Here is a 72089-nt window from a genome sequence, read left to right as displayed (position 1 = left end):
CATACTACAATTCACCCCCCCCCCCTCTTGTAGTATATCATCCGAATTAACAGAGGGTGTTGAGAGTAGAGGTCACAAGGCATAATCTACCAACTTTAGATAGCATGGAAGATTTCCTAATGATTTTATCAGAAATGAACCCCACCTTATTATTGAAAGGCCCGCTAGCAGATAAAGGAAAACCTAGATAGGGACTAAGATCATCAATTTCACTAAAACCCAAAGCCTCACAAAACAAGTTCCTATCACCTTGAGAGGTGTTCCTAGAGAAAAACACCTTACTATTGGAAGCACTAATGGATTGACCCGAGAAAGAGATTGGAATTAAACGATGCCAACCTTCACAGCAATATAATTCGATGCCAACCTTCCCTGAGTCAGCAAGTTAGAAATACTAATTCTCACTTCCAAAACCCTCAAACAGTACTAATTCTCTCTATTTCTTTCTTTACATTGTCTATTGTTTTATTCAAATTCAAGCACAAGCAACAAGTATTAAACCCCAAAAAGAAATACCTTTATCTTCCTAGAAATGTGTAAGCTTCCTAAATTCTTCAATTTATTTAAACAATTATAATTATTGGGTATAATCAAATTTTATATTAATTTGTTGTTTTTGTGGGTGTGAATTAGGCCTAATGTTTCATCTGCCTTATTTTTCAAGTATGATACCGCTTTGGGACTGCCTTAACGGGTTATAGCTGATACAGTGATATCAATTTCATCAATTTTTCTATCTAGAACAAAGTGAGAACCTCAATTCATGGTTTTATTAGTTTTACCTCATTCAGCTGGAATTTTGCTATGTTCTTGGGTTGATTCCAGATATATCCTTGTTAGTAATTATTAGTTTTGTCTAATCTCTTATGATTTTGTTGTTTTATGTTTAGGCAGTTGGATTTGGAGAAAGCAATGATGGAATGCTAGCTTGTATGCTAAGGCCCTGTTTGGGAGTTAGCTGATAGTTGTTAGAGATTAGCTGGTTGAGTTAGCTGTTTTGACTAGCTAATTGTGGTAAATGATTTGACTAATTGATTATATTAGTTGTTTGTGTAAAATTGTTTGGTAAGTAGCGGTTAGCTATAAGCTGTTTTGAGATCAAATGACCAAAAAGCTATAAGCTCTTCCAAAAAGCTCCTAATATGAGCTTTTTGAAAAAGAGCTTTTTTATCCCAAAACTCTCTTCCAAACCTCTAACTACCAAACACCCCAAATAGCTTATTGAGTTGGTCAAACCTCTCTTTCCTCTCAAACCTCTCTTTTTCCCTCAAACCTCTAACTCCTAAACACCCATGTGAGTGATTAGTCTGAATAATGTCATCTTTTTATACAATTTAGACATTGTGTGTTATTACTTTATATATTTTCTGTTGTATTTACCTTGATTATTTTGAACAATGACTTTCTTTATGCTATTATTTTACAGAAATTCTATTACGGTGGTGAGAGGTCGGCTAGGGGTAATACTCCCATGGGAGGAGAGTTTAATGATTCTAGGGAAGGTAATTTTTTTTTTTTTGTTTATGAAAATTTTCATCAAATTATTTGTTTTGGTATGTGCTTCTATTTTATTGAGCGTGTTGTTGTGAAGTACTACAAAATTAGCATTATCTTCTGTTATGACAGATGTGAGGGAGAAACAAAGTAAGAATGTATTAACAAGAACACACAGATTTATGTGGTTCACCAATTATCAAATTAGCTACCTCCACGGACAGACGAGAGAAAAACCTTTTATTGATCTTGAGGATCTTTTCCAGATTACAGATTATATATTACAAAGTGATATTGAATATCCCCATGAATATATCCCATGATTATTCCCCATGAGTATCACCATATGAAATACTACTTATGGAATGAATGAATGAATATGACTAATCCTAAGGGTTATTTATAGACCTCCTAACCTTGGAGCCCAAGGTAAACTTTACCAAGCTTGGTGCCCATGTATAACACTTGTTGCCCAAGTATTACCAAGATTGGTGCCCAATGTAAAATACTTGGTGCCCAAGGTAGACATATTCATGTGCCATATAATCTTATTCAAGGCATAATTTAACGTCTTCTGACACTACTTTGTTTAGTTTAGTTATGCAACGGTGAAGAAGGGAGAAATGATAAAATGGGGTATTAAGATTGGTCCCAATGGTTTGTTTTCGGTGAATTTAGAAATGTATACTGTTAAATTTTGGTTTAGAGTAGTAATCTGGTGAATTGGAAGTATGGGTTTGGTTAATTTTGGCTTTTGAGTGGCGAATTTGGAATAATGAAGCATATATAATTTTGGTTGGTCCATGGATATTGGATAATTGATAAATTTTGCATAGTGGGCTTGGTCAACTTTATGAGTGGTAATATGTTGAATTTTGGATTGCTGGATTTGATGAAGTTTTGGTTTACGAAATGTAGTAGAAACTAGATTAATAAGTTTGTCTAACTTTTGGCTTTTTACATGTTTATTGGTAAATTTGGATTATCGGATCGGGCTGTTAAAATTATTTGTGGTAATTGCTGAATTTGAATTACAAAGTTTGAGCGATTCAGAGTATGAATTAGTGTTAGTTATCTGTTGTTTGGGTATCAGTCAGGATTCATAGTTAGTTGTAGGAATTCTCTCAAATTTAAGATTAATATATCATATGGATCGGAACAACCTTCTTGGTTTATGATTTTGATGTAAGGCTGTTTTATGCATTCGATTTGAGCCTCGAGGACTTGAATACGACAGTTTATCCTTTAGAAGAAATTTTATTTCATAAATGACAGTTTTGTTGGAATTTTGGTGACAACAGTTAAAATAAGCTTGATTGAAAAGTTTCTAATGTATGGTTTTTCAGTTGATTCTTGATAGTAATGTCATTTGCAAGGAAGTTTAAGTTATCACTTTTTGGTCTTGTCAATGGTCTTTTGAAGAAGTGGTCTTCTACATAAAACTATTGGGATTATGGCTGTGATTGTGATTATGGTTCACAGAAGCATGAAATAACAACTTATGGCTGTTGTGCCAAGAACTTAGACATTTTATTTTTCAAGGAACAAATGACAAGATCGTTGTGACTCGTAGTTCAAGAGATACTGAACCTGAACCTTTGAAAATTTGCACTTTGTAAATGCCAAATTTTGAATTAAGACTCATTTGATCATGTCTTTGATTAATCTTTAATTGTGTCATAGTCATTGTGTAACATTGTGATGGTAATCCTTTATGCAACTTCCATGAACTGATTCTTCCTTTTCATTTCCCTATATCTTCTATTATCCATAGATACGTGATACTGGTATCAATTTGAAAAATAACTATTGTATTAGTGCTGTTAAGAGATCTTTTCTCTTATACGATTTGCTTTATGAAAAAACATTATATTCTGTTCTATTTTAATGTTAGAAGGGGTCTTTGTGATGTAGGAAGTGGGGTGTAACCATGCATTAAGTGTTGGATTCTCAACTGATGGATTTGCAACAGCCCCTACCATGAGAAAGCTTCATCTCATATGGGTGACTGCGTGCATGAACATTGAGTTATACCGATATCCAGCTTGGTATGTTTACTTTTTATATTGTTGTTGAGGTTTTCCAGGTCATGTTATTCAATGACCTGTCTTATGTGTGGCGCAGGAGTGATGTAGTTGAGATAGAGACGTGGTGGCAAGCTGAAGGAAAAATTGGGACGAGGTGGGATTTCATTCTTAAGGACTATGCAAATGGTGAAGTTATCGGAAGAGTTACTAGGTAATTTCCAGTCATCAGACCTATTTCTTCTCATTTCTCTCATGCATTGTAGGTAATGTCTGTGTGATTGGTGTCTTACTAAAATGTGTATTTTACAATGTACATTTTGATATTACATAAGGATTTCCCCTTTCAAAAGACTGTTTGCTAAATGTATATTTCCTGTCTTTGTTGAAAAATTAATTGAAACATTTTATTTTAGACACGTCGAATTAGCCTTTCTTCTTCTATGTTGAATCAGATGACACTAAAGCACAATTTGATTCAGAAGACCCGTGTACGTATTAGATTTATGTTCATTATTTACAGAAATAGTGGATGGTAGGAACTGAGTAAGAATTTAATTTTTTAGATTTCCACTGGGATAAGAATGTTGTTCAGTACCATATAGGCAACTGTAAAGGCTTTTGTATGGTAAACTCAACCCCCCTCCCCTCCCCCCTAATAGTCCTACCCTTAAAAAAAAAAAGAGAAATGGCCTCTTACTGATCAATAATTTTTTGTCTTTGGTGCATTTTAAAAAAGCCTAGTACTTGTATTTTTTTTTTTTTTTGTTAAAGATGGTTGCTAACCAGCTCTTTTTCTTATTGCAGTAAGTGGGTGATGATGAACATGAATACAAGTAGATTGGAGAGAGTTACTCTTCAAATTGGCAAGGAATATTTAATATATTGCCCAAAAGAGCTTCGGTGAGCCCTTTAATATATTTGCCTGTACATTTTTTAGTGTGTGATAGAAGACTGAAGACTGCAATATATTTTGATGTATCTTAGTTGTAGTCTTCACCGTGCTTCCTTTTTGTTATCCTGCATGTGTAGTTTATTAGCTGGTTTACTACTTATTGTCAGTTTTTTGAACCCTTTCATTATATGAATCTTGGTATGTAGGTTGAATTTAAGTGTCATAAGCCTTCAGCCTTTCTTTTAATTAACTCTTGTTTGATCTATTTCCAAGCTTTCAGAACAATTATTATGTGATAATTCTTTGGGAATGAAACTCTGGCTGTTGTCTAATGTGGGTTTTAAAAATGTTAAAAGTTTCAGAATATAATACAAATCACATGTTAATTGGTTTTATTAATGCTTAATAATTTTTCAACTTTCCTCTTTAGTTTTGTTATACGTTATCGTTTCCATAAAATTTTTAAAAAAATTCCACTTTTGAAATTGCAGATGACCGATGCTCTTTGAAAGAGGTGCAGTGTGAGAAAAGTTCGTCTTGTAGATATCATAAAAGCAGGTCATGATGATTACTATCAAGTTAGTATGATTCTTGAGAATTTAATCAAATTATAATGCCATGGGTGCATTTACAGATGTTATGCTTTTTTTGTCGATTGTAGGAGAATATAAAATACTGTTTGGGGATGGATAGGATATATTCTGTTTAGAAATAGGTTTCTATTAGAATGGAAGGATCTAAGAACTTCATCTCTTCTGATATTACTAAAGTGAAAACTATTGCTATGGAGAGTGGAGAGAGGAGATAGAAAATTGCAACTGCATGCAGAGAACAAAGGGCAAAGAAGGATAGAGGGGTAGCAGAAGGCTGGAGGGGTAGGACTCTTACTGCTACTGAAGTTTCTACGGGTTTCAACGGCTTTGTTATAAACAGAAGATTTACTGTCTTTTCTTCTTCCTTTCCTGAATTCTCTTTTTTTTTTCTTTTCCTTTTGCGCTAATCACCAGAAAGTGCTCTCAATCTCTAGCACCATCTCTCCTCTTTCTCCCTTAATTTCCTTTCCTCCATATCTCCAATCCTCAATTTTATCATCTGATAAACCCCAATTACATTGCAATGGATGATTACAATAAATAAAGATAATGTTTGCAAAACAAAAATTGACCTCTAATTTCAGTATTATTTTTTTCAGAATAATTTGAATTGATTCTTGTTTGTTTGTTTGTTTGTTTGATTTTGAGATACTTTTTAGAATCCAAAATCCCCACCAAGTATAAGCTTTTCCTACATCATTTCTCTTCATCTTTTGATCCATTTAAATGTGTAACTGTTGGGCTAGGCCACCTAAGAACATTATATATATATATATTTGGCTCTTAATATAATGAAGAATTGGGAAACCACCTGGTGGCTGGTGGACTTGTTTGGTTTAAGGAACTACAATAATACAGTATATAGACATTGGTTGCTTATCTGTTATTTACTTGGACTTTATGGAACTCCAGTTCTGAGCTCTTTATATTATTACTTATCCATGAGAACAACTGGTTTTTTTTTCTTCTTTTTTTGTTATAATCTTTTGCATTAATATCCATGGAAGTTAATTCTATAAACAAGGATTTAGGTTCTGATTTTTCAATAGATTTCTTGATTTGAACTTGAATACATTCCACCAAAAAATGCTGCAATTATGTCTTTTCCTGCATTCAATGTCACATTGTTAGTAAGGTCATCAGTTTTTCTCTTTCCTTGTCCAGCCATTGCTTGGTTGTTCATTTATGTTTTCTTTTTTAATAGCTAATCTATTTGTGTTATGCAGAAATTGCCTCAATATCCATCCTTAACTCATGACCTTGTTCTAAGAGGTGTTATTCCAACTGAGTATGAGATATGAAATTGAATCGCTATTCCCTATTCATCTAATTCACACAATATAGTCTCAAAAGACTTAAAATTTTTCTGATTTATATTGTAGATAAATACAGTTGCTTATAATAACTCATTTAGAGAACAAGCTTTTTCTTGACGATGCTATCTTCGATATGCCGGAGGTAAGACTGAGCTCTCTGATTACATCAGACTTATGTGGTAGTTTATTATATTTATTACGTTCCACATTGTCAATTATGTGGTCTTTTTGTTTGTGTCATGATAATACAGGTAACCAATACTGAGACTCATGATGAGGTACCATATAGATGTCCTCCCAAAACAGAGTTCCAGCGCTTAATGAGGATGACAAAGGATGGTAATTATCTGAGTTTTGATTTTTTGTTGAGGGCCTTGTCTATTATTGGACCATTGCTGTAATGGTGTGTCTGATGTAGGGAAATTGGTTTGCCAACTCACTGTTTTGCCCTTGCCTCGAAATTATAATGCTAATTTGCTGCCCTTAAATCTGATATGTTGTCGTCTTACCCTTAAGTCTGAGTTGTTGTCTTACAGAGGAAAGGGGAAAGATGAGGGGGTTGGAGGTGAAGGGTGATCGAGGGGTGAAGGGGGGGGGGGGTGGTGGTGGTGGAGATGAAGGGTGATCGAGGGGTGAAGGGGGAGGGGGAGAGAGGGCGGGGGAAGGAGGAAAGTGGTTTTTTTTCTACATGATCACACTTTGTTTTTTTCTCCTTTTTTGTTTTGTTTTGTTCTGTGGGTTAGGAAGAGGGTTTGTTTAGGAAGTGTCTTCAGTAAATGGATGAGATCAGTCAAGCTGTAGGAAAAAAGAAATGGAGGAGTGACTGTGTGGTTGTTTGGCCTTGTGCTTTATTTTTCGGTTTTCTCTGTTTTGTGCTGATGGTGTGTAGTTAATTTGTCTTCCTAAAAAAAACTTCTGGTCTTGTTCTTGCAGGTCATTTGGGAGTAGTTGTTTTTGCTGTCTCTAAGGACCTTCTTTTTCATTCTTGCTAACCTGTGTCCTTTGATTGGTGGCTTTTCTTCACCTTTGATTGGTAGCTTTTCTTCACCTTGTTCATTCTATAATTACCACATTGAATAGGGTAGGTCAATTTCAATTTGCATGTTTTTGTTTGCCTTCTCTAATTATACATTTGGCCATATAAATTGTTATTTGACATTTTCTCAGCTTACATGCTAAAGAAGTCATTAGGATATTGCTGAACTGAATTCTGACAATTGTGAATTTCCCAGGTTGTTATTGACAGAATTGGCAGAAACCCGAGAATGGCCAATGTATATCAAAGAACAAAAAAGCAATCATGTTCACTGATGCATTCTCAGGAACTGACAAAACACGAAAACAAATCCATACTGAACTTGATTTAAAAAAAACTCCAAAGAATTAAATAGACCATGAATATAAAATACTACAACCTTCTATTTTTCAAAGTGCCAAAATCTCAAATATGTTAGCTATTGGAAATTGCTTTCTAGCTGATGCCTATTGTGGTTGATATTTGACTTATTGCAAATTTTCAACAAAGGCTCTGATCTCAATTCAATATATGTTCCAACCTTCTAATTTTACAGTATATTGTTACTCTTAGTTCCATGTTGATTGTATTTTTTTCAATTTATTCTAGCTAAAAGTCTAAAATATAGAGGGAGTATTGCACGTACATCTCTAAATAGGTCCATGTCCTTGGGGTTGGGTATACTCTTTATTGTTTAAAGTTATGTGGGTTTATGAAATTCTCTTTTGCATGAGTATGAAGTTAACATGTATAAATGAAGATGACAATTGGTTCGATTATTACAAGATTTTATCACAATAGCAGTAGTGGCAAGTTGGCAATTGTTCCAGTAGTTTTTGTGAGATAGATAAGAGGTGTTTTGATAAGTGGGAAGCTATTGCAGATGCCTTGGCAGTAGAAAACAGACAGACTGCAGAGTTGGAAATAGTCGAGCTTGGAGGATAGATGATTTTAATCGTCCTAGAAGCTTGTCTAGCCTTCCAAAACAACCATCTAAAAACCTTATAAAGATGAGAACTTGGATTATACTATAGCTTAGCTAGAGTGTGAAGTCTCTTTTACCTTTTTTTTTTTTAAAAAAAAAATAATAAGTTTTTCCTTTCTTTTCCTCTTTTCCATTCATTTTCATGATTAACTTCTCTTCCATTCATTTTCTACCCCTAGCTTTTTTTTCCTCTTCCACCCTATCTCATCTCCATTCTTGTAGCTAGTCGTCATATTGTAGAAGGTTTCTTCCCCATTTATGGTCCTTCAATTTTTGGATATGGAATGAGTACCGAAAATAGGGGTTTTGATCTTCAAGCTCCCCTCCTAGGGATTCAATTGCTGCCGAGATCTATTGTTTATGATGTTTATTGTTTCCGCCATGATTGCTTTTAGTATGTTAACATTACTTTTCTTTGGCTGTTTGCTTTGATTATGGGGTTTGTGCTTGGAATTGGTCCATTTCTTTTTAGCTATATTATTTGAACCCAGATTTTGTTTACATGCTGTGAATATCTGAGAAATAAACCCTAAGCTTTTGTTAATAAAATCTTATGTTGGTTTTAACATATTGTAATCCATTTTCAAAGATAATTTCTAGTAGGACCTTACAACTAAATGATGGTTAAAACGTATGGTTGTAATCCATGTCCATATAGCTTCTTTTGACATGACTATATACTGCTTGATAATGGAATCATGAAATGACATTTATGCCATGTAAAAGGCTTTATTCTCATAAAAGGTTGACCAATTAGTTGTAAGAAATAGATTATGATTACAATAGCGCCCCTTAAACTATTTGTGAGAGGAAACACTAAAAAGGATGTCCATTGTTTTAGGTGTAACGCATTATCTTGTACTCGTATGAAATTTGAGCTTGGATAAAAAGAAAGGGGGGAAAAACTTTAAATGTATATCGTATATCTTGGTTGAATGGCTAATTGTTTATTGGAGGACAGGGTTAAGGGGAAAAAAGATTTGACTGCTTTTATTTTTATTTTATTGAAATTCTAAGAAATTTCCATGCAGGTTGATGCAAGACTCATTGATCACAAAATTTAATTGGATGAGCATGTTTCACTTTGGAGGCCTTCACAACAGATGAAAAACGAAAATGGCAGACATACTCGATGCTGGCTGTGTGTAATACGATAATAATGCTGATTTCTCAGCAGCTCAACATTGTAACATGGAGTTGCTTTTACAGAAATGGCTGGTCTTCTGATCATCAATGGGCATGCATGTGTTCATTGTGGAATTGTATTATTTAGTCAACTATATATAATTTTTATTGGTTTCATCTTGCACATAGCTGCCGACCTTTCTTTATTCTTATTTAAAATATAGGGTGAGCGCGGCTGATATGTTTGTAAATGAAAAGTGCAGTAGTCTAGATTAAACGATGATTTCTGTAGTGAGGTCAGTATTCGGTTACTTATGTTGTCAAGTTTTTTGGATTGTATTATGCATATAAACCTTCAGATGCTGCTGCATATTGCATGCTCTGCCAGTCATGATTCTGCCTAGCTGTTTTAATTAAGAGGATCACTATTGAGCCAACCAGTTTATTTTGTCGATGATACTATGTCATATATCATGTTATCTATGTGCAGGAATATGTTAGAAAGCCATGAGCATCATGATTCAAAAGTTAATTCTGCAAGGGTTGCAGCTGTACGCGATCAAGATAGTAAGTTTTCTGTTATGGATGTAATCAAACTGAGAGTTTTGTTGATATTGTATTGATGACTATTTTTGGTAAATTATAAATTAAATTGAACCCTGCCGGGGTGGTTTGGCGACTGAGAAATTGCATGTACCGCTCCTAGCGCTACCTTCTTCGGTGCTCAAAGATTTAGACATGTTTCTTAAAAGTTTGATACTGTAAGTTGGATCTTTATAGTGGCTTACTGTATAATTTGTTCCCTACCACAGTACCACTTATTTAATTTGTTCAAAATTATCATATATATATACATATATATATAGGGGAGGGATCCGGTAAGAACCCCTCCTTATATAAGAACTCTAGTTATATAAGAATCAATCTCAACCGTAGGATTAGATTGAAATAGACGCTGTAGATTAAAGGAAAGCAAGTAATGACATTATAGTAAATACGAAAACTGACCACCTACATATATACCCCCAAATTTTCTCTCTCCTCAACCATAACCCTCTCTTCCTAGAGTTCCTACCACACTCTCTCTCCTAAAACCCCTAAATTTACTTCGAAAATCACCAAAATTGCTGCTATTTGAAGGAAATTCCGAGGATTTCTTATTTTAATTTTCACTCAATTTCAACGAAAATTATTGTTCATAGCATAAACTTGCATCAAACAAGTTTAATTGAGCAATTGATTTGCCAATTTTGTAATTTCGAACCCTAATTTGATGCAAGAATAAATTGAAGAAAAAATTGATTTGAAGGAGAAGATCATCAAAAACGTATACAGAAATTAATTGCTCAAAGGTAATTGATAATTTGATCATTTTGAAGAATTTATGTATATATTTGGATTTTTTGGTTGATTTGTGCTAATTTCATCACAACCTAATAAAATCTGTAGAGAACTTGCAAGGTTAGAATGAAGAAAATCTAGAAGTTTCTGGAACAAATTTGCCTTTATACATGTGTAATGTAAGAAATTTTCTAACAATATTGTTTATGTTTGTGTTCTAATAACCTATATCTATGCTCCAAAAGTTTGGAATTTATGTCTAATTTGTTCTAAAATTATAACCTAAAGTATGATTAACATGTTTAACGACTCTAATAATTTATGTTTTTTTAAAAAAATAATAATTAAGAATTATGTTCTAAAGATTGACTATTATGTTCTGAAATTAGTAGTATTATGTTCTAAAGTATGTGTTCTAAAATTAGTAATACTATGTTCTAAAGTATATGTTCAAATACATTGATAATGTTTATAATCAATAATTAGTTTTGACCTTGGAACTATAGAGTATCATGAGGCTCTACACCCTAAATCTCTAATGATAGAGTGTTAGTTGATGTTGGGAGTGAATGTGACTCGGTTAATTGAAGGTTGAAGGTGTAATATGCATTTGGTAAAAGATATGCAAACTCTTTTAAAAGGTTGGTTTTAGAAGCTCTAGGAATGTGCCCCAAATGTTATTTACAGCTTGAAAATTTGTGGAACTGGAGTAGGTTGTCTTTGCTCGTGGATTGCAAAGATTTTCTTGTATCTTCTTAACATTTGTCTCCTGTCTCAACCTTCAAAAGAAAGAATCAAAATCTTGTTAGGTACATTTATATGATCTTTTGTATTGTTGATTAATCAAGTTGGTTGCCTTACGAAGCTTAATCATGTGCTTTGTTGACATAGATGCAATTGCCTCTGTAGCCACTATTTTAGTCTTGATAGTTTCATATTTTTGCATGACATAATTAAGCTCTTTTTGTAGCAGACTAGCAGGTCTTCAATTTCACTTTTATAGTCCTTCAATTTCACTCTTATAGTCCTTGAGAAGCACATATAGGAATTCCATTAGTGAACCAATGTGAGGGCTTTTTTTAGAACATTGGTAGATGAAATTAAAAAATTTAGAACATAGGAATAAAAAAGATTAGAAGTTTAGAACATAGAAGAAAAAAATTTAGAACATTGGAATAAAAAATTAGAATGTAAGTAGAAGAAAAAAATTGAACATAGGAATAAATTTAGAACATAGGGTTTAGAACATATAGAAAAATTTAGAACATTTTAAAGAAAAAATTTAGAACATATAAAAAAATTTAGAACATATAGAAAAATTTAGAACATATTAAAGAAAAAGTTTAGAACATAAGAATTTATAACATATAAAAAAATTTAGAACATAGAAATTTAGAACATATAAAAAAAATTTAGAGCATAGGCAGAAATATTTAGAACATAGGAAAACTAATCTAGAACACAACATAGGAAAAAAAAATATTAGAACATAGGCAGAATAAATTTATAACATAAGAAAAAACTATTAGAACATAGGCCAAAAATATTTAAAACATAGAAAAAAAAAATTAGAACATAGAGAGAAAATTTTAGAACATATGTAGAAAAAATTAAGAACATAGCTACAAGAATTTAGAACATAATATAGACAAAAAAATTAATATATATTTAGAACATAGGAAAATAAATTAGAACATAAGATTTTATTATGGTTTAATTTTAGGTTGGATTACACTATTTAATTTCAAGTCTTTGCCCTCATTGGCATTCTAAGCCTTCAATAGAAACAGTTATATTCGATTCCATTCCATGTAGTAAAAGTAAAAGATTAAAATCAACATGCAACCCTTGGAACATAGGGAAAAAATTTAGAACATAAGACTAAAACTTTTGAACTTAAGAAAAATAATTAGAATATAGGGAAAAAAAATAGATAAAATATTATCACGCAGGCTTAAAACCATACATAGTAGCTAGGAAAAGGAGTTAGAACATTGGTAGAAAAAAGTTGGAATATATCTGGAAAAAAAAATCTAGAACATAGTTAGACAACTTAGACTAATTTAGAACAGAGGGATAAAACTAATCTAGAACAAAACATAGGGAAAAAAAAAATATTAGAACATAGGCAGAATAAATTTAGAACATAAGAAAAAACTATTAGAACATAGGCCAAAAATATTTAAAACATAGAAAAAAAAATTAGAACATAGAGAGAAAATTTTAGAACATATGTAGAAAAAATTTAGAACATAGCTACAAGAATTTAGAACATAATATAGACAAAAAAAATTAATATATATTTAGAACATAGGAAAATAAATTAGAACATAAGATTTTATTATGGTTTAATTTCAGGTTGGATTACACTATTTAATTTCAAGTCTTTGCCCTCATTGGCATTCTAAGCCTCCAATAGAAACAATTATATTCGATTTCATTCCATGTAGTAAAAGTAAAAGATTAAAATCAACATGCAACCCTTGGAACAGAGGGAAAAAATTTAGAACATATAGGTTTAGAACATAAGACTAAAACTTTAGAACTTAGGAAAAATAATTAGAATATAGGGGAAAAAAATTAGAAAATAGATAAAATATTCACGCAGACTTAAAACCATACAGAGTAGCTAGTAAAAGGAGTTAGAACATTGGTAGAAAAAAGTTGGAATATATCTGGAAAAAAAAATTCTAGAACATAGTTAGACAACTTAGACTAATTTAGAACATAGGGATAAAACATTAGAACATAGAGTTATTGTAATTATTGTACCATTTTTTAATTGTTGGTTTGCTAAAACCTATTAGCTCAAATGGTAGAGCACTATGCAAATGCGTAGGGGTGTAGGTTCGATTCCTACATAGGTTATTTCTAAATGATAACTATGTTACAATTAAACTCTTATACAAACCTTTCATTTTCACATTATACAAATGAACCTACGTGGGATTCGAACCCACATCTTTTGTGCATTTGCACAATGCTCTACCCATTGAGCTAGTAGGTTAATTACGCTATACATATTATCATTAGTTTTCCTTTACTGCATATTTGGGAAGGCAAATATTATCCCATGTTAAGACTAGTGCTAATCAGGCAAGCATTGACAAAAACATAACTAATTAACAATAAAGGTAGTACTAATATCAGAAATTATACTCATGATATTCATATCATGTGGGGAACGTAGACACACAAGTCATAAAACTAGCCATAAATTCCTTCAAGCAATACCATGCCTAGAATAGTTGCAATTGTAAGGATATGTCTAGCCTAATCCCTGAGCCTTTCTATTGGTATCGATGCTAAGACCATTATGTTTCTTCGTGTACTATCTCAAGTCCCAGAGGTGAAGAGCTCAAAATGTTGATAAATTTAGAACTTAATACAGAGTAGTTTAGAATATATGCACAAATCTTTAGAACATGATCAATTATAGTCCAAAAAAAATATGAAAAAAAGTTTCATACATTAAACCATTGAAATTAATTACAGGAAATTAACATGGGGAAGATGACTATTATGATAAACTTAAGGATCAAAAATGAAAAATTATAAACCTGACATTCATAATAAACACATGCAATCAATCAATGACATAAACAAAATTAGCAAAATACATCGGATAAAAACACAAAATTCAGAAAATTTGATGATGTAATTGAATAAATCGAACACAAATTGATAAAACTTAAGCCGAAAATATCAAACATTAACTGATGAACTTAAGCCCAAAAAATCGAACACTGTAGAACAACTTAAGCCGAAATAATTGAACATAAATTAAGAAAATTAAGTCGACCAAAAATCGCATAAATCAATCAAAAATCGCATAAATCGGTTAAATAGTGTGCTTAAAAAATTCGCTCAGCAAATTAACATAAATTCGCTCAACACTCAGATTTCTCTTTAATTAAACGCTCAAAAAAATTGTGAAAAATCGCAGCCAAAAATCGCTAAAAAAATTGAGAAAATCGCATTAAAAAAATGCTCCAAAATCGCATAAAAAATGCTCCAAAATCGCATAAAAATGCTGTAAAATCGCATCAAAAATTATGAAAATCGAAAAGAATGAATAGAAAGAATTGAACAACAAACCTTAATTTTGTGAAGAAAACCCTAATTTCTTGAAGGAATTTGAACCCAAAATCATGAGAGAGTAGAGAGTAGAGAGAGAGAGAGAGTTGTAGTTGTATGATGTATCAAGGCAAGAGAGAGAAAGGGAAAAGAAACGTGAAAGAGGAGGGGAAAGTATGTTGCAAAAATTACAAAAGTGTCATTACTAACCCATTCATTTTGAGCAGTCAGATCAATTATAACAAAGTACAAGTTTTCGGAAACCAAGGCAAAAGATTGAAAACATGATTATGAAATAATAAAGTTATATGCTTAACTATTAATCCAACCCAAAAACAAAAGAAAAAAAAAATACAACCTTAATTAAATTGAATAGCCCACCACCTCCAACACCACCAAGCATCACCCAAACCACCCACCACCACCCAGCACCGTCCACCACCACCACCTCACGCACCCAGAAAACCGCCGATGCACCACCACCATCCCCACGCACCCAGAAAACCGTCGATGCACCACCACCAACCCACGAACCCAAGCAGTACCCAGCAACCCACGAACCCTAGCACCCCAAGAACCCAACCACCCCACGAACCCGGCGACCCACCACCACCACCCCACACACCCAGCACTGTCGATCCATCAACCCACCAAACCAATGGAACCATACTCACGAAACCAAAGTCACGAAACCCGCCGATCTGAAACCACGAAACCCGACCCACGAATCAAACCCAAGTCGCCGCCGTTCTACAACCCCCCGCCGTCGATCTGCAACCACGAACCAAGCACTGCCGATTCACCAACCCAACAAACCCACGAAACTAACCCACGCGAAACCCACGATCTGAAATCGCGAAACCCGACCCATGAATCAAACCCACGACGGCGCCGTTCTGCAACCCCCCGCCGCTCGTAACACCATAAAGCCACCATGAAAATGGGGTTGGAGGAGGAGAGAGAATATTAAATGGGATGAGAGTTTAATTAATTAAGTTGGGGTTTAATTTAATAAAATCAGATTTGTAATTTAATAAGGGTGTTTAAGAAAAAAAAAGTAAGGACATATATGTCATTTTACAGCCCAAAAGTTACTAAATATGGAAAAAAAAAATTTTGTTGCAAGTAATATAAACCACCCCAAAATGGAAATTGTTGCAAGTAAAATGAACCGGAAGTAGTATATATATAAGAACTCAGATAAAGGATTTTATTTAATGACTATAATGACCCCATATAAAAGCTTAAAAAAATCCCCTTCCCCTTCTTTCTCTCTCCTCTTGAGTTCTTCCTGTTTTTTCCCTGTCCCTCAAATTGATGGTATGCGTATGATGAGCAATTGTTCTTTTATTTCATGTTCAAAAACTATGGTAATGATTCAATTTTTCATTATTTTACATATTATAGATCTTCTTCTCCATTTCTCACAAAATTTTTATGGCCCAAGGTTATGTGGCTCGACCACCTTAATTTTGCTCAAAATGTAGATCTAATTATAGCGAATTGAGTTATCTGTATGAATGATGAGCAGCAATTTTTTAGGTATATTTTTAAAGTTTTTATTCTCCCAATTTTATTTATTTATTTATTTTTTTTTTTTTGGTTCTTAATTAGTCAGAATATTATGATTCTGGATCTTTCATTTTCAATCTTGTAATTTGAAAATATGAATGCATGATATCAATTGCAATGATTTCGTGCACTTTTTGTCATTATTAAAGGATATTACTGGAATGAGTTCTGAGCTTTTTTGCACTTATGTCACAAACGTCTTTACCACAAATGAAAATAGCTTACAATTTAAATTTGATTGTATAATCTGTATTTCAATCTCTTTAATTTATAGGCTATTAGCTCAAATAGTAGAGCAATGTGTTATTGTTCACAAGGTGTGGGTTCAACTCCCACATAGCCTAATATATGTAGTTGTTATTTTTGTATTTTGGTTAGATGTTGATGGTTAGAGGTAGAATCAGTAATACTAGTATAAGAAAGTTCAAGTATTGCTCAAATGATATGCAAAAGCATTTAGGACCGTTCTAATTTTTTATGGGGGAAAGAAGAAGAATAGGAAGAACTCAAGAGGAGAGAGAGAGGAAGAAGAAGGGGAAGGGGCCGATTTTTTAAAGCTTATATATGGGGTCATTATAGTCATTAATTAAAACCCTTTAATCTGAGCCATTCATTTTAATCCAACGGGTAGGATGAAAAGTTCTCACTCTAAAATGAGTTCTTATTGTAAGAGAGGTTCTATATATATTTTGGTGAATAACTTCAAATATTTCCTAAATTGTAAACAATTGTAAGATTCTAAACAAATTTAGAGGCAGAATGATTCATAAAGTAGAATTCTACTAATATTTAGATGAAAATGTCTTACATTGATCCAAGTTTGTTTAAGAGCTCATACACAGATAACCTGTTGACAGGGTAAAGTCGTATTCCCTAATAAAAAATAATTACCTAAATCACTAACTAAGGTAGATAGGGAAGTAGGGTCGATCTCCACAGGAAAACAAGTCTTTTTACTCCTAATTAATTATTATAATCTAAATTATTTAAGTAACCAATATTTATAATTAAGCAAGAAACTAACTACTAAGGTTGAGAATAGGAAGAAAACAATATATGAAAGGATCTAGGGCATAGGTTCACCAATAAACATAGATCTAACAGGCTCTCGCAATTTACTAGATCTAAGTCCTTATTGAAAATAGCCTTTAATATCAAATTAACATCTGCTCGATTCATCAATTTAATATTGCTATACTTTTACAAGCCGCAATTGTAAAACATTAAAACAATCCAATAAGAAATTATCATGCAATACCAATAATCAATAATAGTCAATCATCAATGCATCAATAAACCAGATTGTAAAGGGCTCTCGCTACGTATTACAATCACACAATTAATTTACCGGTATTAAATCTCATCTCTCGAATCTTGACTTAACCATTTATAAATTAACTTGCCTATTGAAACTAGACCTAAACATTAATTCTCATCTCTCGATTCTTGAATCAATATTGTCAAATTCATGCATAAAAGATAGGCCTAATCTAGTCACAGAGCATTAAATCAATCAATAGGAAATTAATCTAGCATTGATAATTAACAACAACAAATTATCCCTTCATATTATTTATTAGATCCCCATAAACCCTATAAATTAAACTACTCACACATATTAAAAACTAAACTAATCAAAGTAATAAAATAAATAGTAGAGATGGAAAGAAAAACTAAAAGAAACTAAATTAATCTAAAAACTAAAACTAAGAAAAACTTGCCTAACCTCACGTACTACTACTATCTCCCTTTTATAATAAGGAAGACTTTCCCACTAAGACTCAAACTACTATAAACTAAGATAAAATTATGAAAATAAAATCCTAACAAAAGATAACTAAGCATAAAGCAAATCCTAAGATTTCTACCTAAAAAGTCTGATAACATATCTTAGAAATCTTCCATAACTCCCCCCTAATACTCTATCCTTTTTATAAGGAAAAATAACCCAAAAGCTGCGTGAATCTCAAGGCCACTAAAGTCAGAAGCCGACTTAAGGAAAGCTGGAGTAAGGCCCAAGGAATTCGAGCCCATCAGCTTAAACGTGCCTCATCTAACCCAACCAGTTGTTGCCCGATTGGGCCCATCCGTTCATCACGCCCAACAGGTTTCAACTTGAGCTTTTAGAGTTTATTAGCCCCTTTTTCTTCACTTGCTTGGTCCGTAATAATTTGTATAATCTTGTAAAATCTTGGACCTCTTCATATTTCGAGCCCTTAATCACCGAACTAAATTTCTTTAACTCGGTGTTGGGCTTTAAATATACGGTCATAAAATACGCTCCGATTCTAATATCTTCGTAGTGGTTCAATTAGCTCGGAAATTATCATAATTTTGCAAATTCCTACAAAATAATACCAACTCTACAAAAACACTAGAAAACGTATATTAGTAATAAAAATAGCTCCGTAGAGCTCAAATAAGCACAAATATGACCGTGGGACGGGGAATAAAAATATATATATAATAGACTTATCACCTGTTTTTTGAGGGCTCATTCATAATCAACAGATCTACCAACTGCTTTAAATTCAGGTTGCCAAAAGAATACAAACAGAAAACTACCGTTAGTATTTTGCAAAAGCCTTCTCTCACTGGTTTGACACACCAACACAAGTATTATTTACATTTGGCTCAGAATGTACAAAGGTCACTTGGATGTGTACTCTTTCATAGAACTTATAGAAATCAAGGTACGCAGTGTAAATTCTCATTTGGTTCTTTTTGCTAACTTTGGAAGGGAAAAAAAAAAGGAACATTACAAAGCTATAGAAATGACCATGAGCAATCAGTCAAATTCAAGCACTACTTTTCCTGGAACAATCCTTTTATCTTTGGCCTCATGGGCTTCTCTCACTTGTACTATTGGGAATGTCTTTTCGACGGGCACACTCAGCTTCCCATGTCCAGCCAACCTGCGGATCTCTTGTAAACCTTCAGAATCAGCTCTCATGAATGTCCAAATATACTCTGAAAAAAAATTAACAGATTATTAAAATTTGAGCATAAGTCATGAAGCCTTAGGAATTAAATTCACTAGCAGATTTACAAGTCATCTGCTAGTGAATTTAATTCCTGAGTCCTGACTTCAATAAGACCTAAGAATTTGAGCATAAGCATGAAGCCTTAAATTGTTCTATGTTTCCGCCCCCTCCCACTTTCGGCTTTACCGATACTTAGATATTCTATAATACTCTGTATGATTTTTAAGATCTGAAGCTCGATACACAAAACAATAGAGTGAAAAATGGCTCAAACGCTTTAGTTTAAAAGTAACCCTTTTATGATAGGTTTTGGAATTTGGAGATCATTTTGTCTCAAATACCAAACTTGCATGAGCTAACATGGTCTTCAACTATTGCTTCAATCATGTCTTTCGCATACTCAACAATTGGTATAGGACTTTCAATTGCTAGGATTATCGCGAGTAATTGATGGTTTTACTCTTGAATTAGCTACCATTTCTTTTTTTTTTTTTGTAGTAGAATGTGTAATTAAGAGAGTTTTTCACTAAATTGTGTTAGGAAAAGGAGGGAGGACTACATTAACAGGAGTAGAGATGAGCTAAGGAGAGAGAAAGAGAAGTGGAGGGAAGAAAGAGATGGTGAGCTGGCAAAGGATATGGGAATGGCGGCGAAAGCGGGGCGGTGGAATTGGCTGACTTGGGTGGTAGTGGGTGGGGGATGAATGTGTGCATTATAAACCGGACTCATGTGAGTCCGTTCTACGCAAAACCTTCTCTTTAATGAAGGACATGAAAATCAATGACAAACATTGTCTGCCCTGTTGGGAAGCCAATTGGATCAAACAATTCCTCATCCATGTTACAAGGCCATATTCAAATCAAACAAACCCTTAAATGCCATATTCAAACCAAACAAAACCTTAACTGCCATATTCAAATCAAACAAACCCTTTACTCTTTTCATCATATATGTGACAGAGATTCTCTTTTCACCTATGTTAAATAAATGACTTTAGTTCTGTAACAACTTGCAAGACTAATAGGTCCCTAAAACCCATGCCTCAAACAAAAGTTTTTACCCTTCTAGGTTTTCTGAACACTCCAAAGAGCTTTAAAGTTGTGTTGACATAAACCCTCTAGATCATAGACAAATCCTAATATTCATCGAAAGTCCCAAGCATGGAAAGCATTGCCCATGACTAAAAAGTAACAAGAAAAGAAGCTCACATTTGTTGTATAACAAGAAGATAACTGACATTAATCGCTAATGTCTCTTTGAAAGAATTTTACTAGTATAGCTCTGTTAATGATGGTAACACTTTGGACTTGGAGCATAGGGAACCATAGCTTTAAATAATTTTATAATTAGAATTAACTTGTCTGAGGAATCTATCACATCATCCAACCCCTCTATAGTGAAGGGCAGCAAATTGTTTTAAAGTCCTTGATATCCTTCCTTCTCCATCACTCATTCTAAGCAGAATTCTCTTAAGATTATTTAATCATAAACTGTACCTATTATAGGTTATAGATCGGGGTTAGTTCATAAGGGCAGTTCAGATGGAGTAGCAAACCCCAGGCACTTACTCAAATTGATCCATGATTTTGTAGCTCATATAAAGGATTCCACACACAAGACACAACCACAAGCAATATCAGTATTGACAATTGACATATCCTCCAAATCACACAGAAAGATTGAGTAGAAATATAAATAAAGACCTAAATTTTAGAATCAAATCCAAAGGAAAATCTGAACTTGCCGTCTTGCATCAAAGTGGAAAAAGAAAAAGAATGGTCATGCAATTCATCACAAACAGCACAAAATAATGCAATTCTGCCAGTCAGTTCCTTGATGTTAATGGATCCAATAAAGTTATGATGGTCAACTATCTCAACCTACAAACATATGATCTAAGCACAATTACCATATGTTAAAGTCCATTTTCCATATTGTCTAAGTCATAGGCACTTGCCTGGAGCCCTGGAGTAGTGGAAAGTGCATATATTATTAAACTCCCTCCAATAATTTCGTGCCTGTATTCCTTTTTGAGTGTCCCAAATTATTGTGTCTGTTTCTAAAAATACCACATAATCATTACTTACTTTTTATATTTCCCATACAAAATACACATACCCAAGAAAAACATTACGTTTTTCTCTTTTTCATACAACATTCTCTACTTTTTATTATTCTCATACAATATTCTCCACTTTTTATCTTTCCAATAGTATATCCCCATATTTCCACCATTCTCCTTAATTACCGTATTTTTTGAGAAATAGACACGAAATTATGGGACGGAGAGAATACATGATACCATTCATATCCAGACACGAAATTGGTGCAAATATCAAACAACCCCTAAAAAGGAGGGGATGTAGAGGAGAGGTTAAAAGAATTTTAATTTTCTTGATTGGTTTGATCCCATGGTTCAAAAATATGGTTTTGTCGTGAGAAGAGTCTAGTTTCAAAATGGATGTTGCTCACAGATCGTGTCACAATTGTCGTGATGTGAATTTGATTTTACAATCTTCTAAGACTTTATAATAGATGTAAGCTATTAGAATAGTTAGAGTAGACTATTAGAGGCTTTAAGCCATTGGGGAACCTACAATCGTATTTTTAAGTAACTTTAAGTAATCAAGGGATGTAAAATTCAATGCAGGATGATTTGAGGATATAAAGTTTGATTTGAACAAAGGTTTTTGAAAAAAGCAATCTGAGGTGGACAGTTTCAATTCGGTCACTAAAAATCCTATACACTTGGCCCAACCAAATCAATATGGATGCATTTTTGCACCAAGGCTGTACCCTATCAACATGGCAATGGTTGTATTAGATATTTTGGGCATCAATACAAGGAATACAATAGAAAAACTAATATCGGGAACTTGATACAATTTCTTTGTTTCCTAATACACGAGCCTTTCAAGCTTGTCAATGCGCACAATTTTGACCATCAATAGCTATAAATATTCATACTAATCATAAAATAAAAAAAATATACTTCTTTACCTATAACTGTATTTTAAAGTTTGGAAAGTATACATTAACATTTGACATAATACTATAATAGCATCAATTTTTAATATATTAGTAAGCAAATATAGTCAAAACTAATACTCCCTTTTTCCTCAAAAAAAAAAAAAAAAAAAAAAAAAACCTAATACACTCCCTTTATCCCATAATTGACACAGACAACCTTTGCACACATGCCGATGCACTAGTTTGACCATATTTTTATATAATTAAATGTTAATGATAATTATAACAAAAGCTATAGAATGGAACTTTATATTAATAGCTATTTAACATTTTTAAATGTTTTTTATTATGTTAGTAAATTTTTTAGTCAAAGTTAAAATATAAATAGTATAAGAAAGTCCAATGTCTCAGTTCATGTGGGACGGATGGAGTACATAAATAGTGCAAAAGGCTAATATGATGTTTGTAACAAATAAATGGAGGAAATATAGTTTTATAAAAAGAAAAATAGTACATGTGCAAGTGTGCAACTAAATTTCTTAGATAACATAGTAAACATACCTATTCCATGTGAGTATCGATACATAATTTGTTTTTTCAGCAAAAGGGCTGAAGCCATAGGAAGACCAATAGCCAAACCATAGTGATCAGACAAGGATGCTGCCTCTCCCTACATCACAAGGAAGCAAGACTTTCACTCAACAAATCTAAAAGAGAATGAGGAAGTGTCTGTAAGTGCAAACAAGCTCTGAAACTTCACCTGCAAAGTCATGTAATATCCACCTTTCCTCAGAAGATTTACACCTAGTCTTTCAGTCTCAGATATACCAATAGTATCCAAAACAGCATCAAAGTGCCCTTTAATTGCTAATTCACAATCCTGTAAATGAATACATCACATAATTGATATAAGGTTTTCAATTATAATTTATAAATAAATAGAAGTTTAGCATGTGCTAGACAATAACTTTAAAACAGAATTCCTACCTCAGTGGTATAGTCAACCGCCTTCTCAGCCCCAACAGCCAAAACACGTTCAATACTCTCCCCGCCAACAGTGGTCGTTACATGGCAACCAGCTGCAACTGATAGCTGGATTGCAGAATAACCAACTGCTCCTCCACCACCAATTATTAACACTCTTTGCCTGCAGAAATACTATGTATGAAAACTTATGCAGTGCAGGAAGCAGAAGGTTGCATCAAATTTAAGCAAAGCATCCCAACTAAAACATAAATATAAACAACGAATTCAAAGAACAGAGAGAAGAAAGTACATGAATGAAATCAAGGAGAAGAAAAAAAAAATTTGCTGCAGTATTTAGTATGTTGCAAGTTTGCAACTGATAACATATTATATGCATGACCAAAGAGACAACTTTCTTCAGCACATAAAACTGGAGTACTTACCCTGAAGTAATTCTAGCAGTACTTTTAAGAGCACGCCATGCAGTAAGTGCAGCGAAGGGAATCGCACAAGCATCCTGTACAATATAGTAACTTTCACAACATTTTCCAATGAAGCTAACAAGGAAACAGGAAATGACACCGGAAAACAATTTCCACAATAGATGCTTGACCTCATCAGATCTACAAGACAACCTATTCACCTCTATAGCGATTATCAGAAGAACAGGAGCATGGAGGAGCTAGCAACAATGTTAAATCCTTCTTTACCAAAAATGTGATAAGCAATCGGAAAGAATATATAAAATTTTGTGAAGAAAGACCCAAGGCTTTACCACAATGCTGACCCAAGACTTTAACTCTTTATGACTTACCACATGGCTCATGGCAGCTGGTTTTTTTGCAACTTCTTCGGCTGGAAAGATGGAATAGTCAGCATATGTACCCCTGAGAGCTGTTGGATGCAATGCCCCAAAAACTTCTTCACCTACACTAACTGATCGAACTGAACTTCCAACTGCTGCAACTTCTCCACTAACATCACGACCTAGAATGAGGGGAAGTAGAGGCTCAAACACTGATCGACCGTAGCCTTCTCGCATCTAGAAGTATTAGCAACAATAACAACTCTAAATTAGGATCTTATGAACCATAAGGTTCCTCACATGCAAGGTCTAATAAGCTAAGTAGCACCGAGACGGACACGGGGACGGGTACGGGGACGAAAAACGGCAAAATTAAAAATTCCAAAAACGGGTACGGCATGGATACGGCAAAAAAAAAAAAAATCAGAAAAATAATTTTTTATGGTTATTTTTTAGTAAAAAATTATTTTGACATTTAATTTTTTTTAAAAAAGGTATTTTACTAATAGAAAATTAATAAATAAAACAGAGATTAAAATAAATGAGAAAATTACTTTAAAACATTTCAATGAAAAAAGTCAAAGCCTGCCTCTCATAGTTAAATAAATGTAAAAAAGAAGGATAAAAACCAAAACTAACAGAAATTATGTGGAGGTATTCCCTCACCTACCCCCGACCCACCTAAAAGTATTTACCCCCACATACTTCTGAAGCACGAAGCAACAAGGGGGAAAAAGGGAAAATAAAAAAACCAGAGGCTTCACTCGCCGGTGTAGGAGAAGACCACTTGGAAGGTTTCAGTTGCCGGTGAAGGAGAAGACCGCTTGGACGGATGACCTGACTGGTGGTGGTGGGCGTTGAGTCTTCAAAGAGAGAAGAGGGATCGAGAAAGTGAGAAGATGGAAAAGAGAAAAAAAAAATGAACTTGGAGACGCCAAATATGTTTGGATCCGTACCCAAGACGTACCCAATGTTGAGTGCGCCTGATATGTCTACTTTATATAGTGTTTTACCCCCGTCCCGTGGTCATTATTAGTAGTGTTTTTGGCTCTTTCGAGCCACCTTTATTACTAATATGTGTTTTCTAGTGTTTTCGTAGTTTTGGTTAAGTTTTGCAGGGAATTGCACCTTTGGAGCATTTTCCCGGGATTTTTATGAAGCGACTACGAGCATTGGAGAAACACGACCATTTTTGGAGCCCAAGGCCGGCTAGAGCCATCGAGCCGGTGATTAAGGGCTCGGTATTTGGAATACCGAGGTTTGGACCGAGTATTCAAGACCCGAAGAGGAGATCCGGATTGGGCCGAGGAGTCGAGCCCAATCGGAAGTCCAAAGCCTCGAGGAGCCACAAGGGCCCGATCGGGCAAGCTTAGCTCGATCGGGCAAGAAGCGCAGCAAGCCAAGGACGAGTGGCCCAAGGCGCGCCCGATCGTGCGAGGGTTAGCACGATCGGGCGGTGCTGCTGAGGAGAATGTGCTAGCAAAAAGGCGCGCCCGATCGGGCGCGTGTTTCTAGAGTACCACTTTTGTCGAGCAATTAGTTTCTAATTAGGAGTTGTTTTTGTTTTAGTTTAAGTACGTTTTTAGGACGATTAATTTGGATCTTCTTCTTCTTCTTCTTCTCTTAGACTTTCTCTCTCTACTTAGTTTTCTCTCTCTTTATCTCTCTCTAAACCTTTGTTCTTAATTCTTTCTTTAATTCCAAATTTATTTTGGTAACGATTTCTCTTCCCTTAATCTTAGTTATTTATTTTATTCCTTTGATCATGATTTATTTATTTGCTTTGTTTAGTTTATATTTAATTATGTGTGAGTAGTTTAATTTCTAGGGTTTATGGGGATCTAATAAATAATATGAAGGGGTAAATTATTGTCGTTGATTATCAATGCTAGATTAATTTCCTATTGATTGATTTAATGCTCTGTGACTAGATTAGACCTATCTTTTATGCATGAGTTTGACAATATTGATTCAGGAATCGAGAGATGAGAATTGATGTTTAGGTCTAGTTTCAATAGGCAAGTTAATTTATAAATGGTTAAGTCAAGATTCGAGAGATGAGATTTAATACCGGTAAATTAATTGTGTGATTGTAATACGTAGCGTGAGCTCTTTACAATCTGGTTAATTGATGCATTGATGATTGCCTATTATTGATTATTGGTATTGCATGATAATTTCTTATTGGATTGTTTTAATGTTTTACAATTGCGGCTTGTAAAAGTATAGCAATATTAAATTGATGAATCGAGCAGATGTTAATTTGATATTAAAGGCTATTTTCAATAAGAACTTAGATCTAGTAAATTGCGAGAGCCTGTTAGATCTATGTTGATTAATAAATTGCGAGAGCCTGTTAATCATGTTATTTATGCAATGTCAATGATTGATTACTATGTTTTACCCTGGAATATTATTTATTGGTGAACCTATGCCCTAGATCCTTTTATATATTGTTTTCTTCCCATTCTCAACCTTAGTAGTTTAGTCTTTTACTTAATTATAAATATTGGTTACTTAAATAATTTAGATTATAATAATTAATTAGAATTAAAAAGACTTGTTTCCCTGTGGAGATCGACCCTACTTCCCTATCTACTGTAGTTAATGATTTAGGTAATTATTTTTTATTAGGGGATACGACTTTACCCTGTCAGCGCCGTACCCAAATTCCCCCGCCGTACCCAATTTTTTGGAAACGTCTCGGGGACGTATTTTAGCCGTACCCGTCCCCAATCCGTCCCCGGTACGAAACACCAGTTACCTGCCGTGCCCGTGCTTCCTAGCTAATAAGAATGACTAGACAATTAAAGTTTTTGTTACAACACAAGAAAAACATAGTAGTATAACTACTCTGTCTAACTTCATAGCAAACCCAACATAGATACTTCACCTGACTAATTAGTTCAGATTTGCAATCATCAACTTTGTCTCAATTTAGGTTGTTCACTTTCCTTTTTATCTATCCCAATTTACTTGCAATTTCTAAATTAGCAACTGCCAACTATTTTATATCATCTCTCTCTTCTCACAGGTAAAAGTTAGGGTCCCACCCCCTCTCTAGTCTCTACTTCATTTAAGTAAGTACCCAACTATTAATCATCACGGCTATCGTTTTAATAAAATAAAATAAAAAATGAAAACCAAACTACTGTATTACAATTACGAGTCATGATAAGTGAGCACCTTAAATTGAGATGGAGAGAATAATATAAAACTTAATTATCAAGGCACAACAAGGATATTTAAAATCCTCTCCATCAAAGATTCTAGACAAGATACATATTGAATTCTTAAATATGTTATAATCAACACCAGCGCACGGTTAGACTGCCAAAAAAAGAAAAAGTGCATAGAGCCAAAGATTTCTCTAAATCCCCTAAATCGGCTAGTCAACTATTACATTAATCTGATTCATTGGTGCTAAGTCATAGATAGACACTTAAGGAATCAGCTTTATTATAAGTAATAGAATTAAAGCTTCAGAATAGAATATTTAGCAAAGATTTTTAAAAGTAGTGAGAAAAAACTAAGTAGAAGTGGAAAGTATACTGCAAGACAGGGCTAATGACAGAGAACACAGCCAAAGTCTAAGAGCATCTTGTGGCCCATTTACAAGAAATATTTTTTTATCAAGAAAAAAAAAAATTACCGTACTTAACCTAAGCTTGCACAACAAACAGGGAAGAATAGGCGATGGATATGGTCATATGGGACTAATTGATTAAGTAAATTTCATATGAGGTTATGAGCAATTATAACATTCAAGTAAAAAAATTCAAATCTATTGGACTGTAAATTATACAAAGCAATATAGCAATTGATGAAGCAACCAGCGGCCAAGCACACATTTAACTGATTAGAAAAACACTCAAAAAATAAGTCACTGTATAAAAAATACTTTCTCCGTTCCATATTAGATGACAAAGTTGGACTTTGTGCACTATTCACATAACTTGCTTAGACTTTATTTTGTGATTTCGTGTTGAAAAAAATATAGTCATGTGGGTTTATGTTAAATTCATCTCAAAATCTATTTTTTTAAATAGGAATATTTGTCGGATAAGACCTTTTGAAAGACTTTTTTGTCAAAAACAACCTTTTAAATTTTCTTTGGCAAAGTTTAACCTTAATAATTTTTTTTTTGTTAGAAACAACCTTACTTAACTTTCACACGTTGTCCAGCAAATTTCCATTTCCAATGTTGATGCACTTGTATAGGGCACAACTCCTATTTTCCCTAATTGCACCTCCATTTCACTCCTATTGAGACCGAGATTCCAAAGATACTTGAATTTTATATGTTATATAGAGGAAAAAAGGGGTGCAATAAGGAAAGTTAGGCCTTGTTTAGTTCACCTTAATTTTACTTAATTTAGAATAAATAAGTTCATATGATCGGATAAGTCAGATCAAAACATCATTTTATGTGCAGTTTTTTATCGCTAAATATCTTTAATTTCGTGATGAAAAAAATTTGTGAAAATAAACTACACTTTATAACGAATCTAACAAGATCCCACTTGATATATTTTTTCTTTATAGATTATCGTACACTTAAGGTCAATGTTTGGTCAAATCGGACAATCAGATCGAGCAAAAATAAGGTGAACCAAACAAGGCCTTAGAGTCACACGCCCTACACAAGCGAGTCACCATCGAAAACAAAAAAATTTAAAAGGTTGTTGACAAAAAGTGTTTTTTAAAAGGTATGATATGACAAATCTTTTGCTAATATGTAATCAAGATATTTGCATTAGAAAGTATGCATTGAAAAACATGCCTAAAAGAAATATGTCATCTTATATGAAACGGAGGAAGTATAGTATAAAAATGAATTCACTTATGAAAGAAGATCTATCATGGAAAGGTGATTGGAAATACTTATATGCTTCCAGCATTCAAGCAGCAATATCCATGTCTAAGTAATTAGAGTACAAATTTTCCTACATTATGAAAGAAACATAGAGTTGGGACACTAACAGAGTCCTATAAAACCAAGGTGGTGTTCCAGATGACAACAAAAAGGGTTAGAATTAGTAGGACATCATCGGTTCATCAATAAAGGTCATGTTCTTAAGAAATTTATGTTTCACAACATAAAATCACTAAGGGGGCATTTGGTTCATAAAATTGAAATGGAGTGGAAAGGAAACAAATACGCGGGGAGAAGGAATCATTTAGCTATTACCTTTTCATTTGTTTGGTTTAACCATGAAAAGAGCATTTGTTAAGAGGAAGGTAAGGGTATTTGTTGCCCCAAGATTTTGAGAGGTAATAAATGAGGGGCAACCATTACACTTAGGTGATGGTAATTGCACCAAGCCTTCTAACCAAACACACGGTAACAGTGTTGGTATCAACGAATCCGTTTCCAATCCAAAAAATGAAGGAAATGTGTCCTCGACTCCAGTGCAATTACTAAGTATAATTATGGATCGTATTATGGAGATAGTAATTCGTTTATTTGGGTCGTCTATACATCTTGCTAGAGAATGCTATAGAACTTTGGGTTAGTAAGTAACAAACCTGAAGCCCACCTAAACAGATCCTACAAAGTCACACAATAGGTTTGAATCAATAAAGAAACCCGAAGCCCAAAGTGGGCCTTAGGGTGATCGGCCAAGAAGGGAAAAAGGAGAGGAAAATCCTAACCTAATTAATGATGATGAGATTATATTAATTAGAGGTTTTAGAAAATAAAAAATACAGTATTCAGTTTTCTAAAAACAACGTAACTTTTCCTCTCCATATTTGCTCTCTAAAAACCGGTTCTCTACTCCAAGAAAGGTGAAAGGTTTTTCCCGTCCAACTAGCATTGGTGGAGTGTTGATTCAAGCCGGTGGACCAAATAGAGGAGTCGCACTTGAGGCTTTTATCTCCCCTAGAGAAGAAGATTGCTAAGGGGATTCACGGTTCAAAGGTTAATTCTAAACTATTATGTGACCCTTTATTTGTATATGCATGAGATCCTGTATAGGTGCGTATGAATGAGATTCATGAAATTCCGCTTAGAGTACCTAAAACCCTACAAAAAATACACTAACCAAACATTCCCTTAATGTATTAAGACAACATGTATGATCCAGCTTCTTCACAGATCCAAAATTTTCTAAAGAATAAAGTAAATATGTTCAAATTCAGGTTAGCCAAATCAAGTTAGAAGGTATATATGTTACAAATTAAGAAACAAAGGTGATAGCTCTCCATCTCTTATTATCCACAATGAAAATGGATGTCCTTCAACCTACGCCTAATGCTATGTTTGGATAAGAAATTAGAAGGGAAATGGAAGGGAGGGAAATAGGAGGAAGGGGAAGGTAGGGAAAGTGGAGGAAATGATGAGCTCCATTTTCCCTCCAAATCTCTCCAATTTTGAAGGGATCATCTTTATTAAAGGAGGAGGGAAAATGGATCCCTCCCTCCCCCTCCCCTTCCCTCCCCCAACATATTATCCAAACAAAGAAGTTTATCTCCCTCCCTTTTCCTTCCCTTCCTTTCCTTCCATTTTTTGTTATCCAAACATAGCCTAAAAGTCTTGGAGTCATTGGTGGATCATCTATTATTATTAATTTGTTCCTCTCCATATACTCATTAGAAGTTCTCAATTATCCATGTACTTCGTCTATCCACATATAATCTTCCTCTATTACTTTTTAGAATGTCCACAAATGATCTTCCTATCACTTGGCACTTTAACATGTGTGTCCAAACCTTGAAGACGGGGGAGTATTATTGTTATATTGTTATCTAAATTTTCGACAATTTGTGAACCATGATAGATAACAACAAATTAGAAATTCAATTAACCTTCCAAATGCTTTCTTGTAATCATTCATGTAAGAGGAAAAATATCCAATTCTTCAACCACCCAACAAGGCCAACAACATGAGCTGCCATTCTAATATAGAATTCACATTCAATCAAACATCCCAAAATAATCATCACCCTTACATGAATGATACATCAAGATTTAAATTACGCACATTAATTTGCAATTTTATTTCAAGTAAGGTGTAACATAAAAAATAAAAAAAAAATAAAAAAATAAAAAAAAAAATCTTATATACATTGCTCATTAACCGAGAAAATCACATTTTGGCATTTCATAATAACAAAAAATCATCAAATTTGTTTTTAATAAATCAAACAGATTGATTGTATAACAATTAAAGAAAGCGAGAGACGAACCCGAAGATCGAGGGGATTAATGGAGACGGCACGAGCACGAACAAGAACCTGATTAGGCTTAAGATCAGGAACATCAACATCATCACGAAGCTCAAGAACTTGAGGACCGCCAAAATGAGGCAAAAGCACTGCTCTACAGCTAGTCACAATACTCCTACTATTACTACAACCATTAATCCCTAACCCTAACCCTAAATTGAAATTACTCTTCGAAAATGATGATGAAAAGATGAAATTCTTGAAACTGGAATCATTCGATTTGAATACATGCAATGATTTAAGGAACCGCATTTTGGATTGAAATTGAAGAAAGATGAATGATGAATTGATCTGAGCAGTGATTATCGCAACATTCGGAAAGAGGAGAGAGAAATAGAGGGAGGAGAGAGAAAGAGGAGGGAGTTAAGGGAGGTTTAAGGAGAAGGCGAAAATGGTGGGTTTTGGTTGTGGGAATGGAGACGTGTAAGGAGTATCGTCCGCATAGTGTACTCACTGCTCAGCTCTTTGTTTACTACTCGGTATCACTTGTGTAGTTGTGTCTTAAACTACGTATAAAGTTTGGTGTTGCAATTTAAAACTCCATGTCTAATTGTTGGCGAGTGTTTCAACTTTGACTATGTAGAACTATAGACATATAGTGTGTTAGTAATTATAGAACATATATTCCTAGATTGTTTTGTTTTGTTAATCGTATCTTACTTCCTTGGTAAGAGATTCTTACATGCATTTTAGTGCATTTTTTTTTCATTCTCGTCAACCTTTGTACTATGGAAAGCATTATCAACCCTAACATGTTCTCTCAACAAAGCTTGTCAATGTCTTGTAAATACAATATTTTCAGGGGTTAAAAAATAAAAAATAAAAATAAAAGATTTTTTTTAAAAAAAAAATTACCTTTTAAAAAAATGTAAAAAAAAAAATCACCCATTTTATATATTTTTTTATATTTTTTGACGTATCGGTAGGATAATGAGCTTTCTCTACTAACAATTCAATCATCATTTGTTCTGCTGTTAGTGGCAAAAAAAAAGAAAAAAAAAATTAATTAATTAAATTAGGTGGTTTCTAGAAAGTGGCAAATTTGTTCTGCTGTTATTTACAACATTTCTTTCAAAATGTGCTTTTTCACAAAAACAAGGATTTAAAAGATGTTTTCTTACAAAGTTGCCTACAAATATTATAAAAAATCAAACCTTAAAGTTATTTGGTTCATGGTTGGATAAAGGCTAAAATTACATGTTGAATTTGCAACACATAAATCACAATCTCTTTAGGCAGAAACATACTGCAAAACTATTACTATTTAGTTGACTAGCCAATATATGTATTTCTGTCCAATACATAATCAAATTTTTTGTAAACTGAACTTTGTTGAATGTTAAGCTTAGTAACAACTAATACAACTACAATCAAGCATTGCAATTGTTATAGAGTTGATTTCTATATGATATATGAAGTATTAAAATACACTACAACTGTCAAATACTGCAGCAGTCAAGGGAGCAGCTGAAGCAAGAAATAATGGTCTAAAACCAAGATACAATTAAGACTTGAATTTTAACCTAATTTAACCTAAGCTACAATTCCTGTTTCATTCCTTTGTATCCTCAGCCGACACAGCCTGATTGCTACTCTCTGCCTTTGTTGAAAGACTTGAAACAATTGGACTACTACCGGTTGTTGCAGTGCTCACTGCCATAGCCTGTTCAATCGGTTCAATTACTCCAGGTTTTTCTGATCCAGGAATTGTTATTGATGGATTATTACTTGTTTCTCGCTGAGAGATGCTGCTTCCTCCAAACATAGAACATTCCAGATTTTGTCCCTCTTCCTTCTTGACTTCTACAATCTCGCTAGCAGTACCAGGATTCATAATGTTCTCAGCAGAAGCTTCAGTAGCTGAAGTTCCTGAATTGCCACTCTTGGTCTTTTCCAATTCTGGAGCTGCAGCTGGAATAGAAAACAAAACTGGAGCTGGAGTAGGAACTAAAACTGGATCTGGAGGTGGAGCTGAGGCAGGATCTGGATCAGAAATCAGAATAGCAATAGCACTCACAGATGGACTTGGAGCACAAGCCCGACTCGGAGATGAATTTGGTGCAGAAATTGGAATGGAAGATGAAGCTACAGTTGGATCTGGAGAAAGGGTTGGAGTCGGGATTAAAGCCGCAGCCGGGGCTGGAGCTGGGGCTGGGGCTGGGGCTGGGGCTTGAGCTGGAGCTGGGGCTGGGGCTGGGGCTGGGGCTGGGGCTGGAGCTTGAGCCAGATCTGGAGCCGAGGCTGGAGCTGAAGCCGCAGCCAGAGTTGCAATTGAAGTTGAACTTAAAGCAGGAGCCCGATCAGCCTCAGCAGAAACAGCAACAGAAGTTGAATCTAAAGCAGGAGCTGGAACTGAAGTTGATGCTAAAGCATTAGCCAAAGCTGGAGCTGGAGCTGGAGCTGGAACTGAAGTTGATGCTAAAGCATTAGCCAAAGCTGGAGCTGGAGATGAAACTGAATTTGAAGTAGGAGCTGGAGATGGGATTGAAGCTAAAGCAGGACCGGTTACTGGAGTTGGAGCAGGAGCTACAGTTGGAACTTGAGTTGTAGTTGGATATGGACCACCAGCCCCTGCACTCATAATAGTTGGAGCAGATACTCCGACAAAAGCACTAGGATTATGACTAGTCACCCTCAATGAGCCGCTTGAAGTAGCATCAACTGTAGCCTTTTTGGAGTCTGCAGAAACAGATGCTGATGCTGATTCATTGACAGCATGAAGCACCTGCAACCTGTAATCAGTTTCTGGCCGACGACATACTTTTCTTAAGGGCACAATTTCCTAGAGGCAGAAACAAAAGAACAATGAGTGTTTTGTAAACCAGCAGTCCAGCAGTTAACAGAAATCTATTGAGGCACAAATTCTTTGAGTATAAAAACTTTGAGAAGAATTAATAAATTAAATTAAAAAACCCTTTTCATCCTCCTGAGTTTATACATTAAAAGGTAAATTTAAAGCTGGATGTCTGGAGATTGTATGCACCAGGCCCATTTAACTTCCATTTGGCTGGCTACTTCCTTCGTTAAAGGGTAAAACTGGGGGGGAAAGGGGGGGGGGGGGGTGGGCAGACGAAATATCTTGCCCATGTGACTACTAAAAAACTAATTTGAAACTTCATACAAAGAAATGTATTGTGACTATTAGAAACTAAGAGAACTTCAAACTCAAAGCATTGGAGGTCTTCTACTAAGTGCACCAAAATTTAAAGAATAGCCAGGATGTCAATTCAATGACAGGTAAGATAAATCATTCAGCTCCTATAGCACAATACACCATATGATTTCAGTGGGAATTACATAATCCGATACAAAACGATAAATGCAGATATAAGATCTACAATTTAAGCCATTTCTTTGCACTAAATTAAGGACTAACAACTTTCTACAGCTTCAAACACAGGTATTGTTTTATCTCCCTCGGGTATCTCTTATGTAAAGAAATCTTGTAGAATATCGAAAGTAGCAGAAACAAGAGGTGGAGAAATACCTCAGACTGATCATGATCGTAACGGACCAGAAACCTGCAGCGACAGCCTCTTACATCATGTCTCCTCCTTTGAGCATCAAGGACATGAGCATCAAAGTAAAGAGCCTGCTCTTTACCTTCCTGAATATATATTTAAAGTACAAAAGCACAATGTCAGAATGTATTACCGATTCCAAGTCATAATTGAAAGATCCAGTCCTACCTGAAAGCAGAGGATGAGATCCCCAGGAAGAACTGCAACACACTCTGATGATTCACATGGAAGTGACCTCTGTCTAACATGTTTGCGAACATTAACCCACTCATCTTCTTCTGGCCCAAATCCAGAAAAACGGATCAGAACTTCCTGAAACCCAAAATTCAGACATGGGTACGAGTGTCAGGTATGAGCACAAATTCAAGTGTTAAGACATGCAAAGATCCAAATTTGGACAAGGATGCAGGGACACAGCATTAGTGAAACACATCCTGATTCTACATTAGTTATGTCAATTCACATTACAAATACACATATTTTAGAATTACTTGTTTCCTAGTTCTGTATAATGTTCTTATCTCCAGCTCATATTTTAGCACATATTGGCTTATTTTCTTTCTGTTTGCCATCCTTCTATATTAAAGTTTATCTCCACAAATACGTTAATCAAGATCATTAGGTCTAGATGAAATCAAAGTGATGGGTAAAAATTTCATACACATCACAGTGTTTAGTGTCGACATGAAAATCCAAGATAAAAAAGATGAGTGATAAAATAGACAAGAACAAAGACAATTCTACTTCTAGAATTATTCAGCACATATCCGATAAAGAGCTAAATATTAATCAACAGCAAGATTGTCCTACATCGGATACCACAAATGAGCACAAGATGTAGATAGGCTAACACCCTAAACCAGCAACAACTCTGAATAACTAGAAGCCAAGCTATAATGGTTTTATTTGAAAGCAGCGTAACCAAAGATCAATAGTAAACTAGACCCACGTCATCATGGATCCATGAGAGAATCAAATAGGACTCGTTTAACTAAAATTATATTCTGTTGTAACAGAGAATCCAATTCTATTGTATTCTGCAAGTTATTAAACTTCGAGAATATACTCAAATTTTTAAGGTAAATATTAAGATATATTGATGAATGTTGAGATGATTCAATTTAAATATGTTGTAGATATTTCTCATATCTTACTTGATTCCAAATTGATTCAGAAAGTTTTCTCTTCTGTAGAGTTATAAATAAGTTAATAAATATTTAAATGAATATCAAGATTATAAAACAAGCAGAGAAGAGGGGAAAAGAAAGGCAGGTAAAGAGGTAACATTTTCCTACAAAATTTTATAGTTGAAGAAGCATTCAGATTCCGATAACTCTTCTTGCTCCCAGACAGATACAGATAATCCATAAAAATAAAATAAAAAATAAAATAAAAAATAAAAAAAAAATTCAAAAAAAAATTCAAAAAAAAAAAATGGTGGATGGGTGGAAGAACAAAGTGAATAGGGTAAGAAAGAGTGAGTGGAAATGTGTAAACATTGTGAACTAGGATAGTAAAGAGGATATGCCAAAGCAACATGTTAAGAACATTTTTGAAATATACCAAAATAACAAATGTTAAAATCATTGTGAAACTAAGGTAGTATTTTCGTGCTTGATTTGTACAAATTCGGGCATATATTGTACAGCTTGTACCTTGCGAAAGGCCTTTAAAGCTGAAACCCCACGTATTTGTGGAGCAGTGATAAAACACCCAGCTATAACGACATTTTTATATTGGTAAGCAAGTAACTGAATGGTCCATCATAATTAGATTGCAGTAATAAGTGTAATTTCTACCCATGACAACATAATAAGTAATCAAAAATAATATAGAAGAGTTCCGACATAAGATATAATTCTGATTACAGAGTTCTCTGTTAATTCACAAAAATCAAGTAATTTAATAATAAAGTAGAGAAACTTTTTCAAAAACTGAAAATATTTCGAGGTTGGTTGACTTGGTTCTAGGAACCACGACCAAACATGAGCCTTGGTAACTTTCAAGGTACAAACTTGCTTGCTGACACCGAGGGTAACAGACAAGGTAGCAAGGGCTCTCTAACTTAGTCTTGATGGTAGTGTAGGGGCTGAGGATTTGGTTAGATTCCTAGGCATTAATGAGTGATTTTTGAAGGTTTGGTAGGCCAAAGAAGAGGCTGTACTGAGGTATGAGAGGATTGGAAAGAAAAGGTTGTAATTCTTGCCACAGGCTTTCTCTAAATCTCAACCAAAAATAAATAGATAAATAGGATCAGTTTCTTCCAATCTACTGACATTTTAAAATGTAAGAAAATTGAAACATAGATTCAAACTTGGAACCACCATCATCATATTGGTCTCCAGAGTCCATACTCCATATCCACCTCCCAGTATTGTTATTGCTGGCCAACACAGGAAGTTTTTGAAATGAAATAAATGTGGAGGTGGAAGTTTGAAGTTGCGATTATCAACTCCCCCCCCCCCCCCCCCCCCCAAACACCGACTACAAAATATAATGGCAATGGGTTTCATGGGAAGAAAAGTGAGCTAAAATGACACAGAAGGAATGCAGATCCTCAAAGCCTATTCATGAAGTTAGAAACCATCACTAAATCTTTCTCGTAACTCGGCAAGGCCAAAAAGGTTACATATACCTCCAAATTTAATAGTAAATATTGAAAATCAGATGAATTCCAAACACTTACGGGGTTACCAGTCTCAAGATGTCTATGAGAATGAAATGCTTGGACATCATACCTAACAGATAGAGATATCAAGTATTAGTTTCTGAATAAACAATTAATGACAATATAAAAATTATGAAGTTACCAAAAGATTAAATAAATAGAAGATCTATTTACCATGCCCCATCCCTAGCAGATTTGGCTTCAAATTCCATTAAAGGATTTTCAGTTGTATTTTTTGCCACATTATGACCTAAAAAAGACATAGTAGGACTTGTTAGGATGTAAAGAACATTTATATCATTGTGCATTCTTATCAAAAGAGCAAATGCAACTCCATAAACACGCCTGGATATATCACTCCTTGACAAACAAAATGCAAAAAATAAATAAACAAATACCATTCAGCAAACATGGAAAATATCTGTTCAGCAGTATACAAGACATGACTATGCTAAAAGTGATGCAGAGCACATTAGTTGAAAGAGATAAATCGAAAAGCTTGATGCATCCAACTACATACAGAATTTGACTTTTAGTCTACAAATCCACAGAATAATTTTCCTGCATCAAAATAGCTCTAAATCTAACTTTGTTCACATCACAGATTAGTAAAATTGCCTCTAAGAGCATCATGCTAGGCTCATATAAAGAGAGATAAGGGAGAGAGGAGGAAATACAAGTGAGGAATTCTCAGAATCTCAGCGCTAATTTGAGAAGAAAATAGAAGAGGAGATAGATCAATAATAGAGGGGACACAAAACCCTACTTCACGATACAATTGTACAAAAAACTCAAAAGAGGGATATAGAGTGACAGTAAGCACTCTAGCCACTACTTCTCAACCTCGAATCTTACCGATTTTAGGTGCTGAGTATTCCTTCAACGGAACAGAACGCTTCATGTTGTCGGATCAGAGGGTAAACAAAGCCCTGAGATCTCCTTTCAAAGGAAGAGAGAAGAGAGGCTCAAAAAGAGAGTTAAAGATGAAAAATGTGACAAGGGGAAAACAAACAAAAAATGGTAGCGAAATAAAGGCCAGAAAATCCGGATATAATTGGCCAGAATTAAATGCTGAAGATATCATTCCTCCATTCCTCTTCTTTCTCTCTATTAAAAAAAATGAGGGGCAAATTTCCTTCTTTCCCTTGTTCTTTACCCCTTCACATTACCCCTACTGCCCAAACAAGCCATTAGTAAATTATGCTGCAAAAGTTCAACGTAAAAAATTCTTAAACTTCTGCTATTTGCTCAACTGAAGTATCAACAACAAACACTTCTGCTATTTACGCAACAGTTGAGTTGACCAACAGATTACATAGTGGTAGTATGAGTGCACTGTATACAGCGGAAAATCACCATTACTTATAATTCTCCCTATTGCTAATTCTTAATTTTTTTTAAGGGTATAATTTATGAGCAGTAAATTTTTCATTCTGGAAATTTATTTTAAGTCTCATATGGTTAAAATGGGCAAGGGTTAATGCAACATTAAATTAGACTGCCCATCACCATTACTTATAATTCTCCCTATTGCTAATTCTCAATTTTTTAAGGCTATATTTTATGAACAGTAAAATTTTCATTCTGGAAATTTATTTTGAGTCTCATATGGTTAAAATGGGCACGGTTTAATGCAACATTAAATTAGACTGCCCAGTTTGGATTTAACTGTTGTTGTACCAATATTTTGAAACATGCACAATCCATAAAGTAATGAATAACAATAATCATCATAAAGCAGTAAACAATAATTCTTATCTATTTCTTCTTTCCATCAGATTACATCATTTATAATTACATCATTTATGATTACCTGTGTCTCCTTGCTCTTCCAAGAAAAACTAACCAATATGCTAAAACAGAATAAATTAGTCTACTAGCTTCAGATATGCCACCACTAATTCTCTTTAATGTAGAACAAGTTCAAAAATTTTAGAACTAGGTTGTCATAAAAAATGAAGACCAGTTAGGTTACAATGCACCTTGAGCAGTTTATGTGAACAGGCTGTAAAAAGTTCGCCTTTAATATTATACAAGGTAGGCCAACTTCTTATATATGATAGCTTCTCAAGATCAGGAGGGTGGATCATGTTCTTGCACACAATTTGTACTTTTGATTGATGTCCTGTTTGCTTTGCGACTTAATTATGCCTGGTAAAAGAAGAAAATCTTCCCAAACTACCAACACCTGTAGAAGATTCTAGCCAATCCCATTCTTCTAGAGGTCTGTGCAATTGTGTTTTTAGATATCTTAATTTCTTTTTAGTAACATTAATATAGCCATGAGAAAATATTTAAGTAAATCAATAATTTGTTCCCTTTGTTCCGATGGAGGTTGACACAAAATTATGGTTCCAGGCCTTCCTAACTGTTCCTTAATAATGTTCTCAAAAAAAAAAAAAAAAAAAAAAAAAAAAAAAAAACTGTTCCTTAATAACAGTAGTCAGTAAAACAGCACCAATTTGGCTTTTTTTCAGCACTGTAAAGCTAAAATTCTAGGCATTCACTACAAAGATGCAAATATTAACAAAAATTGGACTACGTCATTATTTCATTAACAATCTTATGAGTAAAATTATTTCCTCTTGTTCTAAATATTTGCAACACTTTGACTTTTGCACAACTCTTATGATTGCTTTGACCACAATACCTCCTCACTTCTCTTTTAATCACAACGTTTGACTTTTTCCACAATTTACACACTCCTTTAATCATCTTTTGTGATTTATATGTTACAAAAAACACAATCATGTCAGATCTTGCTTGATTTGCCTCGATTGCTTTTTATAATTTTAAATAAAATAAAATAAAAGATATAGCATAAGATGTGAATCGGCAAGCATGATTGCCCAATGCTGCAATTAAAAGAATGGAGAAACATATAAATGACAAAATCCTTACGAGTATGTAAAATGTTGGATTTAGCTCAATGGATAATATCAATTTTGTAATCTTTACCAATATATAAGCGAAGATATAACTGGTCGATTTTGTACATTGAAAAACGTTAAAGACAATGTGTAGAAAGTAATTTTGAAGCATGAAAAATCTGAACAATATTAAAGTAATACTCCCTCCGTTACATATTACTCGCAACAAAGGAATATTTTATGTCTCACAAATAATACCCCTTTGTTGCGAGTAATATGTAACGGAGGGAGTATATTTTTTTTTTAAAAAAAAATCTAATCGATTTATACAGGATTATCTGAATATATGTTCATATGGCTACGGATTTTTTTTCTTTGAATTTCATAATTTACAATAAATGGGTAAACATTGGCCGTAAAAAATCATCATCACAAAGAAAATCAAACTGAAGAGTGTTGGATATGCTAATATTCCAAGAGAGTAAAAACTTCCCGTGACCTCAGGGAATCCATAAAATTACTTCTATAATGTTCTTACATATGAATAAATGCCAAACTGAAGTAAGAGAAATATAGTAGCGTCTACATCCATAAAATCTTAGTACTCAACTACTTAGAAAAAATTCCCTCTATTCACCTCCATTTACATTTATAAAATATATTGTTCAACCTATTCAACTACAATCGTCGAGCTGGGTTTTTCATAAACTTTGAAAAGATCGACAAATTGGTTTTGGGGAAAAGTGAACTTAAATGGTCATTTTTATTCGGATAGAGTGAGTAAATATATTTTGTAACGGTACTTTTGTAAAAGTGCACTAAGAATGCTTTCAAATACAAACCTATATAGCCTCCGTTTCTTTTTGATGTTCTTGTTTTGAATTACACACTTTTTTCAATGCACATTTTTTACCATTGAGATCTCTAATTGCGAATAGTATATATACTATATACTTGATATTCTTAAAGCACTCATCGAGACAAATTAAATAAGACATCATATGTCATGTTTTTACAATATGAATTGGAAAGAGTTTAGAAGATTTTCGCAAGTTGAATTCAAACAAGAACATAAAAAAAATAAAAAAATAAAAAGAAAAAAAAGAAAAGCGGAGTATAACTCTTGATCCTAAGGTCTTAAAGAGATAAGGAGGCAACCAAAAAGAATGCAAGGAGTTATATTAGAACATATTTCAAATCAACTTAATTTGCATATGAGCACAAAGAGGCAAAAGATTGTCCAAAGTCCAAATTAAACAAGTCTTTAACGGATTAAATCTTTAAATATATGGAATTTTTGTTTGGAACTGGAATAGGGTATCTAGATCCAAAAAAGACATAAATGTATCTTTTTAAAAATAAATATACAATAGAGAACAAAAATTAGGCCCAGACAGGTGAATGAAATAGTGCATTTGAAGGTACTTGAGCCAAGTTATGAGTTTGATAAGGTTAATTATTCATAAATTTGTACATAAATGAATTTGGCCCATCACAAAATATTAATATTCCCTCTGTTCCGAGATAATTAATGTATATGGCCCATCACAAATAATTAGTATCCCCTCCGTTCCTACATAAAAAGTTGAATTGCTTTTGCTCATGTTTGTAAGGAGATGAATAAAAATTAATACACAATAGGGTATAATTGATTAAAAGTAAAAAATAAAAAAAAAATAAAAAAATAAAAACAAGATAGTAATAGTTGATTTATTGAAAGAGGAATACCTAATTCCTAACCTACAAATCAAGTGGCATTCTTGAAAATAAAATGAACTTTTATGATAAAAATTTAAAAATAAAAACAAATCAATCAATCAATCAAAGCCTTGATCCCATAAATGGGGTAGAATACATGAACCAAATATGATTATTCCGTGTGGTCGTCCACAAATATCTTCCTCCTCTATCCCTTACGATCCAATACCTCATCCTCATGCAAGTCCATATATTTCATATCATTCCTAACTCCTTCCAACCAAGTCATTTTCGATCTCCCTCTCCCTCGTTTAACCCCTCCATAAGGCCACCCTTCCACTCTTCGCACCGGTGCACTTCTCAGGTCTCCGTCTTACATGCCCAAACCAACGCAGATGATTTTCCTTTAATTTGTCTGTAATGCCTGTCACACCTACTTTCTTGCGGATAACTTCATTTCTAATTATATCTATAAGAGTGTTCCCACACATCCACCTCATCATGCGCATTTCTATAACCTCTATCTTTGTAATGTGCTTCTTAGAAGCCCAACATTCAGTACCATAGAGCAACACTGGTCTTATAGCAGTCCTATCCCTTCAACTGTAAGGGAATGCTTCGATCACATAATACTCCTGTGGCCGCTCTCCATTCAAGCCACCCTGACCTAATCTTGTGGGCCACGTCTTGATCAATGTCCCCATTTTACTAGATGATCGACCCAAGATATTTAAAACATTCACTCATGGTCAAGTCTTTTCCATCCAAACTCATCACATCATTGCTTCCCCCCCCCCCCAAGTACCAAATTGGCATACCGAATATTCAGTTTTACTCCGACTTAACTTAAACCCTCTAGATTCCAACCTTTGCCTCCATTGCTCCAACTTGGCATTAACCTCATCTTTAGTTTCATCCACCAAAACGATATCATCCGCAAACAACATACACCGTGGAACCTCATCTTGAATTGGTCTAGTTACTTCATCTAGAAGGACTAGAACCATTGCAAAAAAAAAATGGGCTTAATGCAAACCCTTGATGCAATCCAATTGTAATAGGAAAATCTTTTGTCAACCTCCACATGTCCTCACATTCGTTGACAAATCTCGATACATATCTTAAACTAAGTCTACATGCCTTCAGTAGATACCTTTTTTCAACATTGCCCATCATAGTATCTCTCTTGGCATCTTATCATATGCATTCTCCAAATCAACAAAAACCATATGAAGATCTTTCTTCTTTGCCCTATAAAACTCCATCATTTGTCTTATCAAATGAATTGCTTCCATAGTAGATCTCTCATGCATAAAACCAAATAAATTATCTGAAATGCTAGTGCGTGCCCTTAACCTATGTTCAACCACTCTTTCTCACAACTTCATAGTGTGGCTCATAAGCTTTATCCCTCGATAATTAGAACAATCTTGAGCGTCTCCTTTGTTTTTATAGACCATGACTAGTGTGCTCTTCCTCCAATCTTGTTGAACCCTTATAGCCCTCCATATCTTGTTTAAGAGGTTTGTTAATCCATCAATACCGATTTTACCCAAACACCTCCACACCTCCATCAGTATATCATCAGGACCAACTGCCTTCTTTTCACATACTCCATGTTGATTTCTTCATCACTCACAGAGGTATCTCCCGTCACAACTCCATTACTTCCAAATAACAATTCATCAAAGTACCTCTTCCACCTATCCTTGATGTCCTCATCTTGTACTAGAACAATTTGGTTCTTATCTTTGACATACTTTACCATGCCAATATCCTTCCTTGCCTCTTGTCTTCTCTTTGCCATCTTATAATGATCTTTTCTCCCTCCTTTGAGTCAAGCTTTTCATAAACCTTCTAATAAGACATCTTATGATAAAATATAAAAAAAAAAATAAAAAATAAAAAGAGTAATAAATGAAAAGGCAGCGTTAGCTGTTTATGCATTTAACGGTTGTCAACTCACATAGTTATGTATTATGTTTCCAGAAAGTGAAGTATGGCTCATGCAAAATTTCATTTTTTTTCTCCCAAATAAAAATATGCCAGCAGTCCACTAAAATTTTCAACCCTTCACGCCACAAAACATTGAAAAAACTTCATGACTTTTTTTTTTTTTTTTTTTTTTGGTAATTGGTACCAAATGTATGTTAATTTTATCAAACTGAAGTAAACTTAGTACTAACTGTATGTCAATATTACACCAATTGTTTCATTTGGTACCAAGTTGAAATAAATTTGGTACATCCTTCATTTGGATGACATTTGGGCAAATGGCAATTGAATCTTCTTGAATTTATAAGACTCCATTTTGAAAAGGAATGAACAAAGATCTGTTCAAAGCGAAGAGGGTTGACAATGATGAAGCTTTGAATTGAGGGGCGCAAATTTGTGCAAGAGATAAGTGAGAAAAAAGTAACAGAAGAGAAAAGAGAAAGCACATAATCAAATAGCCAAGAACCGAAATCAACTCAAAAAGAGAGTAAATTTAGATGAGGGATTCAAAAAGGAAAATCCTTGCAAGAGGGCATGAAAGTACAAGAAGGAGAGAGAGATTGTGAAAATGAAAGTTTGGGTTTTAAAGGTTAGAAAATGAAAAGTACCGTCAAGCCATTACCGTCAATTGAAGGTCATTTGACAGCCATTAAGAGAAAAGTGGATAGTTAATATGCAATTACCGATATGTCCCTTAATAAATTTTATCAAGGTCAGAAATTGGGTAGCCGTCGATTCAAAATGAAAATAAGAAAGTGGGGTTTGGTTGACCAAAAGTGAAAAAAGAAATAAATAAGTGGAATAGGACTTTTTATAAACAAGTTTTTAGGTGAGATAGGACTTTTACTTAGGAGTATAGGGAGTAATTTGGCTTAGATACAAAGTTGCAAGTTTAGTTTTGGTTTCAATTAGGCTTAGATCGGGACTGTATAAAAAAAAAAAAAAAAAATTAAAAAACAAAAAATAAAAAATAAATAAAACAAAACAAAACAACAGAAAAAAGAAAAGGAATGTTTTCAGCTCAAATTTAGACTTAAGCCAAGTCCAAATTGTTAAGTCTAATATAAACCCTCAATCCAGTGTAAGAAAGAGTAGAGATTCATCACAAACTGTTTTCCCTTGCATGCTTTGTCAAATATGTAAAAAGTTTCCTTGATTTGGCATTCTCACTCTCAGTAACTTCTTTCAGTCATCAACTTGAAATTCCGATTGAAAAGACTCAAATAGGTGCAATTAAAGCTAGAATTTTAGTAATAAAATCTCAAACTGTGTTGCAGGTGTTGTTTTGTCTTGCAACACATTTTCATTAATAAACCATATCGTGATTCCATTCAATAGCCCAAGGCCTAACCACTAACCAGCAAAATCAGCACTACCACCAAAGACGCAGACAGGTTCACGTGTTCATCCACCAATCTTAATCTCCTCAACAAATCTAAACCATACTTTTTTAAAGGAGAGGGAAATGGTTATACTGAGGTGGTCCTTTCAATGCATTGGCAAAAAAGTACACAAAAATGAAACTTGATATCCCTATAGCAACAAACATATGATACAATGAATACAAACCAGGATATTGTTTGAGCATATATCCAAGGTAATTTTATAAATCAGAACTAACGCCGATTCAAAATCAGTCTAGGTCTAGAGGCCAAATGCCAAATCGGAAAAACCATTTGAATTAGAGGTCAAGAATTTAATATGCCAAGGAAGAAGCATGATGAAAGGATACATGATATTCATATTACTTTTAGATAAATACACATGATAATTCCATAGTTAAATGTAGGGAAACATCCTACGTCTATAGATACTATGGGTATAGCATGCTTGGTGATCAAACTCATCCTACCTGACGGTGATGGTGCAACTGTCTGTTGAGGAACAGAGGGTACATTTCTCACTGGAGTAACTTCAGCCTGCGGATTAGGTGGCATATTCGGGTTCCCAGGTGCCTTGACCAATTTTGACCTCAGGGCATAACGCCTATTTTGGAACCAGTTCCAGACCTACAACATAAACAATAGAAATTCAGTTATCAAACATTACTTTAAAAGCCAAGAACATAGTGATAGCCATGGGTTAATCAATTGATTTCTAAGATTTAATTCGATACCTGCTTCATTTGTACTGTGATTTTTCCGGATCGCTCTGATGAATTACTGCACTCATGATAAATATCCCTCGATCAGATAAGCCAAAATAGGAATTAACAGCTTGCCTTATTCGAAAAAGATAACAAACCTGAATCTATCAGCAAGCGCCATAAGAACCTCTCTAGCTGGAACATGACCACCATGTTCTCGTAAAAGAGCTTCCATTTGTGCAACCTAAAAACAAACAAATCCCACCTTAAATTAAAAGAAATGCCAACAGTTGAAATACTATGAAAGCAACCAAACAAACTCTTGATGCATGTAATACAATTTACATAGTTTTCCATAGAACTTCCACTAATAAAACAAGGTCAGTTTTCAGAAGAACGTATGCCTTGAACAAAACAACTCTAGAGATTGAAAAGGTGAATTATACACCTTTCACCAAAAGCAATATTCTTCTATATTACTCCATAAATAATAGTATAAACGGCTGAAACCTCCCTCCTCCCCAACCCCACCCCCCGTCGCTCCATTTGTCAGTGAATAGGAGAAGACTTAGTAACCAATTGTCAACAATGCCAATTAAAAATACAAAGGGCCAAAGGTCGGTACGGATACAAACCTTTAACATCCTCTACTTCTTTTTATTTGACACATTTCTTTAGTCACACTAGCCAATTCACAAATTCAACCATTACTATCTTAAATTACCAATAAGCAAAAATTATAAATTCTTGATATTTTTAAATAATACATCGAAATAAATCTAACAAGACCATCAAAAAACACGATCAAATAAGAGTGTGTGAATAGTGTCAAAGTCAAAATGTGTCAACCAAAAAGAAACCGAGAAAGTATATGCATAAACCCAGCAGCAGGAAATTGATTCTACATCCAAATTAAAAGCATAGTGTCCTAGTCAACCGCCATTCCACATGAAACATACAAGAATTTAAATTTATCCGAATGCATCTCTTTTAACTATTAGAATTGTTTCAACCAAAGTATCAATTATGATACTCAAAGTATCCAATTAACCGGAATGGCGATTCCGGTCAAGGAAATGAACTACAAGTTGCATTCACAGCATAAACCGAGTCATCTTCAAACATATTGAATAATTTATCTGCTATACAACATTCATATAAATACATCATAGGAAAAAGAAAAAAAAATAAGAGGATTAAAAAACTATGATCATGCTCATAAATTCAACAGAATTCAGACCAAAAAATGTACATCAACCAACACATTAAAATCCCAACAAAGCCCAAATTTTAAAAACACCAACGTAATAAAATCCAAAAAGATAAATAACGACTGAATTTGCATGTAACCCACATTAAATTATTCAAAAATACATGACCCCAGAAATGAAATTGAATGAAAGACGGAAAAAGATGAGAGAGAAGTGACCTCGGCAGGGAAGAAGCGGAAAGACGGGGCACCATGAGTAGGAGGACGACCCATGAATGAGTAATTGAATTGCAGAACCCTTCACTTGGATTCGTAAATTGAAGGCTGAATCTGCTTTTGAAGCGGGTCGGATTTTGAGAAATTCCGGGTGAATTGATTTTAATTTGCTGTCTAATGGCCGATGTTCATCAACTCCGGCAAAACCTTCTCTTTTCAGTTTTTTTTTTCCCTCTTCCTAGTACAGTAGTACTGCTGATTTTCTTTCTTCGCTTTAAATAACAAAATAATATACTGTATATTAAATAGGTAAAAAAAAATTATTAAATAGGTAAAAACCAGAAATTACTTGTCCTTTTTTTTTCCATCATCCGTCTTTTAATAAGTGTTATATTATTAAATTTGGCCATATTTTAATACTCTCTCCGTCCCCGAATGATAGTCACTTTTGGGTGAAAATCACGGTAATTAAAGAGAAATAAATAAATTACATGGGAACTAAAACTCAATCATTTGCAAAACAAAAAGAAGAGAGAAAAGCTGATTGTCATTAAAAAGGGCGGATAACAAAGAGGAAACCCTTGGGTTTTTTTTTTGTTTTTATTACACATCCAATGAAATTAACAGCTTGTTTGGATAAGAAGAAATGGAGAGAAAGGAAGAGAAGGGAAAGGGAGGTAGATTAAATCCATTGTTTGGATAACAAATAAAGGGAGTGAGGGAACAAAAACTTTTGCATGCCCCCGGTTTACAGTAATTTTATTGTACATCGAACATTTTGCGAAAAGTGACCCTTTTTCATACAAACGTGACCCTTATTCTTTTACAAAAATGACCCATATTTTCACAAAAGTGAACCTTTTTTTTCACAAAAGTGACCATTTTTTTCACAAAAGTAACCCTTATTTCACAAAAAAAAAAATCTCTGTTTTTCACAAAAATGACTTTTTTTTTTTTTTACAAAAGTAACCCTTCTTATTCATAAAAGTGACCCTTTTTTCACAAAAGTCACCATTTTTTTCACAAAAGTAATTAAGCAACATGTGCAAACCGAGTATCAAAATCAAAAAAAATAAACACAAAATTAACAATAGTCATGAAAAAACAGTACAATCACTCAAACAAGTCAAAAAACGCTACCGGAACCACCACTAGCGCTGAAACCATCGCCGATTCCACCATTTCCGACCATCTCACCGAGCAAAGCGACGACGATGACGACTCTTTCTTCGAGTTAGAGTTCACTTTACCTTCTTCCGACTTCAAATCTTCTCTCTACACTCCTTGCATTGCTCAAAAAATTCATCAGAAAACTTCTTAATTGTGTAGAAGAGAAGGAATCTGAGTCGAAAATTAAGTCGAACCTCAACTCTGATTTTGATTCTTCGCTCAGCTTCTCCAAAGCTTCGAGTGTTTATGTTCGGAAAATTCAATAAACTAAGGAAAATGTATAATTAGTTTGATATTTCAAACGTATAATCCATTAATGAAGAATGTCTAGAAACCCTTAAATCAAAGAAGAAGTGGGAGGAGGAGAAGACAGAGAAAATTTGAGTAGATGAGAAAGAAACAAATTGAAGAAAAGAGTGAAAAATTTCTAGAAAAAAAGGAAAATAAATGAGGAGAGAGAATTTTCCTAAAGCAAATTATTATGGAATTGGTAATTTGGTAGTACTCATCAGTAGAATGGCACGTGTGACTGTGTGAGAACCATGCCACACAATAAGATTAGTGTAAATTCGATTTAATTAAACATTTGGTGAGGGAAATGGAGGGGAAGGAAATGAAGGGAAAAGTTTTGTTTAATTGTTAATGAATAAAATCCTTCCAAATTTGAAAAGATTTGGAAGGAAAACATATGATTAACATTCAATTGGAATACTACATCAATCAATTACATTATACTAAAGGCGAATCTGGTATGACACTTGTCAGGTTTTGATTAAAAAAATTCCCGCCACTTTTACTTTCCTTTTTTTAACAAATATTTATGAACATTATTTTATAATATCCTATAATATTTAACTTTCAATTTGACAACTATATATAAAATATATTATACATGCATTCAATGAAAATATTTTGACATATAATATTTTATAATAGGTATTTTATGGAAAAGAAAATCAAGTATTTGTTTCAATTAAAAAATATTGATTTTTATTTTTAATAAATTATTGTTAAATTAACATTATAATTTATAAATATGCTAAGTAAAAACCGTGCATTGCACGGGACTTAAACTAGTTCAACCTATTATATAATCTTTCTCCTCTATTATTTTCTCTCTCCTCCTCCATGGCTCCATACTAGCATATTGTTCTCATGATTATTTTCCCCCAAATTACAGGGTTTTTGCATTTTTAATTTATCTCTTTCAATCTCTTGAATTTTCAAGGTAAGGCCAATTAATTCACCAAGTTATTCTACTCTGCTTCTCACGAATTATATCCTCCAATTTCTAGGGATCTGCTGCTCTTCTTCATTGCTAATGTTTAATTGATTTTCAATTCCTTTTTTTTTTCTTTTTTTTTATGTATTTCGTTGATTTTTTTTTTTTTTTTTGTTTGAAAATCAGTTTTGGAAAATTTGTTTGAAAATCAGTTTTGGAAAATCTGTTTGAAAATCAATCTGATGTTTTAGATTAATTTACATAAGATTTTTTTTTGGGAAGAGCATAGGATATTAAATTATTTGTTTTAGTTTTGCTTGATTTTAATGACGTTTATCAATAATTTTTTTTAATCAGGTTTATATTATAATATAAATAACTACAATTTTTTTCTGAAAAATTAGTATAATGTTGATTGTTGAATGCAAGCAACTCACATATTAAGAAAAATAAAAAAAAAATGGTGAATGTCCCTCCCCTTCCTCCCTTTTCTCCTTTATCCAAACAACTAGGTTAGAACCCGTGCGATGCACGATTTATATAAAATTTATTTTTATAATTTGTGCATTTTTTTAAAAAAAAAAAATGGATGAATATAAATAAGAATATGCACCTTATACAAAATATCTATATTTTGAAAATTTTATATTTTTATCAAAATTATGATGTAATACCTGTTCAACTTTGCCTAATACGTATTTTTAATGTAGGAGTCTATTTATTAGTGTGCAACTTAAAATTATTTCAATTTTTTAAGGATAAATTGATAGGTTGTATTTGTAATATAGAAGCTTCTATTATTTAAATTTCAAAATCTATTAAATATAATAGCTCAAAAAAAAAAGAAGAAGATGACATCATCATGCATTTAGGCGGGAAAATTTTTATTATGAGAGTGACATATGGACAGTGATGACATCAACAAAGTTTTGTTTTCGTAATAGTTAATGGAAAATTTGCAAATTGCAGCCATTTAAAGTTCATATATTGCAAATTGCAGCCATTTAAATTTTTTTTTGCAAATTGCAGCCCAAAAGTTCGTAGAAATTGTAAATTACAGCCCGATTTAATTTTTTCATCAGTTTACATGTTGAAAAATCTTCGGTTTAGGTTTTAGGGGTTATTTTAGCCCTTAAGGGCCCGAATTGAGCTCGGAATTAGCAAAAAATAACGTAAGTGTACGCAAAACGAGATACTTACGTTATTTTTTGCTAATTCCGAGCTCAATTCGGGCCCTTAAGGGCTAAAATGACCCCTGAAACCTAAACCGAAGATTTTCCAACATGTAAACTGATGAAAAAAATGAATCGGACTGCAATTTACAATTTATACGAACTTTTGGGCGCAATTTGCAAAAAAAAATTTAAATGGCTGCAATTTGCAAAATAAGAACTTTAAATGGCTGCAATTTGCAAATTTTCCATAGTTAATAGATGAAGGTTTAATTTCTTCTTTCCTCCCCTCCCATTCTCTTCCCTCCCATCCCTACCCCTTCCCTTCCTTTCCTTCCTGCTAGTGTATCCAACAAGCTGTAAAGCAATGCAATACTAATCCATGTGATTGATTTTAAACCAAACAAATTAGCTGAAAAATTAAAACATCTAATAGAATGAAAGTACACAGATTCATGACTAAGCTTCAGACTGAAATTCTTATAAAAACCACTCCTTCTCAAATTTTCAAATCATTTGTGAGTGAATTTTACAACGCATAATTAGCAGAAAAATCTTTGAAACCAAAAAAAAAAAAAAAAAAGTTGCCCAAATCACATCATTGCCTCCAACTCCAAATGGCTTCAGACTTCAATTTGAATGATGACATGGATGAAGATGCTACTGCTAATGATGTTGAAATGCGAGAAATGTTTGAGTATGATCTCAACTTTGCCTACGCTAATGAAATTGACTCGGAAAATACCCATGACAACATTGGGTTGGACTTAAACCAAACCCCTTCCCCTGGTGCAACAGATGCATCTGAACCAATAGGCAGCCAGATAGAGACGGCAGGTAACAACAGCAATCAGCAAGCAACAGCAGATCAACAAGACACAGCAAGCAACAACAACAATCAGCAAGCACCAATCAACTCAGAAAATGCTGAAGTTCATCATCAGTCAACAAGGAGGAGGCTCAGTAGTGGGGCCAAGTTAGACATTTTGATATGGTTGTTGACAAGGTCAACAAATGGAAACCTGAAATATGGATCCATTCAACAAGAAACCAATCATTTCAATCTGTGCTCAAGAAATATACTCAGAATCTGGAAAAAGGGGAATGAAGCAACAAAGGGAAGCACAACTACAGTACAATATGGGACAGGCTAAAGTCGTATCACCTAATCAAAAGTAATTCCTAAACCACTAACTAATAGTAGATAGGGAAGTAGGGTCGAATCCACAGAGAAACGAGTCTTTCTATTCCTAATTAATTAATATAATCTAGATTATAAGGTAACCAAAATATTATAATCGATGAGAACTAAACTACGAAGATCAAAAATAAGGAGAAAACAATGAATAAAAGGCCTAGGGCATAGGTTCACCAATAAATAATATTCCAGGGTAAAACATAATAATCAATCATCAATGCATAAATTAATCAGATCATACAGGGCTTTCGCTACTGTAGACACCCATTTGTGTCTCTTCAAAACCAAACTCGGTGATGAGTACCTTTCACGTCAATCATAATCGAATGAAGTGAAAATGTGGAAAGTCTAGTGTTGCGGATAGTTTTATTTTCTTTTCTTTTCCCTCTGTTTTTGAAAACCTATTTTAAGAAAACAGCCAATCCAGTTTGGTTGGCCTATGATATGGGTCCAATAGTAGTGTAAATGGATGGGGCTTAAAAAGATCTTTCCAACGATATATTATAGGTCCAATTCCGATGAATAATGAGGAAGTTATGGCCAAATTACTAAACTGGGCCCGGTTTGAACCTTATATACGGCCCAATGATCTAGAGGAGGGCCTAATATGGATTTATCATTCCTAATGCAATTAGTAATGGTTTTAGTCTTCTAGATTCTTCTAGAAGGTTCTTTTCATTCCTAATTCAATTAGCATTGATAAATTGACTTTTGTTGACTTTTTAGAGTTTTAATCAGAATAAAAGAATGTTTTTGAGGAAAATACGATTTTATCCTCCTGTACGGTTAAATTTTATCTGATTTTAGAAAAAGCGTCAAAAACTTGATTAGCGCCTAGCGCTAAGCTTGGTGCCTGGCGCTAGCATTAGCATCTGGCGCTAACTCTGTTTTTTCACGTCAGAACTCTGGTTCGATTTTTTATCTTTTTGGCTGATTTTCTCTATAAATAGCCTCCTAAAAACTCCGTTTTCAATAACTAATTCTCATCTACAATTATCAATTTCTTAGTTTTTCTAATACTTTTCTCTCTTAAAGCTAGAAGCTTTTTTCTCTCTCTTTTCTAAACCAACCCCTTCATACAAAATTTCGCATTCACAAGACCAAGAAGCACCTAGCATAGTTCGAAGTTGCTTTCTCCCTAGACGTGAAAGATTTGATATTTCTGAGGGTTTAGTCCCAAATCTCTATTTTAATTATTTAATTTAATTGTTTTGATTTATTATTGTCTTGAAGTTACTAACGTGTGTATTTTGTTATTAGAAAGAGGTACGAGGCATCCAAGTAAGTGCTTTAATGGTTTTTATTGTTATTATGATGTAGAAATCATGCTTAGGTTGTTATTATGATTCCTAGTATCATGTCTAGGGTAACTTTAATATCAAGTATGATGCTTCCTATTTTCTTTCCTAATATTCATGTTAGTATCATGTTAGGGCTATATATTTGATTTTTATTGTTTAGTGACATGCTAGGGTTTGTTATTAATCTTGTTAGTATCATGCCTAGGATCTTACTATTAATATATGCTTTAACATGATTATGATTATTTTAATTATTATTATGATGATTATTGTTATGATTATTATTATGTTCCTTGATATATATTTATTGTTATTGCTTGATCACGCCTTTTATGCATGTTTAAAGGGAATTTGTACTTGTAATCATGCTTAATAAGATAATTAATAATCTTGTTTAGGGTTAATTTGATTATAATTCAAGTGATCACCAATAATAGTTTTATTTGTGCATTAATATTCAACCAACATAGATTAAACAGGTTTAGGGTTAACCTATTGATTGCATGTTAGTCAGAAAACGCACGTGAATACGATCAGAATAAAGTAGAGGCCTATTATTAGGGCAGGTTCAATCTCTTTTAGGTTGGATTTGTACCTTCATCCCCGAACTACCAGTCATGGTTCAAGACCTATTGGAGTTGACGATCTCTTGGATCGTTAAGGGGTGTAACCTTCACCCTGTGAACGGTTTACAAGTTCCTAAAACTTGTTGACGACTCTTTTGCTCTATCTTCTTTCCCTTTGGACGCCACCATGCTTAAGTGTATGATCACATTGGGGTTCAAGCTAGGGATAACGCTTGAAATATTCCCTACAGCTACGTATTACAATCACACAATTAATTTACCGGTATTAAATCTCATCTCTTGAATCTCGACATAACCATTTATAAATTAACCTGCCTATTGAAACTAGACCTAAACATCAATTCTCATCTCTCGAATCTCGAATCAATATTTCAAACTCATGCATAAAAGATCTGCGCAAATCTAGTCACAAAGCATTAATTCAATCAATAGGAAATTAACCTAGCATTGATAATTAACAACAATAAATTACCCCTTCATATTATTTATGGATCCCCCACAAACCCTAGAAATAGAACTACTCACACATAATTAAGTCTAAACTAAACAAAACAATAAAACAAGACTTGATCAAAGGAATAAAATAAATAACTGAGATTAAGAGAAAAGAAATCGTTACCAAAGAAATCTGGAATTAAGAGTAGAGTTAAGAACAAAGTGTAAGAGAGAGAAACTAATCTAAAAGCTAAGTAGAGAGAGAAAATCTAAGAAAGAATTAAGAAAGAGTAAAAATAAAGTACTAAACTCGCTTAACGGAAAAGTATTTATATTAAGCAAGAATCCTAAACTAAAACAAACTTAAACGTCGAAAATTAACTCCTAATAAATAACACGCGCCCGATCGGGCGAGGCACCGCCCGATCGGGCGCGCCTTTTCTCCATCTGGTGTAAATCTTGCGCCCGGCCGGGCGCGCGTTCGGGCGCCAGCCTTGCTTCCCTCGCCCGGCCGGGCGCGCCTTTGGGCGCCAGCCTCTTTGGCCGGGCGGTACTCTTGGGCCACTATTTGGACTACGATTGGGCTCCAATTCTTCGGGCCAATCTGGATTTCCTCTTCGGGTCTTGAGTACTCGATCCAAATGCCCCGGTATCACATATACCGAGCCCTTTATCACCAGTTCGATGACTCTAACCGGCCTTGGGCTATAAAAACTGGTCGTGCTTCTCCAGTGCTCGTAGTTGCTCCATAATATCTCGAGAAAATGCTCCAAAAGTGCAAATCCCTACAAAAGTCAACCAAATCTACGAAAACACTAGAAAACACCAATTAGTAATAAAAGTGGCTCTAAAGAGCCAAAAACACTACTAATTATGACCAAGGGACGGGGGTAAAATACTATATAAAATAGACACATCAAACTCCCCCAAGCCAAAACCTTTGCTTGTCCCTAAGCAAAGATCTCATCAATGAATAAATAAATATGCTTCACCCCAAGAAGTAAAAATCAAGCACAAATAATTCAAGGTAAATCCAATAGACATGCTTCAAAGCCAACCAATCAAATCCGTCCAATTACCCTTCCTCCCTAACAATTGTCAAATAGAGCAAACCACAAGAGCATATAGAATTCAAGACTAGTGCTCACACACTCAACTCTCATTTATGTGGCGAGTAAAATATGTACTTGATCGCTTTCCAACCAACCCCTTTATGTGAACAATGCCCTCCTAACTCACACTCTTGTGTGTATAAAAAGATGTACGCTCAACCTACTAGTCGACTCGAAATATGTCAACTCATAACTTGCATTGATAAACAACACTTTCACATTCATACAACTCTATGCACAGAGGTCGGAAGGTCTTTAAAACTTGTAATGTAAGGCTAGGGTAAAGGGTAGGAATCATTTGGGAACAAGTGAGAGAAAAGCTATGCTTAAGGGAGCAAATCCTAGTATAACCCATGATCAAAATAAATAATGATCAACATCTCCTACACAACTCAACCCCAACAATAATCCACCAAATACAACTCCAATCATAATAAACAATCCCAACTCTTACAACTTCACTCATAAGATATAATAATAAAGAACTGGAGTGAATAAACAAACTTTATTTCCAAACTTGAATTTATCATTGAAGCTCAATTTTTTTCCTTTTGATCAACCTCCAACTAGAACATTTGAACATTGAACACTTTTTTTCTATTTTTTTTTTATTTTTTTTATTGAAGTTCACTTATTTTTTCCACTTGAACTTCTCCCTTTTTTTTCATAACATCATACTTTATTTTTTTCAAGAAGATATAACTTTCAAACTCATCAAAAATAAACATACAATCAAGAACAAAATAACTTCTCAAAATCCACCCAAATTGTGCAAATAATAAGCACACTACAAACTCCCTCACCTCACTCACTAATAGCTCCCCCAAGCCAAGCTTGGGACTAGTAACCAATGGGGCAAATCAGCTTGTAATATGGCTAAATAAACAACAAATAGTCAAGGAAACAACATGGGTAGCAAGAAGGGAACAAATGTATCTACAATCATCTGGAGGCTACCTAAAAGAACAAATGTCTTCGTCCTCCACAATGTGCATAATAATGAGTCATACAAACATTACTTATAGTTGCAAACCAACACTCAAATTCATTGACATACTAGGAACTATCACACATTCCTAACCAAATCAACTAGTCAAGCACTATATTCACAAGCAGTTGGGCAAAATTGATGTATGTTAAGGTTTCAAAGCAATCCAACATCAAATCATGATCAACTAATCCACAATGATTATCATCATATACCAAGAATCAAAACAAATTTCCAAGTATGGGGCACAGGGAAGCATGATTGATAATTCATTGGAATGTATTTTTGGATTTTTTTTTTATTTTTCAATTTTTTTTGTATTTTTTTCATATAAAAGAAAGCAATAAAACTAACCTAGAAAGCAATAAATCTAAACTAAGAAAACACACCAAAAATAGAAGAAAAGAGAAAAAGAAAGATACCAAATCCAAAATCTCCCCCAAGCCAGAACCAGACAATGTCCTCATTGGCTCGGGAACTAGCCCAGCATAGCTAGTCCTCATCATCCTCATCCATGGAGCCGAAACCTCCACCTTCACTTCCACCTGCACCACCTGCACCATAAGAGCTACCACCTAAATAATCAGCATGAAAACTCCCCCCCGCCGGTCCCCCAAAAGGAATGTCCTGGTCGTACCCATGGAAGGCAGAATAGTTAGTATAAATACCATGGGCAGTGGGATCCCTATCGTGTCCCTGGGGTGGAGGCTGAAACCAGTCAGGGTAAATAGCATCGTCGGGAATGTTGCCCCGACGAGCATAATCATCGTATATAGGGTAGAGAGCTCTACCCAGGTTCCTCTCAAGGTACCCTAACCTATGGTCAATGGAGCCTACCATCCTCCTAAGGTCAGTGTGAGAATGCTCGATACGACCCAAAGCCTGACCTATACTCTGAAGGTCCCAAACTGGGTTTGAGTCAACATGGGGGACAAAATGAGACATACGAGGTGGAGAAAATGCTACCTCGGGCTCAGGCTGGGGTGGTGGAACTAGTGGTGGTACTGGTGGTGCTTGCCCCCTAGCGTTGGCAACTAAAAGGTCGTACGTATAGGATGCTTGCCCGGGGGGAAAGGCGGTCAAGTCAGGACTAGGTAGGGAAAAGACGGGCAAAGGCTGCTCGGTCCCAGTCCTAATACATTATTGGGTGTCTGCTCACTATCTAGTAGTACCCACCCCAAATCCTCAAAATACCTAGCAGACATATAGGTATCCGGTCCACAATTAGTCAGATGGTGGGATCCACTCTCAACAAAATCGGCCTTTTTCACTACTATCCTAGTGATAAGGCCTCATATACGAATAGGGGTGCGAGACTGGGTATTGGCTGTGGCATGTCTACTCAGATGGTGGATGATGTACCACCTATGTTCAGTTTCCCAAACCCAAAAACATAGTGTCCTATAACAGCTAGTTCGTTGGTTTGGGCGTTATGAGGCTCGTTCCTACCCAGAAAACACAAACCCGCAAATCTTTGCCAGACTTTTGGGATAGGGTTATGGATAGGTTTTGTACTAGCATTTTGGGGGTCGGGGGTAGGTAAACCAGTCAAAAAATGATAAATATCACCTATTTTGTAATCGGCATGCCATTGGAATGGTAATTTAGAATTCAATTCAAATAATTTACAAAATTCAACAAATGTCAAACTAATATTCCTATTGTTCAACCTAAAAATTAAGTTTGGTCCATTTCTACTATTTAAAACTTTCAAAGAAGACAAGAATTCACATGTTAATTCACGATATGTAGGATAATGCATATCAACAAATTTTCTCAATCCTATGTCATTCAAAAATCGTTTAACAAAATCATACAAACCATAAGTTTCTAAAGTAGGGCGGTGTAACCACCGTGAAGGAATTATCTCGCGCCCGGCTAGGTGTTCTAGCCATTCTTTTGTTCCTGGCTAGCAATACGGATCGTTGGCTAGTAGGGGAGTTGTAAATCCGGGTCGTACTCCTCCCTCGAGCTAGAATTCCTACCAAAAATTGATCGAGCCCTCTTTGAAGCCATGGTATAAAATGGGTATGAAAAATAATTTGAATGGAATTTGAAAATTTTTATATAGGATTGTAGAGGATGTAGAGAGGATTAAGAATATGTAAAATATTTGGATTTGGGTGAGAAATGAGGAGAAAATCTTAGAGAGAAGGTAGAGGTTTTACGGTTTTAGAGAGAGAAAGTTCTGGAGGAAAGAGAATAAGAATGAGATAAGAAAGAAGAAAGAAGAAGAAGAGGGGCGGGCGTCTCGCGCCCGGTCAGGCGGCCTGTCGCCCGATCGGTCGATCTGGGTTGTTTTTATAGCTGCTCTCGCGCCCGGTCGCGCGGACAATCGCCCGGTCGGGCAATCTAGTGCCTGATTTTTCGTCCACTCTCGCGCCCGGGCGGGCGTAAAATCGCCTGGTCGGGCGATCTAGTGCCCGATTTTCGTCCACTCTCGTGCCCGGTCGGGCGCCCGATCAGGCCCTTCGCCTGATCGGGCGATCTGGTGCTTATATTTTTATCTCCTCTCGCGCCCGGTCAGGCGAGCTCCGCCCGATCGGGCGATTAAAGATGTTCGTATACGTCAAATTTTGCGCCCGGTCGGGCGAAAATTAAGCTTTTCCAAACTCACTCTCGCGCCCGATCGGGCGAGCTTCTCCCGATCGGGCCCGAGGCCTTATATCATTTTTTAATTTTCTTCTTTGCTTCAATTTTTGGCTAACTCTTTTCCTTCAAACCTGTACAAAAACTCATAATTCTCATCAAATTCACTCCTCTCTCCTCTCATAAGAAAAAGAAAGAAAAACTAGTCTAAAAAGCATTAAAATACGGGTTGCCTCCCGCAAAGTCCTGGTTTATCTAGGTCCCGCGCGACCATCTTACCAAGTACAAGAACTAGGACCCTTGACCTAACGCTTGATCAGGTGGTTTCTCACCCGGTCGAGCGATGTTTAGGCCACGACGCGGCTTCCTAACGTACCCTGTGGCACGCCAATTCACTTTATCTTGTGGATCCTCCTTGACTTGGACTGGGGGTTCTTCAATGATACGCACTAAAGATCTTTCTTCGATCGAGGGTTGCTTCAAATTTTCATTACATTTAGCACTTGCAATTCGATCTGGCGGAACACTTATTATAGGCTCAATTTCCACAACTTACTTGATTGATTCCACCTTTTCATCCTCAAAGCCAAGACTGACAGTGTAGAGGGCTCTTTCTATTGCATCAACTTCCTTCTGCCATTTGTCTATCTCATCTGAAAAGGATGCAACACAAGATACCGCCTCCAAGGGATCTTTTACAAGAGCTTGGGGCTTGTTAGAATAACTTTAAACCACATTAACACTAAAGCACTTCTCCTCTGTCATGGGGCTTTTAGGGGTATTATTAAGATTAAAAATAATTTTATCATCCCCTACTGATAGCGTCAGTTTGCCACTCCTCACATCTATAATTGCTCCTGCAGTGTTAAGGAATGGTCTACCCAAAATAATTGGAGTTTGCATATCCTTAGCCATATCAAGAACAACAAAATCAACATGTATGTAAAATTTACCTACTCTAACGGGAACATCCTCTAGAACACCTAAGGGGTATTTAAAAGAACGATCGGCCATTTGTAGAGTAATATTGGTAGCTTTTAATTTACCCATATTTAACTTGGAACACACAGATAATGGCATAACACTAACGCTAGCACCCAAATCACATAATGCATTATCAATCATTAGATTGCCAATATGACAAGGGATAGAAAAACTACCCGGATCTTTTAATTTAGGTGGAGATTTATTTTGAAGTACGACACTACACTCTGCAGTGAAAGCTACTGTCTCTACCTCACTAATAGACCTTTTTCTTGTCAGTATTTCCTTCATGAATTTTGCATATGCAGGAATTAGTGTGATTAATTCAGTGAAGGGAACTTTTACCTTCAAATCTTTTACCATCTCCAGAAACTTACCAAACTGCTTGTCCAAGTTTGTTTTCAAGTGACGATTGGGGAATGGAAGTTTGATAACTGGCTTTGGAGTATCATTGCTCTTATCTAGAGTGGCCACCTTCCCTAGAGTCGTACCCTGCAATGTAAAATCAGATATATTAGTACTATGCTTTAGCCCTGCAGGGCTATTAGCTACATTGTCAGGTTTAATGGAATCAAGATTAGCATTATTTAGTAAAATAGGTTCATCATCTCTGGGCATAGGGGGCCCTTCATAGTTTGAACCACTCCTTAGAGTAATTTCATAGGCTTGATCCGTAGGCCTGGTCGGTTGTGCTGGCAGGGTTCCCTCTTGATGGGCTTGTAGAGTAGAGGAAAGTTGCGCAACTTGATTATCTACAATTTTATTGTGTGCTAGGATTGAATCAATTTGGGCATCTCTACTCTCCATGTGCTTCTGCATATTAACCAGCATCGCTCTAATTTCTACCAAAGCAGGGTCGGAAGATGAGGAGGGTTGTTGTGGTTGGTTCTTCTGGCCAGCATTGGGGTGGTAATATTTCTGTTGTTGTTGTTGTGGCGCCTGTGATTCTTGTGGTGGTAGTGGATTTTGAACATTGGTACTTTGGTAGGAAAGGTACGGATGATTCCGGTACCCATGATTGTAGGTGTTGGAGTATGGGTTATTCTGCCTATAAGCTTGAAAGGAATTAACTTGCTCCACGGAACTCCTGCAATCTTGCTTCCAATGACCTAAAATTCCACAATTTTCATAGAAAGCCTCATTAGCATTATTATTAATTGCAGAAACATTAGCTACATTAGTAGTGCTAAGATTATCTAATTTCTGGCAGATAGAAGTTAATTGAGCTTGAAAAAAGGATACAGAGTCAACACTATGCTTCCCCTTGTTAGCAAAGTCTTTAGGATTCCCATATTGGGAATTATGTATCGCCATATCTTCGATTACTTGACCTGCATCATCAACATTAAGATTCATAAACCTCCCACTAGCTGCAGAATCCAAGATTATTCTAGATGAATTTCCAATGCCATTGTAAAAGGCTTGGATTAACTGCCATTGTGCTAGATTATGGTGGGGGCATTCTCTTTGTAGGTCCTTGAACCTCTCCCAAGCCTCATGTAAAGTTTCATCGGCTTCTTGGGCAAAGTTCTGAATTGCACTCCGTAGTACAGCTGTTCTCTCTGCAGTATAATATTTGTTATAAAAATTTAAAATAAGAGTTTCCCAGTCAGTTATACCAAGTGCAGTTCTATTTAATCCATTAAACCATAATTTGGCTTTTCCAGTTAAAGAGAAAGGAAAGAGAATCTCCCTGATTTGGTCTTGTGTGACCCCAGCTTGCCTGATGGTATTACATTACTGATAATAGTCTGCAATATGAAGATTTGGGTCTTCACCCTTAGCTCCACTAAATTGCTTCCTTTCTATCATCGTTATAAATTGAGGTATAATCTCAAACTATACCCCATCAAGAGCTAGAGTGGGAGTAAGGTGTGGAAAATTTGTAAGCTTTGGTTGTGAGTAATCACTAAGCTTCTTTGGAGCCGTCATCTATAATTCTGGATCTGAAGATACCTCTGAATCGCTAGAATCAGTTGGAGGATCTTGGTAATTATTATTGTCACCAGAATCCGCCAGAATTTGCTTGTAAAGATTCTTCTGTCTATGGAAGGATCGTTCGATCTCAGGATCGAATAGGATGTAACCTGATCTGGAACACCTAGGCATAAACAAAGAACTAAAAGCAAATGTGAGGCTTGCCTCAAAGAACTAATGTTATTTTAGACAAAAAGAAATAACCTAGACTACAAAAATAATCAGAAATAAAAATAAAATCGTTTCCCCGGCATCGGCGCCAAATTTTGACAGGCTAAAGTCGTATCACTGTAATACCCCGTATTTTTATGTATTTTTATAAAGTATTTAAGTATTAACAAAATGTATTGTCAAGGGCTCAAGTATTTTAATTAAATATTTTAAAGGGTTAAAGTATTTTAAATATAAAGTTTTATAAAAGTAAAATATGTTTTGGGCCAAACGTTTATTAATTATTGGGCAATGTAAATTATTCCTACATAACTTAAGCCCTATCCCATAACTCAAGCCCACATTTTTATAAGCCCAAATTTAACCCTACACTCTCTACTCTATAAATACCCCATGAATCCCCAAAAATTTCCCACACAAAAAGGAGACTTGGTTCGAGAATTGTTGTAGAGTACTCGGTTATTTTAAGAGCTTATTTGAGGTACGTTCGCGTACTTAGCATATTTTGATGATGTAGAATCATGCTAGGCTTGATTTCAATCAATTACAAATAGTATCATGCTAAGGTTTATGTATGGAATTGTGAATTAATGGTGTTGGTGATTAAATGGTGAAGCATGAATTATTTGTGATGGTTTATGGATTGGAAAATTATATTTTGGGCATGTATTGTTTGAACCACACTTTTATTTATGGCATGTTAGAATGCATGATTAATTAAAATACATGTTTAATTATGTTAGGAATATTGAAAAAGAATTTTATTATGGTTCAAATAATTTTTATTTATGCTTTAAGCATGAGGAAGGAGCTATATAAGTGTCTATGTACACGAGGAATAAATTGTATGTTGGTGCCTTTGTGCACTTAAGGTATTTTTAACACCAAGGGATAGGATTTTTGGCGCTTTATGCGTTTAAGGTGTCTTTGACACTGAGATAGAATTAAAAGGGGTTCAACATTAAATAATATGTGGTCACTAATTATTCAAGAATTAAATTGGTATGTTTGGTTGATTGAATAATTATTGTTGATTGATTTATTATGCTTTGAGAGTCATCACCAAGTCCAATAACATGTAAATAACGTAAAGTGAAAGAGATTACGCACCAAAACTCTTGGAACGTATATACCTTGAGTATGAACAATGGGGGGAGTTATGGGGTTTTACATTTAACCATAACTTCTAATGGAGTACAGGACGCTGTACATTCCTTTTTATTTATTTTTATGCGCAGGAATTCCGCCACCTTTGAGTGGTTTTGTCGCTGGCACGGTTAGCTCCCGTGTCAGTTAACCTCAATTTATTTGGGGGAGGTATAGTTGGAAACCCGTTCGATGCGTAATCAACGCTAAATGAATTATTTAGTGTCTAGTTAATGTGTCCTGTTGATTGTTGTGTGTGCTTGTAAACAGGTGCAATGAGGTAAGTGTGTGTTGATAGGTGAAAACATGTTAGTGTGTTTAATTACGCTTATGTACTCAGCTTTGCTGATTGTGTGTGTTTGTGTGTTTGGCCATGTCTTTACTTTGGCCCTACGACGACCCATTTTCTAATGGCGAGTAGTGGGGACAAGTAGAGAGGAGGTTTTCAGGTGGTGAAGCATATTCATGAATGGGCATGAGGGAAGAGCGAATCATGCTAGTTTCTATAAGTATATGATATGTTTAATGTTTTAATTATTTATGATATTATTATCATGCATGAGTAACGCAAAAGTTTTAAAGTTGGTTTGGTTTTAATAAGGGCCTACAATGGTTCCAAGTTGTAGGATGGTTTCATTTTACTTCGTTTGACTTTGGTTTTGACTTTACTTTCGTTTGTTGACTTTTCAAGTTGACTTATTTTGAATGGTTTTGAAATTAGTCTTCCGCTGTGTGTCTTTGATGGTTGCCTTAGCCGTTTTCACGGTGGCGGTAATGTCTTAGATATTCCTAAATCGTATTTTAAAGAGTAAAATGAGTATTTAAAGGAAAGGAATTTCTAGGGTGTTACAATCACCTAATAAAAAGTAATTCCTAAAACCATTAACTAATAATAGATAGGGAAGTAGGGTCGAATCCACAGAGAAACGAGTCTTTCTATTCCTAATTAATTAATATAATCTAGATTATAAGGTAACCAAAATATTATAATCGATGAGAACTAAACTACGAAGATCAAAAATAAGGAGAAAACAATGAATAAAAGGCCTAGGGCATAGGTTCGCCAATAAATAATATTCCAGGGTAAAATATAATAATCAATCATCAATGCATAAATTAATCAGATCATAAAGGGCTTTCGCTACGTATTACAATCACACAATTAATTTATCGGTATTAAATCTCATTTCTCGAATCTCGACATAACCATTTATAAATTAACCTGCCTATTGAAACTAGACCTAAACATCAATTCTCATCTCTCGAATCTCGAATCAATATTGTCAAACTCATGCATAAAAGATCTGCGCAAATCTAGTCACAAAGCATTAATTCAATCAATAGGAAATTAACCTAGCATTGATAATTAACAACAATAAATTATCCCTTCATATTATTTATGGATCCCCACAAACCCTAGAAATAGAACTACTCACACATAATTAAGTCTAAACTAAACAAAACAATAAAACAAGACATGATCAAAGGAATAAAATAAATAACTGAGATTAAGAGAAAAGAAATCGTTACCAAAGAAATCTGGAATTAAGAGTAGAGTTAAGAACAAAGTATAAGAGAGAGAAACTAATCTAAAAGCTAAGTAGAGAGAGAAAATCTAAGAAAGAATTAAGAAAGAGTAAAAATAAAGTACTAAACTCGCTTAACGGAAAAGTATTTATATTAAGCAAGAATCCTAAACTAAAACAAACTTAAACGTCGAAAATTAACTCCTAATAAATAACACGCGCCCGATCGGGCGAGGCACCGCCCGATCGGGCGCGCCTTTTCTCCATCTGGTGTAAATCTTGCGCCCAGCCGGGCGCGCGTTCGGGCGCCAGCCTTGCTTCCCTCGCCCGGCCGGGCGCGCCTTTGGGCGCCAACCTCTTTGGCCGGGCGATACTCTTGGGCCACTATTTGGACTACGATTGGGCTCTAATTCTTCGGGCCAATCTGGATTTCCTCTTCGGGTCTTGAATACTCGATCCAAATGCCCCGGTATCACATATACCGAGCCCTTTATCACCGGTTCGATGACTCTAACCGGCCTTAGGCTATAAAAACTGGTCGTGCTTCTCCAGTGCTCGTAGTTGCTCCATAATATCTCGAGAAAATGCTCCAAAAGTGCAAATCCCTACAAAAGTCAACCAAATCTAGGAAAACATTAGAAAACACCAATTAGTAATAAAAGTGGCTCTAAAGAGCTAAAAACACTACTAATTATGACCAAGGGACGGGGGTAAAATACTATATAAAATAGACACATCAACATGTCAACAGGCTTCCAAAATTGTGGAAGAAATAGAATATCTATCCCAAATGAAGCCATAAGGTTAGTGGCAATGGGGAACAGTTCCTGCCTAAGGGACTTAGCAGTAATGCTTAATGTTGGTAAAAGCACAATCCAGAGACTAATTGAGAGAGGGGAAGTCAGACCTCACACAAGTGCATTAAAGCCAAATCTTACACCAACAAACAGACTATATAGGCTCAGATTCATACTCAGCAGCATTAAAGGTGATTCACCAGGCACAAAAAAAGTGTACCAGTCAATGTACAACACAGTGCACATTGATGAAAAATGGTTTACACTGACTAAAAAAACACATAGGTCATACTTAGCAAAAGGAGAAAGAGGTCCACATAGAGTAATGTAATCAGCCAAGTTCATTCCCAAATTCATGTTCCAAGGAGCAGTTGCAAAACCTTGGTACAATGCATAAAAGGAAGTTATTTTTGATGGGAAAATAGGCATTTTTCCTTTTTCAAAAAAGGAGCCATCACTTAGGTCCTCAAAATACAAGAAAAAAGAAGAAATGGTCACAAAAGTTATTGATCCAATCAACAGGGATGTCTCAAGGTGGATGTTGATTGAAAAAGTCATTCTAGCAATTATGGAAAAATGGCCTCACACAGTTCAACACAACACAATATACATTCAGCAAGATAATGGAAAGGATCATATTACTTAAGATGATGCAGTTTGGCAAGAACATTGTGAACAACCAGTGTTTACTTTTATATTAACTCAGCAGCTATCAAACAGTCCAGACATGAATGTTCTGGACTTGGGATTTTTCAGAAGCATCCAATCACTTCAACACAAGAAAATGGCTAAGACACCAGACCAGTTGATAAAGGCTGTTGAAGATGCATTTAGTGAGCAACCTCCTACAAGGCTGTTCAAGGTTTGGGTAACTTTGTGCCACACAATGAACCAAATTCTAAAAAGTAAAGGTTCTAACAGGTTTAAACCTCCACATGTTAACAAAGATAAGCTGGAAAGAGAGGCCGGGCAGACTGCAAGATCCTATAGAAGCTCCTATGTGGGATGTGATTGATGCATGGGAGAGAGTGTACATGGACAAGCCAGACTCAGATGATGAGCAAGACACTGAAGAGGTCAACATTGACAACACACAAGCAAATGAAGAACACAACGCACAAGCAAGGCCAAACACAGAGGCATATAGGCCTGTTATGGCCAATGATCATGAGACATCTACTTCAAATGCCAATGCACACTAGTGAATAGGGGTCAAGTGTTAAATATTTTGACATGTATTTGTTGCTTATGTTTTGCTTATGACATTAGGTCAATATAAATATGTAACCAAATCCTTTATTATGAAATGAAACATTCATTTTATTTTGGAAAACAAAGTGCTCTAAAAATGTCATTGCACTATGTTATGGTTAACTCAGATTTTCCCCAAGCATCATTGACACACCAACCAAACTTCCACACACAATCCATAGTCAGCAAAGAAAATAATTCAAGAGTAGTCTGAGTTATTCTCTAAGGACAGCAGAATGATAGGGCATTTAAAGTTGGGCATCTCAACAAAAAAGATTCATCATTGTTTAATAAAACCACCTTATGTTGTTTCAACAGACGGGGTGTATAAATAGGTAAACACCATTGTTTAAACTACTTACACACCCCTTCTGTTGAACAACATAAGTTATATTACAACATACACAAGGTCTCAGGCCACTTAGTGCATATCATTGAAGAATTATACTATGGAATACAAGCTCACACAAAGGACATACAAGCAATCTCATCTAACCAAACAGGAAAGCAAAACACAATACATGTTATATGGCAAAAACAAAAAGCCTGATAACATCATACTCCCATCATTCATCATTGACCTCAGCAAGTCACAATTACTACACATAATGTACTATTACCAAATGGGATAATTGTAAAGTGCTCAATAATCTGAACAACTAAACAAGAATCCCATTTGTAATAGTACACTAAGTAAGTTAAAGGACATGTTATCTAAAGAGGTCTCAGATTGTTAACTTTTTATTATAAAAGGCAAATTGAGCAGCCAAATCAAACTTATATCATGCTTTACAGCTTCCTTAAGGAAGATGGTACCTTGGGGTCTAAATGACATGAACTAGATCCTATATGCCTTCTCAATGCACAAAAAATATCATCACAGACCTAATCTTAGGCATATACTCATCACGCACAACATAACAGGCAGAATATGCAACAAAAACCAACCAGCCATGACTTAATAAAAAAGACCCAACACAAAGTACAATTATAGGCAACAACAAATCACCCAAAGATAATGCATAGGCAACCAACAAGGCATATCAACAAGGCAACAAACATCATCAAAGTTATACAAAACAATAGGCAACATATCCAACCAATCATGATAATAGGCAACAAAAGTAATAGCCAACCTAGAAGGCATATCAAGAAGACAACCAAAGATCATCATCATCAGCAGCAACAAAAATAATAGGAAACCAACAAGGTAAACCCTGTCCTCATTTTCTAAATACAACTAACCATCACATTCAAATCTTCCCAATTTCAGAAAACAAAAAAAACCACAACAAAAAACACCAAGGCATTCCGAAACTTAGTTGTGTGATTCATTATCAGAATCCTTTTTGTGGGACACATGAATCTTAGAAGGGGAGCAACCACCATCATCATCATTGGAGTCTGAGCAATCTGAATCAACATTGTCACAAGGTCTTGGCAAACCCTTCTTCCTGGCTTGCCTTTTGTACCAATTATGAGGCCAAAAGTCAGAGTCTACAAGTGGCATGCCTTTAGGGACAATTCCAAATCTAATTCTCAAAGTCTCATTGCTGTAACTGTGCTCCCCATCACAGCCACTGCCTAATTCACAGTCACGGTCAGTGCATTGGTAGGACTCAGATGTGTAGTGTGATATAGAATCAGCAAATATCCTGTCAGCAAGTGAACTAGTTTGTTGGTCCAAAGGAATGACAACACGGGGCTTGACAGGAGACTTGAAAGGAGATTTAACATGAGATGTAGATGGGAGTTTTGCTGGAGATTTTGGTGGTTTGGCTGGAGATTTGGATGGTTTATCAACCTCTTCTCTGCTTGTCTTCTGCTTTCTATACATTTCATAGCTGTGGGTGTGATGAGAGTGTGATTCTTCTGAACCAGGGGACTCACTCATGATCACAGGCAACCTGAAAAGCAAAAACAACCAGGGGACTCACTCAATCATGGCTTTATCAACATGTAAGCACTTAAGATAGCCAACCATCAAACCAACAAGTTTAAATGAGTTTACATTGAACCAGCAAGTGTAAATGAGTATACAATCACTCAAGACAGCCAAACATCAAACCAACATGAGTATATGATTATACAAGCACCCAAGACAGCCAAACATGGAACCAGCAAGTTTAAATGAGTATACAAGTACTCAAAACAGCCAAACATCATACTAGCAAGTGTAAATGAGTATACAATCACTCAAGACAGCCACACATCAAACTAACACACTACTACAAAATCAAGAATAAGAAACAGATGATATAAAATAGTTAGCTTGGACAAGCGTTTTGTAAAGGTATATAGATCTGTAGACACCCATTTGTGTCTCCCCAAAACCAAACCCAGTGATGAGTACCTTTCACGTCGAATCATAATCAAATGAAACGAAAGTGTGGAAAGGTCTAGTGTTGCGGAAAGTTTTATTTCTTTTCTCTTTGTTTTTGAAAACTTTATTTTAAGAAAACAGCCAATCCAGTTTGGTTGGTCCATGATATGGGTCCAATAATGGTGTAGTTGGATGGGGTTTGCAAAGACCTTTCCAACGATATATTATAAGCCCAATTCCGATGAATATTGAGGAAATTATGGCTAATTTACTAAACTGGGCCCGGTTTGAGCTTTATGTACGGCCTAATGATCTAGGGGAGGGCCTAATATAATTTATCATTCCTAATGCAATTAGGAATGGTTTTAGTCTTCTAGAACGTTCTAGAAGGTTCTTTTCATTCCTAATTTAATTAGGACTCTTCAGAGTTTTAATTAGATCAAATAGCATTTTCGACTGAAATTATATTATTTTATCTTCCAGTACGGTAAGTTTATCAGATTTTCGAAAACGCGTTAAAAGCCGATTTGGCGTCCAACCCCAGGCCTTGGCGCCTGGAATCGGGATTGGCGCCAGACGCCAGCATTGGCGCCTGGCGCTGGCGCCAATGAGCCAGGGCTGGCGCCGAGATGGTTTTGCGGTCTTCAGACTCTGTTTTGATAAATTATCTTTTTTGGATGATTTTCTCTATAAATATCGTATCAAAAACTCCGTTTTGATTCACCAATTCTCTTTATTCTTAAGTTTTAATCAACTTTCTTCATTCACAAATTCTCATCAACGATTAGTTTTAATTAGCATTCATCAATTCTTTTCATTCAAAATTCATTCATCAAGCTTCCATTCTTTAGCATTCTTTTCTTAATTTCTTTGCTTTTTAACACAAAATTCCGCATTCACAAGATCTAGAAACACCTAGCCATATTCGAAGTTGCCTTCGCCCTAGACGTGAAAGGTTTTAATTTCTGAGGGTTTGGTCCCAAATCTCTATTTAAATTATTTAATTTGATTGCTTTGATTATTATTTTCCTTGAAGTTACTAACGTGTGTATTTTGTTATTAGAAAGAGGTACGAGGCATCCAAGTAAGTATTTTAATGGTTTAATTGATATTATGATGTAGATATCATGCTTAGATTGTTATTTTTGATTCCTAGTATCATGTCTAGGGTAACTTTAATATTAAGTATGATTAAAAGTACGATGCTTCCTATGTTCTTCCTAATATTTATGATTGCTAGTATCATGTTAGGGTTAAAGATTTGATTTTTATTGTTTAGTGACATGCTAGGGTTTGTTATTAATCTTGTTAGTATCATGCCTAGGATCTTGCTATGCTTTAACATGATTATGATTATGATTGATATTATTATTATTAATGATGTTGATTATTTATTATGTTGCTTGACACATATTATTTTATATTGTTATTACTTGATCACCTTTTATGCATGTTAAAGGGAATTTGGTACTTGTAACCACGCTCAATAAGATAATTAATAATCTTGTTAGGGTTAATTGTGATTATAATTCAAGTGATCACCAATAATAGTTTATTTGTGCATTAAATTCAACCAACATAGATTAAACAGGTTTAGGGTTAACCTATTGATTGCATGTTAATCAGAAAGCGCACATGAATACGAGCAAAATAAAATAGAGGCCTATTATTAGGGCAGGTTCAATCTCTTTTAGGTTGGATTTGTACCATCATCCCCGAACCCTTATTTGGTTCATGACCTTATGGAGTTGACGATCTCTTGGATCGTTAAAGGGTGTAACCTTCACCTCGTGAACGGTTTACAAGTTCCTTAAAAACTTGTTGGCGACTCTTTTGCTCTATCTTCTTCCCTTTTGGACGCCACCGTACTTTAGTGTATGATCACAGTGGGGTTCAAGCTAGTGGGATTTTAAAGGCTTGAAACTATTCCCTTAGTGTACGTAGGGACGCTCGCATTCAAAAGAAAGCAATTCCAATGGATCAGTACCCTCTTACGCTTAATGGTCAGTTTATAAAAGAAGGAGAGGACTATCCATGCCATGAATTTCCCGAACCATTTGTTGTATATGGCATACGACAACCAGGATTCGAGATTTTCTTGGATTGCTACTTCACTGATGAAATCCCAACTCCCGTCCATAAGGAGAAAGCACCCCCATGCTTTGACTTTAACGTCACGGGATTACTGTTTGGGCGAGAAAAGAATGAGCCTGTTTATGAGGAAGATAACTCCTCACTCATTCAAACGGTCCTACAAAGCGAAAACTTCAACCCCTCAAAGCTAATTACTCCAGCTGAAGGATTATTGCAAGGGTGGCGCAAGACTATCAAGGTGATCACTCCGAGTGGAAGGAAGATATCAATCACGACAGGACAAGGGCCAATGTTTGAAGAATCGTTAGAGTCAGAGTCTTCCCCTTTAGAACCTTCTAAGTCTTTAGCTATAATGCCTCCCCTTCCTATTTCTTCCCCTAGGATAGTTAG

At 34.9% G+C, this 72089-nt stretch overlaps 3 protein-coding genes and 1 non-coding gene across 6 annotated transcripts; 2 read left to right on the top strand and 2 right to left on the bottom strand.

The window, feature by feature from the left end:
* Window positions 1-234: 234 nt before the first annotated feature.
* LOC145627154 (oleoyl-acyl carrier protein thioesterase, chloroplastic-like) lies at window positions 235-9635 on the top strand. Of its 3 annotated transcripts, none has more exons than XM_081679549.1 (13): window positions 235-536; window positions 634-747; window positions 891-1014; window positions 1427-1502; window positions 3409-3542; window positions 3619-3732; window positions 4326-4421; window positions 4905-4991; window positions 6233-6278; window positions 6389-6464; window positions 6574-6661; window positions 7256-7355; window positions 9354-9635. In XM_081679549.1, exons 4-8 carry the CDS (start codon window positions 1488-1490, stop codon window positions 4906-4908), a joined length of 363 nt encoding a protein of 120 aa, XP_081535675.1. In that variant the 5' UTR covers window positions 235-536; window positions 634-747; window positions 891-1014; window positions 1427-1487; the 3' UTR covers window positions 4909-4991; window positions 6233-6278; window positions 6389-6464; window positions 6574-6661; window positions 7256-7355; window positions 9354-9635. The 3 variants fall into 3 exon arrangements, with proteins under 3 accessions (XP_081535675.1, XP_081535674.1, XP_081535676.1); XM_081679548.1 differs by having other exon boundaries at window positions 7256-7403; XM_081679550.1 differs by lacking the exon at window positions 7256-7355.
* A 9364-nt stretch (window positions 9636-18999) lies between these two features.
* Window positions 19000-31882, bottom strand: LOC145627153 (uncharacterized). Its single transcript, XM_081679547.1, has 7 exons — window positions 31354-31882; window positions 24172-24399; window positions 23801-23874; window positions 23379-23538; window positions 23152-23271; window positions 22953-23061; window positions 19000-19407 (listed from the first exon to the last, which is right to left on the bottom strand). Exons 1-7 carry the CDS (start codon window positions 31642-31644, stop codon window positions 19226-19228), a joined length of 1164 nt encoding a protein of 387 aa, XP_081535673.1. The 5' UTR covers window positions 31645-31882; the 3' UTR covers window positions 19000-19225.
* A 775-nt stretch (window positions 31883-32657) lies between these two features.
* On the bottom strand, window positions 32658-47886 carry LOC145629245 (uncharacterized). The gene is made up of 9 exons (XM_081681791.1): window positions 47660-47886; window positions 46389-46474; window positions 46261-46306; window positions 45997-46153; window positions 37756-37831; window positions 37600-37651; window positions 35082-35225; window positions 34880-34999; window positions 32658-34174 (listed from the first exon to the last, which is right to left on the bottom strand). Exons 1-9 carry the CDS (start codon window positions 47711-47713, stop codon window positions 32945-32947), a joined length of 1965 nt encoding a protein of 654 aa, XP_081537917.1. The 5' UTR covers window positions 47714-47886; the 3' UTR covers window positions 32658-32944.
* Window positions 47887-61858: 13972 nt separating this feature from the next.
* On the top strand, window positions 61859-61965 carry LOC145629765 (small nucleolar RNA R71). The gene has a single exon (XR_014111913.1). It is a non-coding gene; the product is annotated as a small nucleolar RNA R71 (small nucleolar RNA).
* The last annotated feature ends 10124 nt before the right edge of the window (window positions 61966-72089 follow it).

Source organism: Chenopodium album, chromosome 4 (assembly GCF_948465745.1).
Source record: "Chenopodium album chromosome 4, dcCheAlbu1.1, whole genome shotgun sequence".
Classification (NCBI taxonomy): Eukaryota; Viridiplantae; Streptophyta; class Magnoliopsida; order Caryophyllales; family Amaranthaceae; genus Chenopodium; species Chenopodium album.
The sequence above is the reverse complement of the archived record's forward strand: the minus strand, read 5'-3'. Positions and strand labels throughout refer to the sequence as shown.

Excerpts from the sequence above, each read along its gene's own strand:
- LOC145627153 (XM_081679547.1), bottom strand. The coding sequence starts at position 31,644 with ATGCGGTTCCTTAAATCATTGCATGTATTCAAATCGAATGATTCCAGT. Across the intron at positions 23,875-24,171 it reads CAGCTGCCATGAGCCATGTG|GATGCTTGTGCGATTCCCTT; the intron begins GTAAGTCATAAA and ends TATATTGTACAG. Across the intron at positions 19,408-22,952 it reads TCGATACTCACATGGAATAG|AGTATATTTGGACATTCATG; the intron begins GTATGTTTACTA and ends ATTTTTTTTCAG.
- LOC145627154 (XM_081679550.1), top strand. Across the intron at positions 3,543-3,618 it reads TTATACCGATATCCAGCTTG|GAGTGATGTAGTTGAGATAG; the intron begins GTATGTTTACTT and ends TGTGTGGCGCAG. Across the intron at positions 3,733-4,325 it reads GTTATCGGAAGAGTTACTAG|TAAGTGGGTGATGATGAACA; the intron begins GTAATTTCCAGT and ends TTCTTATTGCAG.
- LOC145629245 (XM_081681791.1), bottom strand. The coding sequence starts at position 47,713 with ATGGGTCGTCCTCCTACTCATGGTGCCCCGTCTTTCCGCTTCTTCCCT. Across the intron at positions 35,000-35,081 it reads ATCTCATCCTCTGCTTTCAG|GAAGGTAAAGAGCAGGCTCT; the intron begins GTAGGACTGGAT and ends ATATATATTCAG. Across the intron at positions 34,175-34,879 it reads ACGATCATGATCAGTCTGAG|GAAATTGTGCCCTTAAGAAA; the intron begins GTATTTCTCCAC and ends TTCTGCCTCTAG.